The 64,359-nt window shown below is 52.4% G+C and overlaps 3 protein-coding genes across 9 annotated transcripts in view; 1 reads left to right on the forward strand and 2 right to left on the reverse strand.

Annotated features, from left to right (window-relative positions):
* MGLL (monoglyceride lipase) overlaps nucleotides 1-15,335 on the forward strand; it is a 113,428-nt gene extending 98,093 nt beyond the window's left edge. For all 5 annotated transcript variants that reach the window (XM_034658878.1, XM_034658879.1, XM_034658877.1 and 2 more), the window contains 2 exons: nucleotides 9,355-9,570; nucleotides 12,403-15,335. In XM_034658878.1, the coding sequence (XP_034514769.1) occupies nucleotides 9,355-9,570; nucleotides 12,403-12,528 (342 nt within the window). In that variant the 3' untranslated portion in view covers nucleotides 12,529-15,335. The remainder of the gene's footprint in view (nucleotides 1-9,354; nucleotides 9,571-12,402) is intronic.
* Nucleotides 15,336-21,243: 5,908 nt separating this feature from the next.
* ABTB1 (ankyrin repeat and BTB domain containing 1) lies at nucleotides 21,244-29,102 on the reverse strand. 3 transcript variants are annotated; one of them, XM_019797981.2, is made up of 12 exons: nucleotides 28,953-29,102; nucleotides 27,547-27,574; nucleotides 27,361-27,416; nucleotides 26,085-26,229; nucleotides 25,780-25,939; nucleotides 25,643-25,688; nucleotides 25,179-25,295; nucleotides 24,974-25,092; nucleotides 24,395-24,493; nucleotides 24,120-24,287; nucleotides 21,931-22,131; nucleotides 21,244-21,855 (listed from the first exon to the last, which is right to left on the reverse strand). In XM_019797981.2, exons 1-12 carry the CDS (start codon nucleotides 28,966-28,968, stop codon nucleotides 21,649-21,651), a joined length of 1,362 nt encoding a protein of 453 aa, XP_019653540.1. In that variant the 5' UTR covers nucleotides 28,969-29,102; the 3' UTR covers nucleotides 21,244-21,648. The 3 variants fall into 3 exon arrangements, with proteins under 3 accessions (XP_019653540.1, XP_002917693.1, XP_034514772.1); XM_002917647.3 differs by having other exon boundaries at nucleotides 27,512-27,574; XM_034658881.1 differs by lacking the exon at nucleotides 28,953-29,102 and adding an exon at nucleotides 28,608-28,717 and having other exon boundaries at nucleotides 27,512-27,574.
* A 113-nt stretch (nucleotides 29,103-29,215) lies between these two features.
* PODXL2 (podocalyxin like 2) lies at nucleotides 29,216-59,594 on the reverse strand. Its single transcript, XM_002917645.3, has 8 exons — nucleotides 59,552-59,594; nucleotides 58,259-58,534; nucleotides 42,989-43,761; nucleotides 42,161-42,235; nucleotides 33,268-33,424; nucleotides 32,632-32,693; nucleotides 30,233-30,412; nucleotides 29,216-29,744 (listed from the first exon to the last, which is right to left on the reverse strand). The coding sequence occupies exons 1-8, from the start codon at nucleotides 59,592-59,594 to the stop codon at nucleotides 29,532-29,534; spliced, it is 1,779 nt and encodes a 592-aa protein (XP_002917691.2). The 3' UTR covers nucleotides 29,216-29,531.
* Between the last annotated feature and the right edge of the window lie 4,765 nt (nucleotides 59,595-64,359).

The following is a 64,359-nucleotide window of genomic DNA, read 5'->3' on the forward strand; positions in this document are numbered from 1 at the left end:
TCTCTGAGCTCCAGCCAGCCCATGAACCAGGCCGAGACTGGGAGGAAGACAGGGCTGTGATTCGGATCACAGCCTCTAGGGGGACTTCCGCTGTGTATACATTGAGGCGATTTATCTTTGGGACCAGTCTCTGTTTTCTATAAATGTGCTGACTGCCCTCCGAGCGCATCCTGGCTGCTGGCATTCCTGCCTGTGGGGCCATATGGTGAGATCCAGGCACCCGGATTGCTGTGAACAGTGGCCAGCTCTCTTCCTTTCGTTCCTCCAGGGGGGCGGTGCACCAGACCCCCACCCAGCATTTCAGAGGTGCCCCACGCTGAGGACGAGACTCCCCTGCCCCTCTTGCCTGAATGGCTCCCACCCCCGCTGCGGGGAGGCCATATCTGCCCGTGGTCCTCGGAAGACTCCCACCGGGTCTTGGAAAGCTTGGCCATCACTGAGGCTTTTGACTAATTGTCACCACAGCTAAAGATAGGCCCAGCCTCCCACTCTGTCCCCAGGACACAGCCTCCCACAGAAAACCCCTCTGAGAACCGGTTATTAACTTCCCAGTATGCCCGGTTTGGTTAGCTGATTTATTTTGTGACTCTCCATCATTCCTAGCTTACATTCCCTGCAGAGGACTTGTCTATTTGAAGCAGCTAATAATTTACTAACACCTTAAAAAAAAAAAAAAACGGGCTGTTAGAATGTCTCTTGGCACGTCTGTCTCCATACGGGAGTGGCCAGCGGGGAGCACAGGAATGGGTCTAGCTTGGTTCTGTGTCCTGTACGTGAGGGGTCTGTGGACCTGCCCCCCCCCATGTTTGCTGCTCACAGCTGTCCTCCTGCCACCAACCCTGGGACAGGCAGTTTCCCGTGGGCAGCGGCTCGAATGCCAGCAGAAAAGCCAGTGAGTCTACAGGGAGACCGTCAGGGGTGGTCCCAGCTGCCAGCCGGATCCAAGACCACGAGGGGCTCTCCCCACCCTGCAGCTTCTCTCCCAAGTACCTTCACGTGATCCAAGAAGAAAGATGCCACACGCTCGGCTGGGTTCACATGGGAATGCCACCTCGGCCAAGCTCTCTCAAAGAGACCCTCAGTCACCTTGAAGCTACCCGGGAGCTAAGATCTGGACCCCCATTTACGTGAGGATGGGATGCAGCTGACTTGCCAAGCCTTGGTATAAATGGCCCAGCCAGACACAAGCCCCGAACAGGGGACTCTGCCCACAGGGGTCTCCCTGCCCCAAGCCTACCCGAGGGATGTTTGGCTCCTACTGGCAAAGGCAAACCAGATAAAGAACCTGAAAACTGGGAGTGTGAGGAAGGGAGCTTTCTCCTCCAACTTTAATTACGGAAAATTTCAAATCGACACAAAAGTCACCACAGTAGCACCATGCCTCCCGTATACTCTTCCCCAAGGTGCACCAATGGGAGATATTCTGCTGTACTTGTTTAATCCATGCTTAAAGATGAAAATATCAATATGGATATCTATTTTATCTCCTTTAAGATTTATTGTGGTAATACACACAGAACATAAAATTTAGCGTCTTAACCATTTTTAAATGCATAGTTCAGCGACATGAAGTACACGCACAGTGTTGTTCAGCCATCTCCACTACCGTCTCCAGAACTTTCCCATCTTCCTAAACGGAAACTCTGTCCTGAGTAAATAGTAACTCTGCTCCCCGTCCTCTCCAGCCCCTGGCGGCCACCATCCTACTTTCTGTCACTACGAATGGGACTATTCTAGGGCCCTCATACGAATGTGCTCATATAGCATGTGTCCTTTTGTGACTGGCTCATTTCACTTGGCACCGTGTCCTCGAGGCTGCTCCACGTAGTGTGTGTCAGAATTGCCTTTATGAGGCAGGACAATATTCCATCGTACACATAGACCATACTTTGTGTGTCCATTCGCCCATCGACGGACACCTAGGTTGCTTCCATATCTTGACTACTGGGAATAACACTGCTGTGAACATGGGCGAGCAAATATCTCTTCAAGACCCTGCTTTCGATACTTTGAGTTTATGTCCCAAAGCGATATGCGTTTCCCTAATGACTAATGATGTTGGGCATCTTTTCATGTGTTCATCAGCCATTTGTGTATCTTCCCTGGAGAACTGTCTATTCGAGGCCTTTTCCATTTTTTAATCAGGCTTTCTGTGTTTTGTTGTTGTCGAGTTGTAGGGCGCTTTATATATTTTAGATATTAACCTCTTATCAGTATATGATTTGCAAGTATTTTCTCCCAGTCTGTGGCTTGCCTTCCTACTATGTTGGTAGTGTTCTTTGATGCACAGAAGGTTTTCATTTTGGTGTTGTCTAATTTACCTACCTTTTTCTTATGCTGCCTATGCTTGTGACATCATATTCAAGAAATCATTGACCAGATGTCCAAGAGTTCAAGCTTTAATAGGAAAAGTAATTCTTGGGAAAGAATGTTCAGTAATTCACATGCTCTTGATTAAGTGGTAACTCATACATGTAGGCTAATCCCAATTAATCCTTTTTATATCCAGAATGGAACTGCAGTTTTATTTCTGATGGTTCTTGTCTAGCTCAAGAATTTCAAGCACCAAGGTTGGGCACCTACTCTGGTAGTCATAGCCTTGGGCCTCCTGGTGAACAGGGCTCGCCTTCAGTCGACCGAATTGGAGAGACTGTGCCAAGTTAGGCAAGACCCCTATCTCCCCTCTGTCATCCTACAGGCGGCGCGTCAAGTCAACAAACTTTCATGGAATTCTTGCTTTGGGCCAGGCCCTGAGCCAGAGGCTGGGAATACCCGATAAGCCTCCCTGTCTTCCAGGGTCACGGTCACGGGGACAGAAAGGGACACCAGTGGTCCTGGTAGAGGACAAAGAGGTAGGCGGTGGGCTCGGTAGGGAGAGCCCAAGCTTTGCAGCAACAAGGCCTAAGTCCAGAGCCAGCCCCTGACTCTGTCTCTTTCTTTGTGCCCCGGCATGACCTTGGAAACCCACTGATCCTCAGTCCCCTCGGTGGGGGCCAGACTGCAGCCTGGTGCAGTGTACATGCCACAGGGATGGCAGCTGTCATTATCATATCTGTCGTTAAAGATACAGGAGCCTTGGGCACAGAAGCACCCGTTTCCCCAATGGCGTCTGGGCATGGGTCAGTGGTAGGAAACACTTGAACTGGCCCCCGAGAGGGAACAGGGCTTCCCCAGAAGACAGCAAGAAGGACATGGGAAGGGGGATTCTGGAAACTGGGAATGTCAGGGGGAGTCCCAGTCTGTACGTCAGAAGATGGGCACGGGAAGGAAGGACAGGAGCAGTGTGGCTCATGGTGCCCCAGGGGAGGGAGGCTTCCTGGAGGAAAGGGCAGTTGAGCTGAATGAGGAAAGAGAGGAGAAACTCTACAGGCAGCCAGGCCGAGAAGACGGGTGAGGCTCAGAGACTTGGGGGGCAGTTGGGGGTATTGAGGGAGGCTGCAGAGCAGTGGCTGGAGCCCATTGCTTGTGGCCTCGAAAGCTATGGCAGAGTTTGGCCTTGGCCCTAAAGCTGGCAGGAAGTGGGGTTCTCTGGGTGCTGCAAGCCAGCTGGGGGGGCAGTGGGGGGGATTGCCAAGACCCACCCACCAGGAGAGGACACATGGACCCGGGAGCATGCGCTGCCGGCCCCAGGCAAGGCTGTGTTCCACGTTCATTATGTTCCGTGCTCAGGCCAATTTCAATGGTACATTCTTATTTGCGTTTAGAATATTCCATAAGACTGGCATTCGTGAGAACACAGCCCCACGAGCCACAGGGGGAGAGCAACTGCAAGCAGCTCCAGAGAGCTGACCTTTCGTGGAGGGTTCCTCTCTCATGCCCAACTGTTCTTTGTGAGATGAAGTAAAGAGGGACCTTTCCCTCTAAGCCTCCTGGTGTCATCCCAGCTGTGAACAGCCCCTCTGCCAGCTGTGGGCCAGCGAGCCTGCTGCGGGGGTTCCCGAATGCTGCCCAGGGCTGCTTCTCGGGCGGGTGGAGGAAGGTCAGCTCACTCATTCATTCTTCGGCCCAGCGTCTGCCCCCGGAGCCCACGCTTGAGTGCGGAGCAAGGCTCACCAACACCTGACCACAGATGCGGGCACTTGCAGGGCTGGTGGGAGCCCGTGAACCTGAGCGCATGGGGAGGAAGGCCTCCCTGAAGGGAGAAGTCTGCCTGGAGGCCTGAAAGTGGAGTAGACATCAGTGAGATGAAGAGCCTCGGGCCGGAGAAGCACTGGAGGTGGGAGATGGAAGCCAGTGCACACAGGACAGGGTTTTCTCCGCTACAAATCGCCTCTCCCGCCATTCAAGACAAAGGTGGAACATGAACGGATCACCTCTGCAAAGACCTGCCAGGCCATTTTAGGCCTCCCTAGGGTTTCCCAGAGATCACTTGGATAGAGTTGCTGTGCCCTCTTTCTCTGGCAGGCCAGAGAAGGTGATCTGATTTTTCCTGTGAAGAAAACAAATGGATTAACAGAGATCTAAACAATGGAGGAAGGAGGTGGGGATCCCAGGATGGATGGGGTCTACAGCACAGGTGGAGTCATGAGGCTTCCAGAGGAACAGGGAGGGATTCAAGGGAAGGAGGGTCCAAAAGCCCCAGCCGTAGACACATCGGTAGGTACCTGGGGGGAAATTGCAGGAGATTAGGGCTGCGGGACTACATTTCTCTGTGAAGTGGGGGACCGTGTCATGTGGGTCTGGGCCCCGAGGGTGTCCCCCATCCCCTTCGGCAGCCTGTGAAGGAAGGCAACCTCTGGGACCCACCAGCTCACCTCGTTTCTGGTCCTCACGAGGGACCCCCCCTTCCTTTTCTGGGGAGGGCCACCTCCACAGCTCCCGGCCATCCGAGTGCACAAGACCCACCTTTCCTTTCTCTTCTCCGGACAGGGAGCACAGCCCGGGGAGTGGTTAAGAAGGCTAATATGGAGCCCAACGGCCTACGTTCTTACCCTGGCTCTGCCCCTTACTTGCTGTGTGACTTTGAATGAGTCACCTAGCCCCCCTGAGCTGCGGGCTCTTTGCGCATTGAACAGTGGTAATAACACTAGTCTCTGCATAGGGTTCCTGAGAAGTTTCAATGAGCAAATACAAGTAAAGCACTTAATATAGCACCTGGGACAGGGTTAAAGGCTCAGTACGTGAGTTATTTTTAATATAATTCTAATCAAAAATGAATTTTGCTTTTCATCACAGAACTGATTTTCTAAAAATAGGTCAAGAGAGTTGACTGTAAGGCTGGGGCCTAGATTTTGTTCAACTGAAAGTTTAAGAAAACTCCCAGCTGTGGATTGCAGCTATATTTACTGTGCTTTAGGGCAAAGCTTTCTTCCCACAGAGAGACCATGTGCAGAAATCAGAAGTCCCAGTTGGCACATCCCTGGCTGTCAAGTCCAACCTTGCCGACGGCTCTCAGAGCCTCAGAAAACAGTGCGGTACCAGCGGATTGCTAAACACACATGGGAGGCCGGGAAAATACTCACAGCTTATGACACTTATAACCCAAGGAGAATCTTTGAGGTCCCCTCTAGGAGGAAACTGAGGCCCAGGAAGGAGAAGGGCCTTCCCCGAGGCCGTGTGAGTTGGGCTCTCTAAGGCAGACCCCGCTCTGCTTCCAGCAAAGAGTGGTTCTCCTCCCCTTGCTTCCCAGTGTCAGACTCAGATGTAACCCACACATCATCACCACCACTGTGGGCCAGACCCTGGGCTTGGCACTGGGGCTTTATCATTTCACTGAATCTCCTGAGGCACTGCCGCTATCACCCCATTTCACAGATTGGCAAACCCAGTCTAGGAGAGAAGAGCCTTGACCAGATCACACAGCCAGGAGGTGTCAGGGCTGGATGGTCCTCACTCCTCTGGTCTTCCTTATATTGTTCAGTGACACCCCAAGAAAAAAGACTTCAAGCCTCAGCCAGTGGAGGTACCCCAGAAGTCATTCATCTGGAGCAAGAATTCAGTCGCTTGGACTCAGATCAGCCTCTGGCTGCTATGTCCCCAGCAGACACTGTTCTCAGCTGTGGGGACTAGCTGTGGTCCAAAAATGGAGGGAGCTGGGTGCGAGAGATAGTACCAAAGACTGGCTCTTTGGTATGTGTTTTAATTAATCAATTTATTTAAGATTTTATTTATCTATTTATTTGAGAGAGAGGAAGTGAGAGAGAGTACAAGAGGGGGGACGATCAGAGGGAGAAGCAGACTCCCCACTAAGCAGGGAGCCTGATGCGGGACTCGATCCCAAGACTCCAGGATCATGACCTGAGCCAAAGGCAGGCGCTTAACCGACTGAGCCACCCAGGCATCCTGGTATGTGTTTTTAATTAGACTTTTTATTTGGAGATAATTATGATTCATACGTACTTGTAAAAAAAATAATACAGAGGGATCCCAGGTACCCTTACCCAGTTCTCCCGTGGTGGTGACATCTTGCAAATCCATAGGACAGTATCACAGTCAGGATACTGACATTGATACAGTCAAGCCCCAGAACACCCCCATGACCACGGCATCCCTCATGTTGCCCTTTATGGCCACATCCACTTCCCTTCCATCTCATCCCTCCTGAGCCCTGACAACCACTAACCTGTTCTTTCATTTTGTCATTTCAAGAATGTCATGGAAATGGAATCATACAGTAAGTCATCGGTTGGGACTGACTCTTCGGTCTCTGGTTTTGGATGGGTTAGTTCTGCTGACCAGTGCTCAGGGCTTGGACCTGGTCTGGAAGGGAGAGCCCTGTCCATCTCCTTCCTGGGGGTGACAGGACACATTCCTACCCCAAAAGGAGGACTTTGGGCAGATTTAGATCTTAAGCTCTCAAAAAACAAAGTCTGCCACGATTGGGCCAGAATGGTTACTTGTCAGGGGGAGAGAGGGAGGGAGGGTTGGTCCCTCTGAGCTTCAGTTTTCCCTGCATGGTATGGCCCTCCTTTCCCTCCTGGTCCCAGTTTCCCTCTGCTCCTTGCCTTCCACCCAGGTTCACACCAGGGCCTGCCCTTTCCCCAACACATCTGCTAGTTCCTTCCCCGGGCCCATAATAGACCATTGTGTAAACAGGGCCTACGTGATCAAGACATGGAAAAAAGAAGCAGGAAGACATGGCAGGAAGCTACTTGGACTGTCAGAGCAATTACACCGAGGAGTGGACTCTTCCAGGGCCCTCACATGCCCGGGAAGGTCTGGGTCAGCAGGGCAAATTGTCGGGCGGCTTCAGGCAGGACCTAATGGGCTCCGGCCCTGTGCTCTCATTAGCACACATTCCTGGCAAGCAGGGCCCTGCAGCTTCAGACGGGGTGGTTAGCCCGGGCTCACAGTCTGCCAGGACCAGACCACAACAATGGGAGTTTAACAGCAGAGAGGCTTATTTCTCTGCACAGGGACTGCTCAGGACCAACGGCCCCCATCTTTTTGCTCGCTGTTTCCAGGGTGCAGCCCTCGTCTGTGTGGTCTCACTTCTCTCCCTACTCCACTCGTGTTCCGCCCTCGCTGGTGGGAGGCGGGAAAGGAGCAACAGGAGGACAAGCCTTGACCAGAGGGTGCGCTCAGCACTGCTGCTCACTTCCTTTTGGCTGGGATTTGGTTACATGATCACACGACTGCAAGGGAGGCTGGGAAATGTAGTCCTTTATTCTGAGTCAGCGTTCCAAACCAAGCATCCAGGATTCTACAGGGGAGAGCAAGACTTGGGAAACTAATGGCAGGTTCTTCCTCTGCAAAACAGGGATCGCGAGAGACATTCCCCCTCATACAGCGTGCTTATGAAGGTTGTGAACGTTAAACAGGGTGCGCGCTTAGTGCCAAACTTGTGGGAGAGCTCAGAAAAAATGTTAGCTATCCTTCTTTCTTTTTACCAAATGAGATCCTGCATGTGACACCCTGGCCCCATGCTGAGCACAAAGGATGTGTCGGGTCATGGCTGCTGCGGTTGCCACTGTTCCTGTTAGCGTTGGGTTATGACAGGCTTTCAGCCCAGGGCTCTCTCTTGGACCCTCTAGCCCTTTCCCCAAGCAGGTTTCCTTACGCACCCCGAATGATGTCCTGCTGCGGCCACGCGCTGCCCCTGCACTGCCCCCCCCAGTCTCACCCTCTCAGCCCCCAGACGGATGGCCAGGCCCTGCAGAAGTCATGCCAGCGCGGCTGCAGGAAGTGGCTAATCCCTCTCATGTGGCTTTTCACAAATGGTCTGGTTTGCCGTGCTCAGTCCCCAGCATGGTAGGAATCTGGGGATGGCAGGGGTGATGCAGAACAGCCTGTCCCCTCTTGGCACAGATCCGGCATTCTGGCCCAGGCCCTGTAGAGGGTAGTGAAGAAGGGGGGATGGAGCCCCCACGTTCTGAGAATCAGAATCAGAACACAGTGGATACTCTGGCGGCCTCACAAGACAGCTCTTCCTGTATGCCTTGTCCCCATGGCTTCTCTGCTCCCTCACCCAGTCCTAACACCACAGGGCACTTCTCCAACTAGCTAAGAACCCATTGGCCAGGATGAGGAAAGTGAGTGAAGGGGCACTGTGTTCTCACACTAGTCCATATGGCCTCAGAGAGTTCTAGAAACTTGTTGCCCAGATTCTGACAGATGCCCCAGCTCAGGCCATAGTGAGCAGGCAGCTCACTAACCCCTCAAAGGCAGGAAGAGTCAAGGCAGAAACTAATCTGGGCTGGAGAGAGCAGGACAGGGTGCCAGGGCAGCCCCACCAGAGGCTGTGGACCTATGAGCCATGAACAGGGACAGTGTCAGGGTCAGGTCCAGTGGGCTGATGGTGAGGAGGGAGGACCCGCCTCCAGGCACATCCCACGAAGGGGCAGACGTGGCTGAGGGTGGCAACAGGCTCCTTGTCAGGGTGGCAGACAACCGCTGCAGCCCAGACCTGCCGTGAGCCGTGCCGAGTGCCCTGGCGTGTGCCTGCAGGACCCCTCCCACCAGCCCTGGGCCTTCAGCAGTTCATGTGGGCTCCTCACCCGCTCCAACCAGGCAGCCGCTAAGTCAAGGAAGAAAACAAAATCCACGCAAGCTAACACCAAAACATCTTCAGAGCTATTCCTGAGTGAAAGCATCAAAGCAAGCAATATGATGCTGCTTGCATCGTTTAATGATAAATGCTGGCTTTAGAACTGTCTGTGGGCATATGCATGAATGTGGAATGCAGCAGAGCCTGGAAGAAGAGGCACCGAAGTGGTGCAGGTCCGGGTTCTGGAAGGGCCGGCCACGCTGCAGACTCTCGGCACCCTCAGCCCAGACCGAGCTCACCCGAATGGAGTCAGCTGTTCGGGCCTGAGCGGAAGGAAGACTACCAGGGAATAGGTCTGCGCCTCTGAACCAGGAGCCCCCCACCCCCAGCCACAAATTGATGGCTCGCTCTCTCTCTTCTTCCTGCAGGTGGACCTTTATAACTCGGACCCACTCATCTGCCACGCAGGTCTGAAGGTGTGCTTCGGCAACCAGCTGCTCAACGCGGTGACGCGGGTGGAGCGGGCCCTCCCCAAGCTGACCTTGCCCTTCCTGCTGCTCCAGGGCTCTGCCGACCGCCTTTGTGACAGCAAAGGGGCCTACCTGCTCATGGAGTCTGCCAAGAGCCAGGACAAGACACTCAAGGTGAGCAGCTGTCCCCCACTCCCCCAAGGCAGGGGAAGGTGGCACCCCGTGAGGCCCCCCTGGGGAATAAGCACCAGGAATCCCAGATATCTGTTCACTCTAAGGGAGGGCATGAGCCGCTAGCTGACTGTTTTCATGACCAAGCTTGAAAGGAAGGAGAGAACACTGAGAAGGTGTCAGGTCAGGAAGGGCACCCACAGCCGGGCACTGAGCAAAAGAGGCCTCCTGAGGGAATGTCTTCAGCTCTGTCGTGACCAACGGCCAAGAGCCTGTGTTCGCCTGGCCTCCCTACGTGTTGGCCTTATGCACCAGCAGCAACAGCTCCAGCCCGGCTGCCACCGCCCAGGCTCTGAGCACAAAGGTGCAGGGGCCCTGGTGGGATCTGGTCTGCGAGGGACTCTTCAAGAGCACGTCCCGCAGAGGGGACAGCACCTGTGGCTTAGCCGCGTGCCATGTCAGATGCAACAAACCACAAGGGACTGCCTCGGAGCGCCTTCCACGATAGCAGATGTCGTTGTGGGGTTGAGATGTGCCCATTTCGTTTGCCTGATGGGACTGGGAAGAGCCTCAGCTGGAGAGCACCTGCTGTGCACCGTCAAGGGACAGCTGCTCCTGCAGGTGGCTCTCTGTGGCTGGCTGGGCCGACACAGCCCCAAGGTGCATTCCTGAGTGCACATGTCCTTGACCGTGCCGCCACAGCCTGAGCAACCATGTGCACGGGCCTTGTGTCCAGGGCTGTTTCCTGCTGGGTTATAAGGACAGCAGGCAAGTCACACAGATCCCACACCTACTGAGCAGTGGAGTCGGGATTCGAACTCAGGTCTTCTGCTCGAGCCTCCCCAGCCCTCTCCGCACCTCGCTGACAAAGATGCTCACTCACATCTCTGCCGAGCATCAAGTGCCCCCCTCGCACCATTAGGAAGCGCGGAGCCTGCCCCACACCAGCCAGCAGATGCAGGTTCGTGGGTGAAGAGAAGGGAGAAAAGAGAAAGGAAAGCTGGCTGGTGTTAGTGCCAGAGGGCGTGAAAAGGCAGGCCGACCTTGCGGCCGGGGTGGGAGCCTCCCGCTGCCTGCCCTGGCCCTGGTGCCAGGAAGACCACTCTGTTAATCATTAATTCAGCTACTCATTGGGCACCTACTCTGTGCCAGGCCTAGGGAACAGACAGGCCAAGTCCGACTGTCCCATGAGGCCTGCGTCCCAGCAGAAATCTGACCAGGATGACGATGTAGGAGGTCGGTGTCAGGGGTGGGCTGGGTGACCAGAGGGAGTGGCGAAGCTCTTACTCCAGATGGGGTGCACAGGGAGAACGGCAGAACATTCCAGACCAAGGGGGAAGGAGCGCAAGACCCCAGGTTGGTGAGATCGCGGTGTGCGCAGGCAGCCAACAGGGGGCGCTGTGAGCCGAGCAAGGGAATGGCGGCTTGTGTCCTTGGAGAGTCTGGACGTTTTTTTCAGTTCCACGAGGGGCCGTTGGAGCGTCTGGAGCTGGAGAGCGGCGTGTGCTGATTTCAGTTCCAGGTGTCCTCACAGCCGCTGTGTGCAGACAAGACTGGAGGGCGGAGACCTGCCAGGAGGGACAGTGAGACAGGGACCAGGGCGTGCCCCGGGCGGTGGGCTTGCACAGTAAGGAGGCGGGGCATGTGTTCTGAGATGGGTAACACTGGGAGAGAGATCTGGGCAATATCGAGAATTCCGTTTTGAGCTACCTATTAGAGAGTCCCATTAGAAATTCAGAAAAAGACCGGGGCGTCTGGGTGGCTCAGTCAGTTAAGCATCTGACTCTTGATTTCAGCTCAGGTCATGATCTCAGGGTTGTGAGATCCAGCCCTGCGCTCAGCATAGAGCCTGCTTGAGATTCTCCCTCTCCCTCTGCACCTCCCCACCACACTTTCTTTCTTTCTCTGAAAAAAAGAAAGAAAGAAAGAAAGAAAGAAAGAAAGAAAGAAAGAAAGAAAAGAAAGGAAAGAGAGAGAAAGGGAGAAAGGGAGGAAGGAAGAAAAGAAATTCAGAAAAAGAAAGGAAAGCAGGGTCTCTTAAAGATACTCGCACACCCATGTTCACAAAGGCGTTGTGCACAGCAGCCAAGAGGTGGAAGCAGCCCAAGTTGTCCATCGATGGAAGAGTGGGTAAATCAAATGCGGTCTAGACCAACAATGGAATAGTATTCGGCCTTGAAAAGGAATGAAATTCTGACTCATGTCACGACATGGATGAACCTTGCAGACATTATGCGCAGTAAAATAAGCCAATTGCAAAAGAAGAAGTACTGCGTGACTCCACTCGCGTGAAACATCCAGTCAGAAGAACCACAGAAATAGAAAGTAGAATGCCGGTTGCCCAGGGCTGGGGAATGAGGAGGGAATTGAATGGGGCCAGAGTTTCAGTGTTGCAAGATGAAAAAGTTCTAGAGATCATTGCACAACCACGTGAATATACTTTACTGAACTGTGCACTTAAAAATGACCAAGATGGCAAATTTTATGCTATGTTTTTACCACAGTATTTAAAAAAGGAAATTGGGAGGTGCCTATTAGCGGTCTCACTGGAAATGGCAAATACGCAGTCAGATACACACATCTAGAGTTCAGAGAGAGGCCTGGCTGGAGAGAGAAATTCCTGAGTCACCAGCACGTGGATGGTTTTCAAGCCAGGAGACCGGGCGAGGTTACTCCAGGGAGGGAGAAGGAGGGCCATGGCCATGCCTGTGGGCCACACCAGCCTGCAGAGGTCAGCAGGGCCATGGGTAAGCCCTGGCCGTGCGGTGCTGCCCGAGGCCCCTGCCTGCTCCTGTCCCCTCCTGTGGCCCTGACTCCTGTCTTTCCCAATTGCAGATTTACGAAGGTGCCTACCACGTTCTCCACAAAGAGCTTCCTGAAGTAACCAACTCGGTCTTCCGTGAAATAAACATGTGGGTCTCCCAAAGGACAGGGGCGGCAGGAACAGGGTCCCCACCCTGAGCGCACCGGCTGCGTGGCCGGCCCACGATCGGGCAAGTGGGCGGAGGACGGGCAGAAGCTGGCTTCTCACGTGTGGCTTGCCAGGGGGAGGGGGGAGGAAATCACAAATTGGAGGAGTCCCTAGCGCAATTTTGTCAGAGACCAGGCTGTCTGTTACTGGGTCTACCTTAAGGGGTAGACACTTGTGCAAAAACAGAGAAGGGTCACAGGTAGTTTCCCGGAGGGAATGTGCTCCAATGTCCTTAAAACCGAGCAAAGCCTCTGCCCTGCCCCTCCCCCAACCCCCACCAAGGTTCCCAGGGATTCCTGGTGTTCCTCAGACACCTGACTGCAATAATTGGAGGAATCTCCCCTCCTGCCCTCCCCTCCAGCCCCCACCCTGCAACCCTCCCCACCTGGCCCCACCCTGTGGCCTTTCTCTGGCCGTGGGACGAGGTGGCAGGGGTCAGCTCCCCCAGGGCAGACTCCCGTGCCCTTCAAGGCCCAGAAAATGCCCGGGACCTCCTTGGCAGGAGGAGCCACACATGACCCGTGTCAGCTCCTCGTCAGTCTGGAGCTGGGCTTGGGGACAGGGTGAGGCTTGGTCCAGGAAGAGAGCTGGGCAGGAAATCCCTCCTTGCTGCCGGGGAGCCTGAGGCTGCCCACCGAGCGCTTTCTATATGCAGAGGCTGCCTTTCCTTGCGTGACTAATTGTACCCGACGCTATGAGAGGCTGATTGTATTGAAGATGAAGGATCTAATATATAATGTATATTCTAAAGCAGAGATTATATGGGTGGGTGGGAGGGACCAAGGGGGGCTTGAAGGCATTGGAGCCTGATGCCCCGGCACAGGACGGGGACAGGCTGGCCGCAGGGCCCTAGGTCAAGGCGCTCTGGTGCCGCCCAGGGAAGCAGGGCCCGAGTGCCAGCAGTGGGCGGGGACGGGCCCATCCCTGCTCCTGGCCCGCCTGGGCCCACAGCCGCCCTGGGAGCCTCGGTGCTGGTGTCACAGCTACCTCTGGTGGCGGAAGAAGAGAGTCCCGACTCGGTGGCCCTGCCCAGGGCTGCAGGCCCCAGAGGCCACAGCAGGATGGGCCCACCTTTCCCAGCAGAGGGCCCAGCAGCGCCTGACCTGCCTTTCTCAGGTGCCAACCCCAACCTGCCCGCCCTGGGCCCTCACTTAGTGCCAGCAATAAATGGGGATCCCCGCCCACGGCGGGAGGACTTTCACTTTCAAATGGGACTGTTGTTACCTCATGGGGCTCCTTAGGGCACATATGACCTTGAGAGGGGGTGGAACTGCAAGGGGGCACCTGCTTGGCTGCAGGGTGCAGTCCAGGGTCCTCAAGGCCCTGGACAGGGCGGCCGCTCCCCTGCCAGGCTCTCTGACTTTGGAGGCTGGGAGTTGGGGCTCCCCCAACTTCCTTCACCCACACCCTGTTCTTCTGGGGCTTGCTCCGGGTCCCCAGAGAGGGGGTTCCCCCCTGCTCTCCTTCCAGGGGCCCTGAGCACACCGTGGTGTAGCCAAGGCAGGCCCTGGGCCACAACGGAAAGTCATGCTGGCCTGGGGGTAGAGGTTTGTGCTCTCCTGCCCCTCGGGTGGGAGTGGGGGGGGGCGCAGGGCCAACAGCCCCACAGAGAGAGCCTTTCATTGCCCCGTCTCACTTCTCTGGCTTCTCTTTGGAGGAGAAAAATGTAAACAATGTGCTGAGAGAGAAGGTCAGCCCCCGCCTGTTCAAACTGGGCCACTGTGTGAATGCTTCTGCTCCCCAGCTGAGGAAGAGCAGGAACTCCCCCCGTAAACCCCCCCACACCTTGAGACACCCCTGAACCCAGATCTGGAATTCTCACCCAGAGCTGTGAGAGTGCGGGTCACACAAAGTCGCCGCCCCCCGCCTCCCAGAGCACGAGCCGGCTCGGCCATTTCCCAAATTAAGTATCAGGCACATGGTTTGACCAGGAATCCTTTGGTTGCATGGATTTTTTTATATGAAAGCTCTGACAGAGACAAATTCAGTCACATTTACATATTTAAAGGTTAAAAAAATTACCTATATTAAAAAGAAAGAAGAATTATTTGGAAGCAGGACTGTCTCCTAATACAGGAGGGGACAGGACGTTGCCACCCAGCTCTGAATGGGCGCAGGTGTGGCAGGGCCCGCCTGTCCTGGGGGAGCTGTGCCAGTCTCGAACTGGGTTCATTCTTGGTGTTGACGGCTCCCTGCTGGCAGTGGGGGCTTCAGAGTCCTGCCTTCACCACGACAAGGAGCTGAGTTTGGAAGGGAAGCGAGGTCATACATGGCCCAGCCTCAAGAAGGTGAAAGGAAGGACCCTGGAGATATGCTCCTATCAGGATCCTAGGCCCAAGCACTGACATGATGCCCCGCCTTCCTCTGGAATTCGGCGGTCACCCTGGTCCTACAGAAACCACGGGATCCATGCCTGACAGTCTTTCTAGGAAAAGATGCCGTCCTGCAGCGGGAATCAGAGGGGGGTTGCACCCTTGCAGGGATGGGGGGTCACCAGTCCTCCCTCCCAGCTTCTGGGGGGCACTGGGGCGCGCCTTGAGAGCACCAAAGAACACCAGGCAAACCCGCCTGCCCTGCTCTGCACCCGCGGCAAGGTCCCATGCTACCTTCTCTTTCACCAATCACTAACATAAACCCGCTCGGGTCCCCGTGATCTAAGCAGTTTGCCAGTTACTGTCTCTGCAGCCCAGCCGCATCCCTCTGTGTGTACCCTTACTGGGGACTTGTGATCAGTTAGGAACTATCAAAGGAACCATGTATGCCACAGCTAATCCTAATAAACCGGATGTTTTCTGCACGGTGGTGTGGTCTGTCTGTCCAACCCCAGACTACAGCATTCCTGCGCTGAGAACAGCAGGCCCTCCTGCAGGGCATTATTGCTGATCCAGTCGTCTGACCCAAGCCCGTGGGTGGGGACTTGACTGTTCCTCCTCCATTCTTGGGAACTTGTGCCTGGAGCAAACTGCATGCTTGCTTTCTCTTCCCGACTTGGTCACTGCCGGTACTGGGGAGCCTGGGCTGCGCCCAGCTCTCGACTCCACAGGTTAGTTAGTTCCCCACCCAGGGGGCTTCACTCCCACTCCGTCACCCGTCTCAGCTCTCCTGCTGTTGGGCCCAGGGCTCTGCACTCCTCCTCCATTCCTGTGTCCCATGGTCAGCTCCACCTCCACCTCCAGGGAAGGGCTCCGGCCACTTCCCTCTGGCCCCACTGTCACCTTCCCCTCCCGCCAGATGGCGACAGCGCCCTCCTCAGGGGGTGCCCTTCCAGCCTTCCCCCACACAGCTCACGACCCAGTGTTAGTTAAGTGAGTCAGAGGTGGCCCTTCTCACTCACAACCACCCCCTGCCGCCCGTGGCCTCCCTGCCTTCACCCTCTTCCTCCTGTGTCCACTGGCCCCCTCAGGCCAGCCTCCCTGCTGGCCACCTCAGAGGCCTTTCCTAACCACCTGGTCTAAAGCCAGCACACCCACCCTGACTCCTTCCCCACCTTCTGTATCCCCAGCACATTATTGCCATCTGACAGAATCTGTGTTCTGCCTGACTACACAGTAGCTCTGTCCCTCCACCAGAACCGACCTGCAGGAGGCTGTGGGCTTGCATTAGGCCTCTCGTCTCCCAACTTGCCCAGTGAGGGAGGGAGGGGATGAGGGAGGGAAGGCCTGCTGCACCTGCCCCCCAAAATGAGGACAGAGGGACACAAACCTGCCACTCCAGTGCCCTAGAGTTGTGGGGTCAGGAAGAGGGGTGATGAGAGCACGGGGGACCAGCCCAGAGGCAGCCCTGCAGGAAAGCAGAAAGATGAACAGCAGTGGGGTGCACAGGTCCTGCAGCAAGGGGGCTCAGGGCAGGACGTGAGGGTGGAGGGAGCTCAGGTTGCACCCACAGCAGCACCCATCCAAGGATAGGGTGGCAAAGGGGCCCACTGAGGTGGTTGCAGCATCAGGACCAGCCACAGGGAGCCCACAGCCCTGACTGGACGGGCTGTCGGTGGAACACAGTGCTGCCCAGGACACAGCCATGACCAAAATGGATGCTAGCAGGGAGGGGCAGCCAGGTCTCTTTCTCCTCCCACCTTCCCCTCTCACTGCAGGGGAAGTCTTAAGCACATGGTCCAATATGGCTGCTCCAGCTCCTGTGAGTGCGCCCTCCTTCCAGCCCATAGGAGGGGAAGAAAGGAAAGGCGCAGGCATGTACATTTCAAGGAATAAACCAGAGACCACACTTAGTATCTCAGATCACATCTAGAAACCGGTGGCACAGCCACAGCTAAATGCATGGGAGGCTGGGAGCTGGTGGGCCAGGTGCCCACAGAGCAGGAAAGGCTCAGATATCAGGGGGAGACAGCAGGCTGTGCCTGAGAACAAAGTGCCTGCAGGAGGCCCAGGGTCACTGTCTGCCTGGAAGATGCCGAAAGGGGGCGAGAATGAGCTGGAGGTGAGGCCAGGCCCTGACTGTGGCTGGGACAGTGGGGACAAAGAAGGGAATTGGTGGCTACTGGAGAGGTAAAATCAACGTTTGGTGACCCTGGAGGGCCAAGGGAACTGGAGGGAACATAGCAACACATGCACACCTCCAAAATGCTGCAAATAAGAAAAGCTTACAAAGCATGCCCCGAATTGTCCCTGTGATACCTTCCAGGAAAGAACGGATATTCCCACTGAAATCCACATTGGTGGAGCTGCCACTCCTGGTGGGAGCTTCCTCACAGGCGCCCCACAGAATTTCTACACCAGCTTTGGGTGGTCAGTAATGTTGCTCTCATTCAGACCGGTCAGCAAACTGAGGCTCTGAGGGATTCAGTGATTTGCTCAAAGCCAGTGCAGATTCTGAGCTCCAGCCCAGGTGTCCAAGACCCAGAGAAGGAAGGCAGGCGACCAAGCCCCAGTTGCAGCGCACCAACGCAATGTCAGATCTTATACCACCAGGAAGGCCTGGTAGAGTCTGAGGGCGGCTTCCCGGCTCAGACTTAGAAACTCCTAGAAGCCTGAGGGCCCCAGCCCTCCGAGGCCTGCCGGTGAGACTTTTCCCCAGGGGAAAATTTTTATGCCTTCAAAATGTCACTCGGGACAAAGGCCGCTCCTAGCCCCGGCAAGAGGACCCCTAACCGTGTGTTGCCAGCACCCAGATGGCCGCCTCACCCCCAGCAGGGGCTCTGGGGCTGCGGCGGTGAGATGGGACATTGAGGGCTGTGCAGTTTTCCAGGTAGATGAAAGAACGTATGCAGAGCATCACTCTCTTTATTTTTATTTTTTTGCAAGTGGCGAAGATTTTAATCGATGGTTGAAAAAATATATTTTCGTTATACACCTGCCTCATGTAATGACTGTTTGGGTCAGGACCAGGACCGGGGTGAGGCCAAGTAAGACACTTGCCTCGGGGGGCGCTTGGGTAGGGGTAGCGCAGTCGTTAAGCATCTGCCTGCGGCTCAGGGCGTGATCCTGGCGTTTCGGGATCGAGCCCCACATCAGGCTCCTCCACTACGAGCCTGCTTCTTCCTCTCCCACTCCCCTGCTGTGTTCCCTCTCTCACTGGCTGTCTATCTCTGTCACATAAATAAATAAAATCTTTAAAAAAAAAAAAAGACACTTGCCTCGGATACAGTGTAAAAGGGGCACCGAGAATCTTCATGAGTAAGATAAGTAATACTTTCATGTGATTTTAATTAGAAGTAATGTAGAAAATGCATGATAAACCAAATAGCAGCATTTTAAATGAAGACAGGATTGGGATTCCTGATGTTTCTCCCAGCTCCAGTACGACTCAGCACACAGCACCTTATTGACTTCGCCTCCCCTCCACAGCCCGCCATGGCTCCTTTTCTCTCCCTGGGGGTGCGACAAGCCGTTCCTACGTTGCATCTTATGTACGAGCTATGTCAGCACTCAGCTGATCTGTTTTTCCTTCTGTGAAAAGTGTGCGAATATCTTGAGTTGGGATAGAATGCATAGATTTCCCAATAAAATTCACGGACACTTTTTCACTTGGCAGGAATGAATTAAAGTTGTTACCTGAGGGACAGATGTGCTTTTTAATTCTAAATGCAATGCAGCCACACTATGAAAACTACACAGGAATCAGATAAAACCCTCAACTCTCGATCTGGAAGCTTGCCTGCGTTTCTGAGCCCGGGCTTGCGGGGAGCACCGCCAGGCAGGTGGAATGGCCCCTGCACCCCCCCCCACGCGTATAGAGGCTGCACCGAGCATCCTTGGGGCCGCAGGAAGCTTGGCCACACGGGCTTACTACCATTTCCTTCCCCGCTGGGCTCTTGGAGGCTGTTCTCATTTTTTCCTGTTTGCAACACCACAGGGAACACCTTCCCCACCTTAGACCACAAGTAGCCAGAAAATGAGGAAGGTGTGATGATGTAGCCGGCAAAGGCCTCTGCGGCCCTGCTGCTGAGGGGACCGACCACGGGGCTGGACACGGCAGCGACTCTCCTGGCCCCACTGCCTCCCTGACCGGCACCCTCATCAGTCTCGTTCTCTCAGTGACCTGCCAAGGTACCACATCCAGAACACTTCCCCTGAAACCTCCTCACTTAGGCTTTTACTTACAATCTGTTATAAAACACACACTTTTGGGGCGCCTGGGTGGCATAGTCATTAAGCGTCTGCCTTCGGCTCAGGGTGTGATCCGGCGTTCTAGGATTGAGCCCCACATCAGGCTCCTCCACTGGAAGCCTGCTTCTTCCTCTCCCACTCCCCCTGCTTGTGTTCCCTCTCTCGCTGGCTGTCTCCCTCTGTTGAATAAATAAATAAAATCTTAAAAAAAAATAAGACACACACTTTCAAATAATAGTTGTAAAAAAGATGGGTTCACTGTACAAGCTCGCTTTTGTTCCGAGTATCTATTTTTTAAAAAATGCATCATAACCGGGGTGCCTGGGTGGTACGGTCAGTTAAGCATCCGACTCTTGGTTTGGGCTCAGGTCATGATCTCAGGGTCGTGGGATCAAGCCCCACACTGGGCTCCGTGCTCAGCATGGAGTCTGCTTGAGATTCTCTCTCTCCCTCTCCTTTTGCCATTCCCCCCACTTGTGCTCTCTTTCTCTAATAAATAAAATCTTTAAAAAAAATGCACTGTAATTTAAAAAAAAATTTTTTTTAATGTTTAAACCTCTTACTACATACCTTTGCACACAAGGGAGTTAGTGTGTGGTCTCAGGTGGGACCTGTGGCTCTCAGGCCACCAGCCTGGCCCCACCCTTCCTGTCTGGGTGCCCAGACCAAGCCGAGTGACCTGGCAAAGCTGAAGTCAGCCCCTGCCGCACCCTCCTCGCCCCTCCCTCCACACCTTGGGTGGAGCCCAGCATTTCACAAATACATAACAAGCTCACTCCCTGGGCCTGTGTGGGCCCCTCCCCAAGTACCAGGAACTCGCTTTTAATGCCCTAAGCAAGGAGGTAGGCACTATCACAGTCGCCCCAATTTATAACTGAGCAAACTGAGGCATGGAGCTGTGTGACCAGGCAGTAAGAGGAAGAGCCATGGTGGGAACTCTGGCCCCGTGGGGCCTGGGCTCTGGGCACGCTGACCTCCCCGTCTCACCCCGGGCCTCTTCAGGCTCCCAGGCCCATGTCCAAACCCTGCCCTCCACCCAGGAGGGACTGCTGTCCACTTGTCAAGTTCCCCTTCCCCTCCCCCATGCTGATCACTTCCTTACCTACTGGGTACCTGTTCAACTGACCCATCCGACCTTAGAGCTGGCCCCAGAAGTTCTGGAACTGACGAACAAGAGTAAAAAGGCACAAAGGGCAAAATGACAACTACAGGGAGGGCCAGGATACCCATGCTGTCTCCAGGGAAGAAGGGGGCAGGCCTCAGGGTGCTTGCTGCCTGGGCCTCAGGACCCAAGGGTTTGGGGTGAGGGACAGCCTACAGGGCATCCTGAGAAAGCCGCCTCTGACATCCCTGATAATGTTGCAACCCCTGTGGCAGAGGCCAGGGGGCCTCCCCAGGAAGGAGGCTGGCTCTAGGCTGAGGGAAAGCAGAGGTCAGTCCTCAGCCCCTCCTGGCACAAGGTTCCCCACAGCCAGCGGCCAGTGGGCTAAGGAGTGGAGGGAGCCAGGCCGGGGCCAGCTGGGGTCACTGGGCCTCCTCCTACCCCTTCCACTTCCACCCCTCCTCCCTGGCCCCCCTCCTGGAATGGCAGAGCGAGCTGCTTCCACAGGGCTGACCGGGGCCTCTCCCCTCTGGCCCTGCCCACAGCCCAGCCTTGGTCCCCGGAGGTGTAAACTGCAGGTGCTGGTGGTGAGACACGCAGCTAGAGGAACAGCCTCTGGCATACAGGGGGTGCTCAACAGATGAGTGCTAGAAACAGGTCTGGCTCAGAAACTAGTCCTTGCCTGGTCTGAGGGGGAAGGAGCCTCTGTGGTCGCTCAGCCAGCCTCCCACTGAACCTCCCCCAGGACCACTGAGGGCAGGTGGGTGGGTCGGACTTCAACAAGAGGAGCCCAAGGCAAAACCTGTGCCCGAGGGGAGTCCCACCACTGGAGAGGCTGGGCCCAGCTGGGGGATCACAGGGCCCCTGCACAGAGGGGCTGCCTATGCAGACCCACAGACACTCCCCCCAGCTCCCAGGAGCCCCTGCTGGGCACCGAGGCCTTCCCGGCACGGAGGAGGGGCTCCAAATCCAGAGCCTCCTCCCTGGCCCTCCTCAACGCCTGCTCCTGTGCCCCCCCCCCCCCAGACAGAGGCTCAGGCTCCCATGGTCCATTCAAGCTTTATTGCCACACACAGACTTTTCTGCTCCCTGTGGGCCAACTCTATGCCTGGGATAAGCCTGCTGGCTGACCTGGCTTGGAAGCAAACAAGCCAGGGCCAGGACAGCGGGGGTGTGAAGGGGTCCGGGGGAGGGAGGCCCAAAGAGACCCCCACCCCAGGTTTCCCTGAGTGGTACCCAGCCCCAGGGCCTTGGAAGCTGGCTTGTATTGGGGAAGGGGGCTCATCCTGACCCTCCCCTGGGGCCCCCAGGCATGTGGGGGGAGGGGTACCCCACGGAGCCCCCCTCAGCCCACCACGATGTTCTCAAGAAAGCAAGGACCAGAAAGACGAGCTGCACATGCGCGCACACACACAGAGTTCCCCACACGCGCCACGTGCTGACAGTCAGCAGTCCAGGCCGATGGACACCAGCAGGTCCTCAAGTGCCCGCAGCCGCTGCTGTGCCTCCTCGATGGCACTGTAGGTCTGCACCGTGCTAGCCACGTGGAAGCGGATGTCGTCCACCAGCGGGATGGAGTCTGTCTCCTGCCGGGCAGCCACGGCCGCCGCCTCCTCCCGCACGGCCTCCACGAAGTCCTCCCGCTCCACCAGCTGTGGACAGGCCAGCTCAGCATGCCTGCCGCCCTCCCTCAGCCTGCCCGCCCACCACGGCCCCCACGGGCCCACCTTCTCGATGACTTTGGCCATGTACTCAGTGCACTGGTCCTCGAGGCGCGCCAAGCGAAACAGCTTGGCCACGCGCCACACGCCCACCACGCTGTCCTCATCCAGCAGCTGGGCCAGGCTGCGGCCACACAGCCGCTTCAGGCCCGGCAACAGGTACATGTCGGCCACGCTCAGCACGTCATAGGCCGCCTCGGGGGGCAGCTGCAGTGAAAGAAGGGGTGAGGGAGGGTATGCCCCGAGGTCACTGAGGCAGCAAGGCGGGGCGCCATTAAGGAGGCGGCGGAGGCTGCAAGCAGGGCAGGAGCGACCACCCGTGCCTCGGGGGGCCCAGACCGCCACAGACACCGTGGGACCAGAGAGGCGGAAGGAGACGGGTTCCCGGGGCCTCAGGCAGGCCCTTTGCAGGGGAAAGAGGCCGAGTTGAGAATCACACAGACCCACGTGCTGAAATTCTAGATGTGGGACCCCAGGCAAGTCACTTCACCTCTGTGTGCTTCAGTTTCCTCCTCTCTGGGAGGGGCAACCATGCCTGCCTCAAAAGGTTGTCAGAAAACAGAAGGTGCTCTTCTAAACTGAGGCACGGGCCCCCCACTAAGGTGGTGGCGTGTTTACCTGCTCCCTCCCACCCACACCAGGACCCTGCGCTGGGAGAGGCCATGGGCTCAGCTCGTGTCCAGACTCTGGACGGGCACAGGCAGCAGGCTGGAGGCAGGGTGGGCAGGACCCTGCTAGGACATCCAAGCCACACACACCACTTAATCAGGCCAGGCGCTTCACCTGTGACACACATCCATCTGCACGAGACCTTAGAACAGCTATCTGCATCCCTGCTTTCTAGAAGGGGAAAACTAAGGCACAGAGCGGTTGAGTAACCAGCTCTATGGTACAAAAGCACACAGCTTATGAACAGTAACCCAGTGTCAAACCAGATTTGGAGCCCAAGTCCACACTTACAGCCACTTAGTAGCTGTCCTCAGTGGCAAAGCTCCCTTGGGAGTAGGGGGAGCAGGCCAATGTGGACCCTGGGTGGCAGGGTCCACAGAGCTGAGCTGTGCCACAGGAGGAATGAAGTCGAGGAGGCGGGAGGAATGGAGGCCGGAGAGAGTGCCCAAGTGGAGAGGCTGGTGGGCTTAGGATTGGGGGTGCTACGTGAGGCGAGCACGGGGCTAACATCACAGCCCAGCTTGTCCTCATGCACTCCTCCTGACCAGAGGCCACATGTCCTAGCCTGCGCTGCTGGCAAGTGGGGCCACTAAGTGAGTTCTCTCCAGGGCCACGGGAGAACTGGTGTATGTGAACCTCCACCTGGCCTATGACTAAGGAAACTGCTTGCTTCATCTTCCTCTTCCTCCTAACATGTGAGTCAGCCTGCACCCCGATCTCCAGCTGCAAAGGAGAACACACCTCAGGTGCTGTGGACCGGGTCCAGCCCGCTCTGTGTTTCGTAATGAAGTGTGAGTGGAACACGGTCACACCCACTCACTTCCACTGCGGCTACGCTGCCCCTGCGTGACGGCAGCGCTCAACGGCCGGGACAAAGATGCTTGGGCACACGGCACTTACACCTAGTCCTCAAAGGTTTGCCTTGCCCCAGGCCATGTCACGGTGACAAGATGGAGGGGACAACCTGGGTCGCAGCAAGCCACCTGCCCTGGTGCACGTACCTCAGACGTGAAGGAGAAACAAACTTTTCTCTCCTTTAAGTCACTATTTGTTGGGGGGGGGTCCGTTTATCACAGTGACCTTCCACACACATACACCACACCCCTTCAGCACGAGCTCCAGCTGCCCATGTCACCCACACGTTAGGGATGCTCTGGGGCAGCCGAAGACCCAGGGAGGCAATAAGAGAACAGGGGACAGAAATCCAGAACCCTGGGCGTGGGCCGCTATCCAGAGGCAGGAGGCTCAGGGCTCCCCACTGTTGCGGTAATTCAGGTTACTCTCCCTCCCCACCCTCCAACTGGAGAACTCAGGGACCCCAGGTGGCATGTGCTCCTATGTGGCTCCTGCCACTCATCCCTGCTCTGGAACTGGCTGAGGTCCCCTCTGCCTGAAAGACAAACCCAGATGTGTCCCACACTTCCTCTCCAGCCTCCTAGAAAAGCAGCGCCACGGAGCCAAGCAAGACCTAGCCCCTCCCTTTAAGCCCCGTAGTGACCGGGCTGTGGCCCGCCTGGGCCTCGCACCTCTGTGTGGTCGCTGTAGATGTAATAAAGCACGTGTGTGAAGACGTCGGGCGAGATGCCGTGGAGGGTGATGGCCGGGAGGCCCCCTGAGGCCTCCAGCTCCTCGTTCTCTCGGAAGTGGTCGTCCAGCAGGGCCCGGAAGTAGTCACTGCGGCCGCAGAAGAAGGCCTGGGGGAGGCTGGGCTCAGGAAGGGCAAGGGCCAGGGCCCATGCCCAGAGAGCTGGCCAGGGACTTAAGGCAAGGGGGTGGTGGCGTGGGGGGGAAGGGACGGCACCTTGTGGCAGAGAAAGCTGCAACCTTCCACGCGGAAGCAGACATCAGGACAGCTGTTGAAGCCGTCAGGGCAAGGGAAGGGCAGCTCCCCGAGATCACCCTGGCGGACGGGAGAAAAGACACCCTCAGAGCAGGTGGGACAAGGGAGAGTGGCCAGTCCCAGCCTAAAGCCTGTTCTAGCTCGATTCCCAAGGGGTGGACTGCTGCCCCATTTGAAGATTTGAGTATGACACAAACAACAGCAAAAGTAAAGAGGGCTCAGAAAAGGGAAGTGACTGGGGCACCTGGGTGGCTCAGCTGGTTAAGCGTCTACCCTCGGCTTGGGTCATGGCCTCAGGTTCTGGGAGCAAGCCCTGCATGAGGCTCCCTGCTCAGCAGGGGAGCCTGCTTCCTCTCTCTCGGCCCCTCCCACTGATCCTGTGCTCATGCTCTCTCTCAAATAAATAAGATCTTAGAAGAGAAGAGAAAAGAAAAGAGGAAGTGACTGGCTCCAGGTCACACAAGGGTTGAACAAAGCAGCAAGACTTGTCTACCACAGCTATGTCCACACTGGGCCCATCTCAGGACACCCTGTGCTTACACGGAGTTCAGGGGGCAGGGCACAGTCAGCCAACAGGGCCATATCCTCTCGAAGCCGAGGGTCTGCTGGGGGGGGCTCAATAGTCAGCACCTTCACACACGTGCCTGGCTTGGATGCCACTGTGGAGGGGAGAGTACAGCTTCAGGGAGCCAGGTGGGCCCCGCCAGTTCCCACCCGACGCCCTGGACCCTAAACCTGGACGCACCAAACTCGGACACCTTCTCACACTTGGCCTCCAGGTCGCTGAGCAGGTCCCACAGCTGGCACTGCTTGGCCAGGCGCTCGCAGTCGCTAACATGTTCCACACCGACGTCCAGGCGGCCTGGGTGCGGCATGGGAGGTTCAGGGCCCGAGAGGAGCCCTCCGCTGTCCCTAGCACCAGGACTCCTGGGTCTATTTGCTGCCTTAGTTTTCCCATCAGGAGCTACTGCCTGAGTCCTACAGGCCTCAGGACAGACTGGAGAGGGCTCAGTTTGCAGGTGGGACATGTTCTTCCTGAGAAGACACACCAGCTCATTGTCTCCCAGCCCACCCAGGAAGCAGCTGGAACCGCCCCACACTGCAGGGGATAAGTACCAGGAGGTAAAAGGAGGGCCCAAGACCATAGCTGGGTCTGCTGCTGGACAGAAACGCCCTCCCTCCCCGCCCACGCTGGGCCCAGAGGTTCACCTGTGTACAGGTACTGCAGCAGGGCCCCGAAGGCCATAGGGTTGATCTGCAGGCAGAGACAGCCGGGAGGAGAGGTCAGAGGTGGCCACCCAGCACAAGCCCCCTGCTGTCCCTCTGCCCCCCTGGGGGGGACACACCAGTGGATGCCTCAGGACCACGACGTTCTTGCCCTTCCATTTGGTGTCCAGCATGTTGGCAAAGTAGGCACTGCGCACACCCAGGACACAGCGATGTGCCCGGAAGGGCTTCCCGTGCACCACAAAAACCACATCGCTATGGATGCCCTGCTCCAGAAGCCTGGGGAGGGGTAAGCGGAAGGGGTGTTCAGTATGCGCCGGCCCCCAGTCTCACCACCGCGGCCCTCATCCCACCCTGCAGGGGAGCCCTCAGCCCCACATCACCGCCCTATTCCACACATACCCAGCCCTGCACCCTATCTCACCGCTGCAGGAAGTCGTCGTAGTAGTCCCGCCTCCTGCAGGAGGCCGTCACCTGCTTGTAATCGCGCAAGGCCCGGCGGATGGGGTCGCTCAGTGCCCCATAAAGGCAGCGTTCCCCATCAAACGTGTTGGCCTCACAGCGGGCTCCTGGGGGTAGCAGGGCTCGCCAGTCAGCAGGGTCAGGAACATGCCCACTGCGGCTGGGGTAGGGTCTAGGGGAAATCCTCATCTCTCCCCCTGCAACCTTCCCAAATGTAGGGCCCAGCCCTGGAATTTGGAGCCCCTTCCAAATTACCCTGGGCCCACTCTGACACTAGCATCTTCTCTGACAGGGCCTACACACACAGGCACATCTGGGTATACCACAGACTACAAACAAAGAAGGCCAGAGACCGCCCTGTTCTATGCACTGGAGACACAGCCATAAACAGACAAATCCCTATCGTGACTAAACTGATGCTCTGGTGGCTGAGGGAAGTCTCCCCTAGGTGAGGGCAGATGGCAGGCAGAGCACAGCAGGAAAAGCATTTGAAGCAGAGGGACCAACACATATAGACAGGGTGTAGAGAGGAGAACTCATAACCAATAAACAGGCTAACAAATGTCAGGTGCTCTGAGGAAAAAGAAAGCAAGACAAAGGGCAACAGTGGTTGTGGCTGCCATGTAGGGAGGCCATGGAAGGTCACTGTGTCCATAACAACATGCAGAGACCTGAATGGAATGAGGAAGTCGGCCATGCAAAGATCTGAGAAAGGGCAGGCAAAATAGCAAGAAGAGCAAGTGCAAAGGCCCTGAGGTAGAAGTGAACTTGGCGTGCTGGAGCACCAGAGAGGCCAGTGTGGCTGGAAGAATGAGCATATGGGGGAGCCAAAGGAGGTGAGGCCAGAAGAGGAAGAGCAGGTCACTTAGAAGCACAAAGACTGGCAAGGCACTCTAGTTTTATGCTAAATGCAACAAGAAGTCTTTGGAGAACTTTAAGCCTATCAGACTTGGGAGACCCACCAGGCTGCATTATGGAGAACAGACTGTAGGTGGGGCAAAAGGGGCAGCCAGGAGACCAGAGGAGGCTGGCCTTGGGGCCAGGGAGAGGTGTTGTAGTTGGGCTGGGTAGTGGCAGCAGACATGGGGAAGTAGACAAGGCACAAAATAGGTTCTGAAAGTAGAACTGACAGGGCTTGATGACTGGGTGTGTGTAGGACTGATTGGAAGACAGGACTTGAGGGTGTCTGCAAATGCAAACCACACACACACAAACACGGTCCCAGCCCCTTCTCTCACCATTGGCCAGAAGATAGAGTACTAACTCCTCGTGCCCGCAAAGGCAAGCATAGTACCTAAGGGAGGGAAAGAAGGAGTACAGGAGGCAGTTACCAGGACTGAAAACCCCCGCCCCGCACCTGCCATGCCCACCCACCCACCTGGCACTCACAAGGGGGTGCTGTCCCACTTGTCCCGCACATTCACCTCCACGTCCCGTTGCTCCAGCAGGTACCTAGGCGGGGAGGAGGTCAGAGCCTGAGTCAGGACTGGTTCATGGTCTGTGAGAGCAGACCCAGGGAATGGGGAGAGAGAAAACATCCCTTTTGGCTGAGGGAAGTCTCCCCAAGGTGAGGGCAAAGGACAGGCAGACCACAGCAGGAAAGGCATTTGAAGCAAAGAGACCAACATAGGTAGACAGGGTGTAGAGATGGGAACTCATAAGGCAAACAATGAGCCTCAGAAGCAGGACCCCAGAGTGGAGGAGGCCAAGACTGGCTCTGGGCATCCGGGAGAGAGAAGGCAGTGATGGGCATCTGTTCTGCGAGAGCCCTCTGGCTGCTTGGGCCAGCAGACTGGATAGGGGAGACTGAAGGTAGGGAAACCAAGAAGACGGCTGCTGCAGGTGTCCTGGTGGTGTGGAAAAGTGAAGAGAAGTGAACAGATTCTAGAAAGCAGAAATCAGGAGACACAGTAGCTGATGGCATGTGGGACCTGGGCGGGGGGCGGGGGGGTGGTCATCATGGATGGTGATGAAGCCATCACTGAGAGCAGGAAGCCCAGGGGGAGACCTCCAAGGTGATGAAGCCATCGCCGAGAGCAGGGAGCCCGGGGGGAGACCTCCAAGGTGGTGAAGCCATCACTGAGAGCAGGAAGCCCGGGGGAGACCTCCAAGGTGGGCCAAGAGCACTCTTGAGTTGCATTCAGGGTTATCAGCTAACTCCTAGGTGACACCTGATGCTAGGGAGGCACCAGGGACGCTGTGGGAGTCAGGAAACCTGGAACCAGCCCGAGGGAGCTAGTGGTGGGTCAGATACAGGGAACAGAGAAGGAAGGGCCCACGAAGTGAGGTGCCCCACATCCCAAATAGGCACCCCGTCACTCCCTGCTTTATGGCGACTGCAGCGCCAGATTCGCTTTGACTGCATTTAGGAGTTTCCGAATCCCCGGGGATCAGAGATTGATTCTGGGTCCTAGGCGTTCCCAGTTCGGAGCGCATCAGCGCGATGAGCCACGTTTGGAGTCCTAGGCCCGCCCCGGGGTCTGACCTCCCGGTCCTGAGCGCTCTGCGGGCGACCCTCCTCTCCTCTCCGCCCACTTCTCCGCGGCTCCGCGTAGCAGTCCTCTCCTCCAGGAAGCCCTCCGGGATCCCAGGGAGTAAAACACCCCCAGCACTCCGTCCTGGCGCACCCCGGTACGGAAAGCTGCCTCAGCACCCTGCTTGGGCGTCCAGGCGCTCGTGGGGGGCGGTCTGTGGTGGGTCCGGCGCCAGGGCTACCGCGGCGCACAGGCGCGCGCCTGTCCCGAGCCTGTCCACTGCACGCGCCGGGGCCGGCGGCGCCTGGAGGGCGCCCCTCCCACCCCGCACCCTCCCGGGGCTGCGGGGTCCTCACCGCACTCGGCCCACATCCCCCTTTCTGCAGCTGGCGAAGAGGTCGCTGGTGTCCATGGTGCGGGCAGCTCGGACCCAGGCCGAACGACCTCAGGCAGCGGCTGCGGCGGCGGCGCGCCCCGGCCGGATGTAAACACACGCGGCCCCGCCCCGCTCCGCAGCGGCGCCTGGCGGCCCGGAGGACCGACCCAGGCCGCGCCGCTCCGCCCCCTGTGCCCGCCCCCGCCCCCGCCCCGGAGCAAGAACGAGTCCGGCAGGCAAACCGGCGGGGCCCGGCGTGGTCTCCGGGCGGCTTTAATGGGGGTCCCGGGGCGCGGCCGGGGAAGCGGGGCCGTTCCGGGACTGGCCCCTCGGGGCGTCAGGTGGGAATGGGGAGGGTTGTGCCGAGACTGTTCCGTGAGTCGGTGAGAAGCGGGAGGACCCCGCACCGAGGGCCGGGCTGCGGGAGAGCGGCCGGGAGGGGAGGGGAGGCGCTGCTGTCCGCTCCGGGTCCGCCAGGCTCGTCCCGGCGCTGCCCCAACGGGGCGAGGGCACGGCCGTGGGGTCACAGCGGGCCAGAGCTACCGGCGGGCGGGCGCCCTCACAGGTGCGTGTCCTCCTCGAACACGTCCGAGTCCTCGGGGTCCCGCTTGCCCCCCATGAGCGCGCTCCAGCCCCCCGGGCCGTTGACGGCCCCGCCGCCATTCAGGCTGGGCTGCTTCTCCTGCATCTCCGACTGGCTGTCGCTGGCCACGTCCAGCGTGGGGTTGTCGTGGCAGCCGTTCTCTACGAAGCGCAGCTCCTCGCCATGTGACTGGGCGGTGGGAGAGGGCCGCTGGACGAGCGCCCCGGCCCAAGCCCCCACCCGCCCGAACAGCTCCGGGCACGCGGCCTGGAACCATTCACTGTTCCGTCCCTGGTCTGTGAAACCCTACACTGGGAACCCCCAGCGGACCCTCGACAGCTGCCCCTTCCCTTCTGTTCTGTTCCCCCAACTAAATTCCTGGTGATCCTCTGCACTAAACAACCCGTGGCCTCCCTGACATCTGCTCTCTCCCCGCAGAACCCCGCTGCACCTCTAGCACCCATGACGGGGCTGGCACCCTGCAGACAGGAGGGACAACTTGGGGGCTAGGCTCTGGACAGGCAGCTTCAGGCGCAGACCCCCATCCCAGGGCAAAGACTGCCGCCCCACCTGCAGTGAGGACAGTTAGTCTCAGATAACTGAACCTCCTGGGTACTCTCTCCTCCACAGGCACCACCCCCAGCCCAAGCCCTCCTGGGGACGTGCCCCTTGCTCACCACGTGTTTGAGCTTGGGCAGCCGGCGCTGCCAGCAGTTATAAAGCAGGCCCAGCACGATGATGATGACACAGATGGCACCGATGACCACCAGCACCACAAAGAGCGTCCCATAGTCACTGCGCACCTGGCTGGCCCGTGCCTGGCAGCTGCTTGTAGTGGAGTAGTTCTGGATGCCAATCTGGGGGTGGGAGGGGCCAGTTTCCTCAGCCAGGTCCTGGGTGTCAGGGCTCCCCAGGGGGCTGTGGGGTTGGGGCTCAGGGACAGGACAGGCTTTGAGAAGAGCTGGCATACTCCTGACTGTGCTCTCTTAGAGGCCTGGACCTGTGCTCATCCGGGGCTCTACCCCTGTCTCTGCCCAGTCCACATCCGTTCACCTGAGGGCAGCTCCAAGCCTCTCGATCCCATGCCTCCATTCCCAATCTCCCCTCACATCCCCACTGTTGCTCTGCCCTGACCCGGTCCCTGCTGGGGCAGAAGTCTGGCTGCCCTGATTCAGGTCCCTGAAACTCAGCCTCCACCTGGGCGTGCAGGTGTTCTGGCATCATTCTGACCATTATGGGCTACAGACAGTGCAGTTTGGGATGCTGGGGACAGCCCACATCCTGGGCCACCACCAGCCTCCCAGCTTCCTCCCTTTTCCCACTAAGGGTGGGTAGTCACCAATGGCATTTGGCTGGCTGGTACCCCTGCCACACTGCAAGTTGTCTTGGGTGGACAGGTCTTCTCAGGCCTAGAGGCTGCTGTGCCCATACTGGGTCAGGCAGGTACTCTCTCCACAAATCAGCATCTCAAGCAGAGGGCAGGGAAGGGGAGATGCTATCCTCATCGGATGACAGGTGCCAGGGTGAGCGTGCTGTACACTAGCTCCCAGTGCAGAGATCTGGGAGCCTCCTTTTCTGCCCTGAAGTCCCCTATTTGAGGCCGGATTTCGTCTCTTCCTGGGTGTCTATAAACATCCTATTTCCAGTACTTTTCTCTATTGACTTCTTAGTTATCAAAGATCAGTTCTCTTGCTAGGTTCACCCGCCAATGAAATTGCTAAATTTGCCAGACCAGGTCAGTCTGAATAGTGTCCAGCAAAGCTAGAACACCCAGGGGGCGGGAGAGGCAGGAACTTTCTGTGGGGAAAAAAAAGATGAAGGCCAGCTCAAGGTTCCACCTGTCCACCCACCCCCCCGACCCGTATTCACAAACCCAGAATTTCACAACTGAAAAGGCCCTTGGTAACCATCCAGGTAGTAAGGCCAGCATTGTGCTTAAAGGCCTGGGCTCTTAAATCATTCAGGCCTGGTCCAAACCTAGCTCTGTTGCTTCCTGGCTATGCATTCTCGGGCAAGTCACTTCCCTTCTCTGGGCTACAGCTCTCGTCTTAAATAGGGCACCAACGGTACTCAATGGGGTACCTTATTTAATCCTCATGAGGCCTGGGCTGGTGCTGAGGGCTGAGTGAGAGAACCCAGTGCAGTCTGGCACTTAGTAAGCATTCGATGTGCTTATCAAAAAACCCCCAAACCACCAGCACGACCACCTTTCCGCCTTGCATGTGATAGATAAGGAGGTGGGGCGCACAGTCATGCACAGCCCGTCCTTCCCAGCTGTGAAATACTGCAGAGCCTTGGAGAAGGGAGAGGACTGATGCCAGGTCACTGGGTTTCCCAGTGAGGAGCTGGCATGGTGGCTGTCCTGAAGAAAGGAAGTGAGGAACCCAAGGTCCTCCCCTGCAGAGAAAGTAGAACAAGGAGCAGGAGGACCAAGGAGGAGGACCAAGGGGGGGGCCTGCCCCTCCACAGGCCCCGGCTCTGCTCAGCCCTACACAGGGGTAGCTGGCGGTGCAGGAGGACAGGTTGGCCAGCCTGCTCTTCAGCCCATGTCTCCAGGACTGGCCATGCAGCTGGCCAGCTGCACTGGGTCAGGGGTGCCCCTCAAGAGGGCAGGGCCGTCTCCTGAACCTGCGCCCTGTTCCACCAGACGGTGTCTGGTCGATGGCTTCTGAAGCACACCGTGCCTGTCGTGCTTTCTCTTGTGGTTTCTGAAACTGCATCATGCTCTCCCACCCCACCAGGCCTCTGCCCAATTCCTAGGGCAATCCCTACCTCCCACTTACCAGTCCAGATCCCCCTTGGAGGTCCCCTTCCCTCTGAGTCCTGTCCTGACCACCACCCGCTCCGGGCCCTTTCGTGAACTGTGCGGTGGTGCACACACATTCCTTCGCATTCGCGCTGTCTCCCCCACGGGAGCTGTGTCTTAGGAGGCCTGAAAGGAGGAGCTGTGCAGAGCAAGAGTCTGACTTCTGCGCCTTTGCACCACCATGCCAACTCTCTCTTACCCTCAGGGAAGGCAGCCCTGTTCCCAGAGCTGTAAGGAATGGGAGGGGGAGTAGGTCCCTTGCCTTCTTACCTCCACCAGATTCCTTCGGATGTCACCCAGCATGGAAAGGACATCTTGAGTGGGCACCACCCCTGGGGGAGACACCATCATCAGCACAGCCTTGGCCACTGGGGCACCCCCTGCTCCCTGGGACAGCCTCTGACCTGAGCTTCCAGAGGCTTGCTTCCCAGCTCCTGACCACACGCAGACCCCATGGTGTGTGTGCTCCCCCGCTCTCCTATGCTTGCTTTCCGCCGGCTGCCTCATTGCAAAGGGTTGAGTGAATGCCCGCCATGTGACAGCTGGGACACCAGGTGGTCACTCCCACAGCCCCACACTGCTGTGTTTTGAACATGCTCCCCCTCCGCAGCCCACCACTCAGTGTGCGATGCCCACTGTCTCCTCGATGCTGAAACCACACCTCTTCCCCTCCTGGTCCCGACGTTTACACCCTCCTCCTCTTCTCCAGAACTCCAGTTCAACTCCAGTTGAACCCTACACTAGGGGCCCACCCACTACCTCGTCCTGCTACCCTAGAGGTCCAAGGTCAAAGCCCTGTCTGCGCGCTTTCCTGCGGTTCTACAGACCTCCTGTGGCCCTCAGGAAACGGTGCTGGTTTAACGCTGCCTCCCTGGGCCCTCCCTTCCCTGTGCTGCCCCCGCTCACCCTGCTCGCCCACCAAGGTCATTAGAAGGTGCTGTTCCTTCTCGCTGGGCTTGCTCAGGGAGATGTGCCAGTCCCCGTGGCGGCCGCTGCCATGGCGGGGCAGCGCCTCCTCCACCAGGGCCAGAAGCTGCAGCCCGCGGTGCCGCCGGAACACCTCCTACAAGGACGGAAAGAAAGCCCCCAAGCCCAGTGAGGGAGAGGGCTCTACTGACCGCCTGCCTCCAGGTCTAGCCCCTGCTCCAACCTCCAACCTCCCAGGGGCCAGACACTGGGAAAGGCCACCCGGCTGTTCCAGAGGGGCTGCTCTTGGAGCTCTGGAGACCATCGAGGGACTCTGAGCTTGGCCTGTGGGCAGAACTCTGGCAACACCAAGACACACATCCACTGGGCATCCAGGGGCTCCTTCCTGCCTGGGCCTCACATGAGGAGGGTGTGGGGCCTGCCCTGGGATACTCACCACTGAGCTTAGGGACAGATACACTCGCAGGCACCAAGTCTGGGAAGTGGGTGTGTAGCGTGTGAAGGCCTACGGAAGTCTGCTGGTCGGGCCTGAGTACTCAAGTGTGCAGTGCAAGGGGTGAAGATACTGGGGGCGTGCAGCAGACCAAAGATGCACACCAACCCCGGAGGGGAGGTGGCGAGCAGTAGCACGCTCACCTCTTGCCCGTCAGCCCTGAGTTGGGGAGTCAGGAAAGCTATCTGAGTACTCATGGTGGCAATGGTGACCAGAGGAAGTAAAACAGGTATGGTTAAAACGGTAACTCCTGGAAGCAGGGCCGGGGCAGGAGGCAGGATATAAGCAGATTTTGTTCTCATCTGACACTCTCTTGTACTGTTTAGATTTTCCTGACCTTGTGTATATATGATCACGTAATTTAAAAAACCAAGAACAAGAGGCAGGTACCGGCCAGGGACTCAGGGGGTGGCAGAAACCCAGGCAGGCCACCAACTTAGCCCCATCAGGGAAGAGAACCTCCACTGGCTCTGTGGCTGCTCCCACCCCCAGGCTCCTCTCCAGCAGCCTTCTCCCTTCTGTAACCAGGAAATCACTGACCCCTGTTCCTGGCCTCCAGATCTTCTAGCAATGCACCTGTCCCAGCTGTTGAGCTTTCTCTCGAGTTCCCTGCCTTAGAGCTTTGAGCCAGGGCTGCCTGCAAGGCCCTGGGATCTCATCAGACCATGTGGGGTCCTGACATTCCTATCTCCTTTCTGGTAGAGCCCAAGCTGGCGAGGCTTCCTAGTCACCATCCCAGCCTAAAGGCCACCAAGGGGACTCAAGTTCCTTGTTACTATGGCAAGGGCTAGGTGCAAGCTCGAGCCTTGGCACTCACTGGCTGGACAGAAAGCCAACTCGCTTTGAATCTAGGAAAAAGCTGGTACCTGGAGATAGCCACGTGCAGCTAGGAAAGCCCTGTTCCCGAAATAGTTCTTACCGTCTTCGTGTGCACGTGTGTGCATGTGCGCGTGTGGGGGCGGGGTACACAGCTGCCTCTGCCTGAGCAGCAGCCTCCCTGCTTACAAGAGAAACACGCTCCTGCCACAGGCAATACTTCCCCCCATGCCACAGGCCTATGATCCCCCATGTGTGCAGACCCCACATCTTCTGGGTCAAGATGTCTGCCTGGCTTAAGCCCATAGACCCACAATGTCCATTCTGGCAGCGTCTGATGACTATGTATTTCACACCATTTATTCTGTAGATAGGAACTGAGTGTCAGTGGCCTGGGGAGAAAGCCCTGAACTTGGAATCAGATAAATCTGGGTTCAAATCCCAGTTCTGCCATTCATCATCTCTGTGACCTTTAGCACAATAACTGCATCTCTCTGAGCCTCAGTTTCCCCCTCTGAAAATGTGGGCTTTGGTCCTAACACTGTGCACTTAATGTGAGGATTAAAAGAGAAGTACTTATTCAGTCATAGGTGCCAGACAACTGGATATCCCAGTATAAAAGAAAAAAACACACACTACAATCAATTCCAGATGATCGCCGGATCTAAAGCTTTTAGACGTAAGCATAGAAAGCTGTCTTCAGGGGCACCTGGGTGGTGCACTCGGATGAGTGTCCAACTCTTGGCTTCTACTCAGGTCGTGATCTCAGGGTCGTGAGATCCAGCCCCACATTGGGCTCCATGCTCAGCACAGAGTCTGCTTGAGTTTCTCTTTCCCTCTCCCTCTGCCTCTCTCCCCTGTGTGTGCTCTGTCTCTCTCTCTCTTTCTCTGTCTTTCTCTAAAATAAATAAATCCTTAAAGGAAAAAAAAAAGAAAGCTATCTTCATGAACTCCAAGTAGGCAGATTTCCAAAATGGACCCGAAAACACTAACCAAGAAGGAAAAAAGTGGTAAGCTGGACTATTTTATGATCAATTTTTTAAAAATTGAGAACTTCCATTCATCAGAAGGTACCATTAAAAGAGGAAAAAGGCAACCGACAGAGTAGCAGCAGATATTTATGAGATATATGCGGACACGCACACATGCACATACACGGAACAGATGTCTCATATCCAGGATATAGAAATAATTCATAGAAATCAATAAAAAAGTCAAGATAACCCAATCAGATCCAATCAGTCAAAACATATACAAAAAGGTGCTCAACTTCATGAATCATCAGGAAAATGCACACTAAAACCGCAAAGTGATACCACCACACCGTACACCTTGAAAACCAGTTAAAATGAAAAAGACTATGGGAAGGGTTGACAGAAACACGGGGAAACCAGACACATCACGCACTGCTGGAGGCAGGAGAACTTGGTACGAACACTCTGGAACCTGTCAGACAGCATCCGTTCAAGGTGAATAGATGCAGAGACCGTGCCCCCGCAATGCCACCCATGAGAATGGTGTCCATATGCCCACCAACATGTGTGTCCAAGAACATCCACGGTAGCATATGCCCATAGCCTGAAGCGGGGAACTACTCAGAGGCCCAGCAACATGAGAACAGACACAGACTGGAACACCAGACAGAAGCACCGTGGACAAACTTCACCACATGCAGCCATCGAGATGAATCTCAAAAACAGAACGTTGGGGGCAAACAGCCAGACACTAAGTGCTACCTGCTGAGTGACTCTTTGTATAAAGTTCAGAAGTGCGCAAAATCAATGTATGGGGTTGCAAATTGGTTTCCCTTGAGGGAACGGTGTTTGGAAATGAGAATGAGAAAGGCTTTTGGCGGTGCTGGTCATATTCTGTGTCTTGATGTGGGGGCTGATGACGTAGGTGTGGTCCTTTCGTGCTGATCCATCAAGCTGCACACTTATGATCTGCACGCTTTTCTAGACGTATCCTGTAAGTCATTAGAACTTTTCTTAAGCTCAGTGCTATCTTCCCTGCTGACTCCTGGGTGGATGGTACTTCTCTCACATCACACCGGTTCTCCCACAGTCAGCGCTCCAGCTCTCCTGCTACTGTCTGAGCACCCATTTCCATGCCCTGAAGTTACGTGCAACTCCTCCAAGTGTCTGGTATGGTCCTTATGGCAAACGGGAAGGGACACATGACCCAGCCCATCATTTTGACTTGTGGCAACAGAGCAGATAGAGCGAAAGTCCTGCTCTTCCACCTTGCTGCAAACACAGAGAAACGCTGGGGCGGGGGGGAATATAGGCAGAAACAGAGAGAACTCAAAACCAGAAGAGCGAGTAGGTGCTAAAGCTGCAGCAATTCAGGGGGGTCCAGAGCCCAGAAATGGAACCCAGGAGCTGGAGACTTGACTAAGCGCTTACACGCTCTTGGCCCACGTGAGATGAAGAACTAGAGCAGAGCACCAGGGTGGAGCCTGAAGCCCCAAAAAGCAGCCCGTCGGTGAAATGGGGACTCGCAAACATTCCTGTTCACCTGGAGGGGCTGTAACGGGCTCTGCCATCTCCCCAGGTCCATGGGTAGGAGAAAAAGCTATCCAAGATCACTTAAAAACCCAGGCTTGTGCTCCACGTGGGTTTGGAGTCCAAATGTGCCATCTCTTGTGTTATAAAAATCCAAGCCAAGAAATTAAGAGGAAAGCTGACCCAGGACTCCTGGAACTCCCAAAGTTTCCCCGAAAACACTCTGTTGGAACTGTTTTACAGCCCGGGGTTGAAGAGGAGATCACAGTAATGAATAATGACCCATACGAGGGAACAAGGTACAAAGCCACAAACAGGAGAACTGACACCCCAGGATGTCGTGTTACTAAAACAAAAGGAAAGAGATCATTAAATCAATATACTTAAAATGATTCAGAAAAGGAAGGAATAGAAACCATAATGAAAGAATGTAACAAAATGAAGAACAAAGGGAGGGATTTGGAACCAAGGAGAAATTCTAAAAATATAAAATAGTTACATATATTAAAGATTCAATGGATGGATCAAACAGAAGATTAGACACTGCTGAAGAGAGTTATTAATTTGGAAGATAAAGCTGGGAAATCACTCAGAATGCATCAGAGAGATTGATTGATTGATATTTTGGAGAGAGAGAGAGAAAGCGTTGAGCAGGGGAAGGGGCAGAGGGAGAGGGAGAGAGAGAATCCTCAACCAGACTCCTTGCTGAGTGCAGAACCTCATGTGGGGCTCAATCCCAGGACTCCGAAGAGCCGAAACCAAGCATTGGATGCTCAACCGACTGAGCTGGGCCGGGCGGCCCTTGTCGGAAAAATTTTTAAAAAAGAAAGCATAAAAGTGTTAAGAGAGGGGCGCCTGGGTGGCACAGTCGTTAAGCGTCTGCCTTCGGCTCAGGGCGTGATCCCGGTGTTCTGGGATTGAGCCCCACGTCAGGCTCCTCTGCTGGGAGCCTGCTTCTTCCTCTCCCACTCCCCCTGCTTGTCTCTCTCTCGCTGGCTGTCTCTGTGTCAAATAAATAAATAAAATCTTTAAAAAAAATGTTAAGAGACATCATAGATAGAAAAATAAGGCCCAATATACTTCTAATGAGAATGAGAGAGAAACGGGAAATTGGTAATGTCTAACAAACTGCATATGCAATCCCACTTCTAGGAATTCACTCTGAAGATACATCTTACAGCACAAAAATACATGCTCACAAGGTTATTTGATGCAGCCCTGTAAGGAACTGCAGAATACCAGAAACCACCCAAATGCCCACATAAAGGAAATTCAATGAATAATCTATAATACATACACATGATGGGGTGTCATTCAGTTGTAAAAATAAAATGATTGAGAATAATGTCCATGAATTAACATAAAGTGACTTCCAGCATATATTGTTAAGCGAGAAAAACAAAATACAAAAGAATAACATTATGGACTGAGTTGTGTCCCCCCAATAATCCATATGTTGAAGTCTAACCCCCAGTACCTCAGACTGTAACTGTATTTGGAAACAGGGTCTTTCAAGAGATGATTAAGTTAAAATGAGGTCATGAGGGTGGCCCTATCCAATCTGATGGTGTCCTTACAAGAGGAAGAGATTAAGGACACAGTCACATACAGAGGGACAATGATGTGAAAACACAGAAACCCAGGAGAGCGGCTCCAGGAGAAACCAACCCTCCTGACACCTTGATCTTCAAAACAGTGAGGGAATAAATTTATGTGTTTAAGCCACCCAGTGTGGCACTTTGTTATGACAGCCCTAGCAAACTAATAAAAATATAAATAGTATGCTACCTTTCTTGCAAGAAAGAATGGAAGAAATCATACATCCATCTGCTTATTTCTATAAAAAGAAACCCAGGAAGGATAACCAGAAACTAATGAGATTAGTTACCTAGACAGAGTGGATGGGAATGGAGGGCAAGAGGTGATGGGGGAGAGCGGTGTTTCTCTAAGCATACATTTTTGTGTCATTTAGATGTTTAGAACCACGTTAATGTTTTACATGCTCAAAAATACAACTAAATCCACAAGGATAAGGGGGAAAAAATCCCAAACTGAATACAAACAGAAACAAATAAACCTAACTATATCTCAAATGTGTCTCAACTTACTCTCAGATGGTTTGGAAAAATGCTAAGAGCTGGTGAATCTGGCTGAAAGATACACAGGATTTCTTTGTATCAGTCTTCTGAAATTATATCAAAATAAAAAGCTACAAAAAAAAACCATGAGAAAATTAAAGACATTCTTTACACTAATAAGGGCTGATACAGATATATCCTTGCAGAAAGAGCTGCTAAAGGGTATATTTCAGGAAGAAGGCAATTAAATTCACAAGAAAGGAATGGGGATGTGAAAAGGCGTGTAAGCAAAGAAACCAATATACTGATAAAGCAAAATAAGCACTGACCATTAATAATAATGACTAACGCTCAACATCACTAATCATCAGAGAAATGAAAATTAAACCCATAATAAGATTCCGCCTCATACCCCTTAGGATGGCCACTGTTCAAAAAAACAGAAAACAGGGGCACCTGGGTGGCTCAGTTGGTTAAGCATCTGCCTTCGGCTCAGGTCACAGTCCCAGGGTCCAGGGATCAAGCCCGTCAGGCTCCCTGCTCAGCGGGGAGCCTGCTTCTCCCTCCCCCCCACCCTTGCCCATACTCTCTCTCTCTCAAATAAATAAAACCTTTAAAAAACAAAACAAAACACACACACACACCCCAAAAAATAGAAAACAAGTGTTGGTGAGGATGTGGAGAAATTGGAACCTTTGTCCACTGCTGGTAGGAATGTGAAATGCTGTAGTCACTGTGGAAAGCAGTACAGAGATTTCTTAAAAATTCAAAAATAGAGTACTATATGATCCAGCAACTCTACTTCTGGGTGTATATACCCAAAATAATTGAAACGGGGTCTCAAAGAGGTATCAGTAGGCTCACATTTATAGCAGCATTATTGACAATAGCCAAGATGGGGAAGCTACCGGAATATCCATTGACGGACAAACAGATACACAAAATGTGGTCTATACATACCACGGGATATTATTCAGAGTTAAAAAAAGGAGGAAATTCTGACACACACTACAACATGGATGGACCTTGGGAACATTCTACTAAATGAAATAAGGCAGTCACAGAAGAACAAATACTGTATGATTCCACTGATAAGACATACTTAGAGTAGCCAAATTCCTAGAGACAGAGAGTAGGATGGTGGTTGTCAGGGGTCTGGCAGAGTGATTAATGGGGACAGAATGTATTTTTGCAAGATGAAAAGTTCTGGAAATCTGTTTTATAACAATGTTAACATACTTAACACCACTATAGTACCTTAAACATGGTTAAGATGATCAATTTTTGTTAGTTTTTTAGCATGATAAAAAAAAATCCATCATAAAAAAATAATGACTAATGAAGCGGAAATCAAATAGTAAATGAGAAAAACTAACAAGACAAAAACAGGGAAAGCAGAATGAAAGCATTTTTATATATGTGTGTGTTGTTTGGAAAGAGGACAGACATTATCTTTAGACTTTATCGTTCAAATACGCACACACAAAATCTAAGGGTCTCAAGGACTCATACTATGGTCTTTAAGTACCATTTCCCAATAAAAGAAATGAGGGCTTGGAGAAATGTTGATTCCATGTCTGGGGGAGGGAAAGTACAAGATAAGCCCAGAACATCTTATTACTCCAGAAAGCGAGGAAAATATCAAACACTAATAGGCTGGTCAAAAAGACTTAGAAGCCAATTCAAAGAGGCTCTCACTGGCCAGAGATGGGGCATGTAAGCATCAATAGGAATAAATAATCACTGTAACAGATTAAAATGTATCAATCATGTTTAAAAAAACCACTTGTTTATTATTTATAATGGGAAAAAAAAAACAACCTCCTGGGTCACTTTGAATTAAACACAAGCACGTACTTTCACTTTTCCCTAAACCCACTAAACGAGAGTAAAGAATTTTTTCAAGGTCTAAAACTACAAAGACAAAAACAAAACAAAATGGAAGAGGAAACAAGAGCAAAAAAGTCTGGGGACTGGAGGCATATGGATGAGTTAGGATTTCCTGATCCAGCAAGCCCCAAAGAACTGAATCCTAAGCCAGAATGGGACAAGCTGAGAAGCAATCACACTTACACTGTTAAACTCCCAACTAAAACGCTCTCGAATAAGCAGCACTGGTTACCTTTGGAAGGGAGGATGAAAATGGTTCTAAAAATAGGAAAACTGTTTGAAAGGCTGTTTAAGAAGCAGCTGGATCCCTAATTCCTCTCCCTAGCACTGCAGAGCAGACAAATATCCCTGCCCCCTGACAGAAGACTGGAAATTGATTCGGCAAAGAGGGTAAAATAGAGGCCCTCTGACCCAGAGGACACGGGGCACAACTGTGGGAGGCGGCTCACACTCAAAGAGGGAGTAAATGAATTTATCCGTGCATGCCTGCACTAACACCGAGGCGCCCAGCCCTCTCCCCACCCTGGCTTCCAGAACACTGGCAACTAGCCCTTTATGCTCCCAGTAGGACAAACGTTCCTTTTTCAAAGAATCTAGTCACCCAAGAGGAAGGACCTAAAAATGTTGACATTAAAAACTGTCAAATGGCCCAGCCAGTCCACCCTCCTGAGAAGCCACAGTTAACAAACCCCACTCCAAGCTCAAAGCTTCAACCAGCTTTTTGATGGCCCTCCTTAAATAACTCTGAACCAACCCACCAGACATCTGAGGAGCAAAGTCATGTGCGAAAACTAAGGCCAAAACTAACAAATAAGGAAAGCAACTTTTAAAAGACTGTTTCAGTATCCTCCAGGAGATAAGACATCACACGTGAACAAAACTATTCCTTGAAGTTAAGTACGGCAAGGAATAAAGAGCCCTTAGGAAATTAAACGTAGGAAGGCAGTTCTCTTTTAGACGTGGGTGGGGGCTGGCTCCTCCTCTGGGTTAGGTTAAGCCCCTCCCTGTGCCCAGCGCACTCCCTCTGCCCACACTCGGAGGCCCCCCGCCCCCCCGCCTTCCCTGGGGTCCCAGCCTAGCTCGGCACTCACACAGTCTATGTTCTCCGTCATGTTCAGAATGATGTAGTTCTTCCCGGCCAGATTGCTCCAGTCTTTGCAGATCACCTGGACAGTGAAACAAAAAGAAGGGCGACAGTTACAAAGGCACAAGGAAAGGCATCCAAAGAAAGCACAGATGGAAACCCTTTGAGAAGCCGGAAGGGGAAGGCCTGGTGCAGGTTCGTGACAGCTAGGTGGGAGCTGACAGCCTCTGCAGGGTGCAATGCCCCGGCTCCAGCCCCAGGCTTACAACCCAGATGTCTCCAGGGACCACAAAAAGAAATGTCTTCAGTGAGAGGAGGGGCCTGACGGGACTTGCCCCAGCTACAGGCCTTCAGTGGCCACCCTGCAGGGGTTTCATGTTCCATAGGCCAAACGAAAACAGGCCTGCAGGCCAGATGCACAGGCTGGCAACCTGGGGCTCCCTTTCCTACTGTCCCTTCCCAGGTGTGAGCACTGGCCTGGGCGTGTGTAAGAAGGAGAGCAGAGGGTGACTGCACGTACAGGGGTGGGTATGGAGATGGGGGTGGGGGGCACAGGTCAGGCAGTGGGAAGGCCTTGGGCAGCAGCAGTAGCACTGAACAAGGCCAGGCTAGAGAAACCAAGCTCTTCCAAGAGCTTTGCGTGTAAGTGTGGTGAGAACAGCCATGCAGGGCTATGAGGCGTGCATCCCAAAAGTTCTTCTGGGGTTCTCCATGCTATACAGGGGCCTCCCACCTCATCCTGGCAGACCCTCCCATCTCCACTGTGCAGCCAGGGGATGACCAGGCCTCTTAGAGAAAGGTGCAGCCAGGTGGCCTTCATGTGCCCTCATTTTACCTGAGTAGAATCCCAGGGTATTCTGGACTGGGCTTCAGCGGCCTGTCCTTCCTGGGGCTGCTGGCTGAGGTCTTCTTGCCCCAAGGTAGCAGAGGAAGGTGTCAGTTCCACACCTCGGGGGGCCAGGGGGAAAGAGGTTGAAGCTCCAGGGTAAAGGGGGTCTTCATCTGGGCTCTCAGCCCCACTGGGAGCTTCTGTTTGAGGGAATGAAGCCAAGGATGGCAGCTCCCCTTGCTTGCCAGCCAGCCCTGCTGCGCCCACAGTGGCCTCCTCGCTTGCCTCTTGAGGGGCCTCAAACTCTACCCCATGCCCTGCGGCTGGCAGCATTGTGCCCCCTGCCTCCTGGCTGATGAAGTCCTGAGCCCCCAGGGTCACTGTACTTGGGGTGACTGCAGGCGGTGACAGGCTGGGCTCCATGCTGCTCCCCACCTCCACATCTGAGGAGGCCTGGTCCCCAGATTCTTCATGCCTGTGTTTGGCAGCCCCTGGCATCTGGCTGCTGCTGGTGGGAGAAAAGCTGTGGACCTGAGTTTGGGCTTCTTCTTGGGATCCGTTCACAGGCAGCAGCTCCTCTTCTTCCTCTTCCTCCTCCTTCTCCCTCTCCTCCTCCTCCTCTTCCTCCTCTTCCTCCTCCTCCTCTCCAGGAGCCATATGCCAGGGTGGCTCCACCAGGTTCATCTTGGGCAAGGGGGAGGGAAGACTTGGCACCTCTTGACCCTGGCTGGTGTCTTCTATTGGACCCGCCTTCTCAGTCAAGTCTGGAAAGACGTAGTCTAAGGACAGAGATAGAAAACTCATTCGCTAGTTTCATCATCATCACTGATTTGTTCAATATTTGCTGAGCAGATGATACAAAGCAACCATGAGACCCACAGGGGGACAGTGGTGAGTCGGACTACTAGTCCTTTTGGAAAGGAGTGGGAAATAAAGCTGGATGGTGGGGGTGTGGGGGGCAGACTGTGGGGGAGACGTGGGCCAGGCTTGTCCTTATTTCCTTCATGATGATAAAAATGACACAAATCTGCCACTAAAATTCTATGAATACAGGAATGTATAAAGTAGAAAAAAGTATGTATGATTGCACCCCTCAGAGATAGCCCTTGTTAACAGTCCATGACAAGAAGTTAACATCTTCTCTATCGTACTTATAATGCATTTGTGTTTCCTCATCTGGGGATTTCGCCAAGAAGACCCCAGACCCCGTTAGAAAAGGTTCCCTTTATCTCTTTCCCAGTGGGTTGTAATGGGAGGCCTCTTGGAAAAACCCTTGAATGAGGTCTGAGAACCCTCTGATCACAGGGACAGACGAGACACAGAGATCATGACCATTGTTCCTAGACTGTGCTTTTTTGCTAAGATTTAGGCTCTGGCTGGGAAATAAAAAAAGATGTCGGAAGAGCTCAATAGAGTCCACTGGCTGAGCCCAGAGCCTTCCAGAATGGACAAGGTCACTGTTGGCGGTGACAGGGGGAGTTTTGTCCTCCCTGTCATTCCTGAGAATCTTATCTGGAAGTGTAGAACTTAGGAGGCCTCCTAGACAACAGGACTTGTTCTGGCTTTTAGTGAAGGCTAGGCCTCTTCAGGGTAACCACATAGCAAGGTCATGGGCCGGTTCTGTTGGAGATTTATTTAAAACACCAGAAGCTATTTCTAGGTAGCAACTTTGATCGGCTGCCATTTTATTGCAAAATAAATATCAAAGACTGTTTTAAAATACTCTTTAGACATGAGAGAGGCAGTTTAAGGTGGTGAACTGGGCCTCCTCCCTTAAAATTTCTATCAAGTGATAGACTGGCTTTTTAACTGTCAAATTAAAGTTTTAAAGGTTTAGATAAATTTCTGGGAATGTGGAAAGCAGATGAGATTACAGGAAAAAACAACCGCTCAGCCGAGACAAACAGCAGGAAAGACAGTGGAGAAGGGAGGCTCTCTTCCCAACAGAACTAAGGAGAAAGAACAACTATGGGAGGACCAGGGAGCAAGGAGCAGAGCATAGAACATTCACGGAATGGAAGATAATTTTTAAATTCCACTTAGAATCTCAGAGAGACCCAAAGATACTGCATCCCAAAAATAAGAACAGGCTAATAAGAGACTCAAGTAATCTCTAAAAATGTGTAAAAGTTCATGGAAACTGAAATTAAATTGTCAAAATATAAAAATTCAATAAAACGGCTGGAAGAAAAAAAAGTCAAGGAAAAACCTCCAGAACAAAAAGAAAAGGATAAGAGAGAAAAGTTAAAAAATACAGATGACCAGTGCAAGAGGTCTAACATCTAACTAACATGATTTCAAAAAAGATAAGAACCCTTAAAATGGAGAGAATAAAGAACCAAACAAGAAGAAAATTTCCCACACCCAGCAGTGGGAATCTTCACATTGAAAGGGTACATAATTGAGGTAAATGATAAAAGACTCACACCTAGCCTCATTCTCATGATATTTCAGAATTCTGAGGAGCAAGATAAGATCCTAAAAGCTCTCAGAGAAAGAACAGGTTAACCTATAAAGCAATAATAAAGAGATAATCACATTATCTCCAAGCTTCTAATTCATAACACTAGATGGCAGGAAGGAAATTGAAAATGCATTCAGGATTCTGAGGGAAGTGTACTTTGAACCTGGTATTTTATACCCAACTAACCTATCATTCAAGTATGATTACAAAATACAGACATTTTCTTTTTTTTTTTTTAAGATTTTATTTATTTATTTGACAGAGACAGCCAGCGAGAGAGGGAACACAGCAGGGCGGAGTGGGAGAGGAAGAAGCAGGCTCCCAGCGGAGGAGCCTGATGCGGGGCTCGATCCCAGAACGCCGGGATCACGCCCTGAGCCGAAGGCAGACGCTTAACGACTGCGCCACCCAGGTGCCCCAAATACAGACATTTTCATATATGCAAAGACTTAAAGGTTTTTTAATCTACGGATTCTGAGAGAAGTACTTAAGGAAGTTCTCCAAGAAATCCAAAGAAGACATGGAATCAAGAAACACGAGAGGAAGTCATGAAAATAAATCTCTGGAGGGAAGCTGTGCCATGGGTCTAGAGAACAAGCATTCAAATTAGAACACAGATCCATATGGCTAAGAATTATTACAAAAAGAAAAATTGACTCCCTATAAGGAAAAGTACAATTTTTAGAAGCTGAATGATCTTAGTGATCATTGAAAGCCCACTATAATATTTAAATGAATAATTAAAATATTCTACCCAATCCATTTTTGTAAAGCATACTCTTTTTGGGTAGAAGTGACTGGTAACTTAACATCTTCCACTCCTCATTCTCTGCACACCCTCTGTAGGGAAGCTTATCTATTCCCCACGGAAAGCAGACAGTCATGGTGTTCAGGGGAGAGTTATGCTTGTGGAACAGAGACCACAGAATCCTGTGGACTTGCCTCTAATACTGAGCCATCTAGTATCACCTTTATAAATATGAAAGAATGATCAAGATTCACAGGGCAGGGGAAGCTAGGCTCATGAAGTAGCATGAAGGAGAGAAAGCAAAGCAACCCGCCTCTGAGAGAAGAGTTAATCTAGTAAACAAAGAGAACTTAGAAACACTTCTTATTAACACCTCCAAAGAGACTTGAGGAAATTACACTCATAAAACAAGTATATAAAAGAATAAAAATATTTTACTTCAATAGAAGTAAGCACTTTTTAATAGATCTGTTTAAAACTGAAATACAATGCATAAAATCATAATTGAAATGGGTTGGATGGCCACTTGACAGGAAGATGACGTAATAGTATGTCCCACGGATGCTGGGGAAATGAACACACACAATCCCTTACAATCAGGAGATTTTATGGTTAGAAGATTGTCCTGACAGCAATGTGCAAGAATTTGATGAAAGAGGGGCTGAATGAAAGCAGAGAAAAGAGTTCGGGTCTTGCTGCAATGTTCCAGGAGAGATAAACACAGGTGATGACATTGGGAATGAGAGAACAGGTTCAGTAGATGACCCCAACGTATTTGATACCCTGTGTGCACTGGCTGACTAACAGGAAGAAGGGGGCACTCTGGCTGAGTGTGGGGGAAGCCATGCCCATAGCAGAAATGGTCAAGTCTAGAGACAAAGTGGATGGGAAACCTGAACTAGCAAATAGGTTCAGTAAAGCCTTAGAATGTGCCAGGAATGTGGGGGATGGTGGTGCACTCCAGCAGAATCCCACTGAGGTAGGGGAGTTCCCAAGAGGGCAAGCTGACTCAACAATCCCTCCACTCAATGTGATGCTGACTTTCCAAAAGTTGAGCTGATCCCTCCAGAGACGGCCTGCCTCCCAACAGAATTCCCCCAACTAAGCTAGACAATAACAGGGGTCATGCTGTGCGTGACGTGATCTGCAGCCTTCGAAGACTTAGCCACCAACTTACTTGTCTAAGCGATGGTCAGTCCCGGGGTTTCTCTGGGCTTCCGTTTTTCATAGTACAAATGGGTGCTGGTATATATGAATTCTAAGGTTCTTTCTCGCACTGATACTCTGTGCTTTGGAGATGGTTCTGATGAATGTTATCTCACACACCAATGGCATTAAAAACAACTCCTCTAATGTCCTAAATAAGAATAATACAGGATTTACAAGACCACAAACTCTGATTGCGGAGCAAGGTGACTTTCTTCATCCCGATGTTCCTAGCACCTAACACAGTGCCTGCCTGGCCCAGTGCAGAAAAGAGAGCAAGGTGTGTTTGGTGAACGCTTGACTGCCACTTTCTGCTTCCTGAACCCAGGACCTGTCCCTTTAGGGAGAGGAAAGAGCCTCCAATGGCATGAACTTCTCCTTTAGGCTCCCTACTGTGATCACTCCCAGATAGCCAGCCCCCGACTCATCATTTCTGCACTCCTTTTTCAGTGAGTTCATAGATTCCAAAGACTTTATCTATTGCCTCTCTGCTAAAGACTCCCAAATTTACATCTCCCACCAAGCCTTCGCCCTATCCAGCCCCCTCAACTCCAGAGACTTGATGAATCACTACACGCCACACTCTGGGGCTCGGACTCAGCAGGACTTTTTCCTAGTTTTTTTTTTTTTAACCACCTCTCAGCATCCAAAGTTATTTCTTCTTCTCTTACTGTGTGATATCGGTTCCACTGCTGATCAGCAGTGTGGCCTTGGACATGCACTTGAGCTCCATGTGTCTCCTTTTCCTTATCTGTAAAATAACAACAGTTCCTAGCACCCAGGGCTGTGGTCAGGATGCACTGAGATAAAACCTGGACACAGCCCACACCACACAGCAAATGCCTGATAGATTTTAAGTATTCCTCTACCTCCTCCTCCTTCTTATTACCATTATATTTTTATACTGTAAAATCACAATAGGAACAATGGCACCATTTTGGAAGTGGGCTCCACAGGCTGAGGTGCAGGATAAGACCCCCAGTGATAAACAAGTCAAAGCAAACCCAGAGAAGAGGACAGGGCAGGAAAGGATCCATGCTTTCCCGACAAGCCTAGATATGATGCGAGTATCAGAAAGGTCTCTTACACAGAAACAAGACTTTCACGGGAGACCCAGTGGGGACACAAACTATGAACCAGAGGTGTGGTGGGAAGTGGAACGCAAGCAGCTGGGGGACAGACCCAGGTGGGATGAAAACGGGGAGGCCAGAAGACAGGGAGTGGGACTGGATCCAAACATGAATGTAGACTGACAAGTAAAGAAACCACATTCAGTCCAAGAGTAGAATCGTGGTCTGATGAACTGAGAAAGATACAACAGCACTTCTGTGATATTCCTGCCAAAAATGTAGAACCTGAAACTAATCATGGGGAAACACTAGACAAAACTGAGGGGCAGTCTACAAAATAACTAGCTTATCTCCTTCAAAAATGTTAAGGTCACGAAAGACAAAGAAAGACTGAAGGATTTTCCAGAATAAAAGTGACAAAGCATGACAACAAACACAGTACAAGATCTTGGACTGGAAAGTGAACTGTAAAAAATAATTCTGTTTTCTTTCACTACAGTGGACACGTTTGAATAGTTTGTCATCATATAATAATATTGTATCCATGTCAATTTCCTGATGGTCATTGTACTGTGATTCTGTAAGAGAATGTCTCTGTTCTTAAGAAATATACACTGAAGTATGCAGCATAAGTAAAAGGACACTGTGTCTGCAACCTACTATCCAATGGTTTAGAAAAAAAATTGTATGTCTCTAAGTATTTTACGATTTGGTAAAATGTTAACACTGGGGGAATCTGAGTGAAGGGTGTGTGGGGATTGTTCTTGCAAATCTTCTGTAAATTTGAAATTGTTTTTTAAATAAGGATTTACAAAGAGAGAGAGAGAGGAAGAGAGAGCACACGCATCACTTTAAGTACTGGCTAGTGAACATGTGAGGGCCACCAGAAGAGAAGTGAAACATGCAGGGGACAGGGCAGGCCATCCTCAACTAGGAGCTTCCAAAGGCTGCAAGAGGAAGGAACACGGTTGCTCTGAGAGGTGAAAAGTCTTGGTGGACGGGGAAGAACGTGCTTTTCCCACTCAGGTGTCTAAGGAAAGAAGACCGGGCTTCCAGAGACTTGTGACACTGGCCTAGGAGAAGAAGCTGGAGCAATCATTTTGGAGGAGGGATAAGGGAGTGAATTGGCAATGGAGGAAGAGAAGAAAAGCAGGGGGGTGTAAAAGGAGAGGGATGCAGGAGAGGATGGCACCACAGTGGGCAAGGCACGCTGGGCCCACCAAGGCAGGTGGCTGTCCCAGCCCCTGGTTCTCCCAAGTGCAGTGACAGCGCTATGTCCTGATCCCCGTCCGCTGCAGTCACCAACAGCTGTGACTCCACATGGGGAGAGCCTGTCCTGCTTAGTGCCTAGGCTTTGCTTCCTATCCCATCTACTTCAGCATCTGGAGTCAGGACGGAGGGGTCCCACAAACCCCGAAACCTGTCTGGGTTGAAGGCGTACCAGCAGAGCACCCCCCACACATCCCATACCTGGACACAAGTGCGAACAAGCAGAGATGTCCCGGAGACACGTTCAAGACAGCAGGAAAGCTGGTCAAAGCCTGTCCCCTGCAGCCAGGAGGGTAGCAACAGCTGGGACATGGAAGACAGGTGAAAGGTCCCCCACAGCTCAGACCCTCCAGAGGGGGCTCCAGCTTGGCCTCAAAGCATGAAAGGTCAGAGAGTGGCTACGCTGCAAGGACACTCAGGACACAGGGAGCTCAGTCTCGCTGTCGGTGAGACAGCAGCTGGCCTGGGACCTGGGCTAAGCTCTACCCCCCGCCAGTCCGTCCGCAGTTTCCCTCCCTGAACACAGGGCGCCAGCTCCGAGAAGCCGCAGTGGCCCCTGGTGGCTTTCATTGGAGACTACATCTTCCCCAGAGCCTGAGGGAAACCAGGCCTCCAAAGCACACAGCCTTCCTTTCACAGACGAGGAAAAGAAAAGCTCACAGAGGGGCGGACACTTGCTCTAAATCGTGAAACTACACTTAACCGAAGGCGGTAAAGTTGTAAAGCTCAGGCTTGGGCGTGGTTAAAGCCAGTCTTTCAAGATGCACCTGCTTAGTTCGGCCCACGCCCAGACTTGGCTTCAGACGCCCGGAGGAGCCTACGGGCAGCCGGAGCGGCACGACCTCCCCGTCCATCTGCACTGTGGGCCATGGCCCATTTCCAGGAAGCTGGGCTTCAATCACCAGACTAGTTGACGGGTGAGGACTCAAGGCTCAGCTTCAAGGTTCTGCAGCCGGGGGCTAGAATGCTGGCTGACCAGCCTCTAGGTCCGCCTACCACCTGTCGTCTGGGACCTTGAGGCCGAGGTGAAATGACATAATGCATTCAGATCACCTCACCCAGAAGGCACGCTCCTCGCCCTGAGGCCATCTCTTCAGAAAGTCGCGCTGCTGCTCACAGGCCGCATGCCCCAGCTCCCTGCAGGCGAATCTGCAGGCCGGTGCTCCTGTAGTGGGACTCCAAGGACCCAGGGGTCCTAGCTCAAGAAGGGACCTGGGAGGTCATCTGGAGCAGGAGATGGTTAAGTCTAGGTCAGATAGGCTGCCACCCTCTTCAAGAATATGGCTCCGAGAGGCATTTCTCTGTGGCGGGTTTTTTCTCTCCCCAAATTCCTTAAACCCAACTGCCGAGGTTCCTTTACAACTTAAGCCCATTTCTGTTTTATCTGCTTCAGTGAGGAACTTCTGGGGAGATTCTCCCTCGGGATAAAAACCTACGTATTTTCTCAGTTGCTCCAATTTAGCCTCCTTTGCCTGGGGCTCAACAACTGGGATTATCCCTCATTCTCCACCCCCTCCCCGTCATTCTTCATCTCTTGTGGAAACTACATTTGCCACGTTTTAAGAGTGGTTACAAAATCTGCGGAGTAGGTATACAATAACAATTTGCTGAGTGAATTGCTGAAAAGCGAACAAGATTCACACGTTAGAAGCCAGTTGATAGGAGCTGGAAAGTAAGGCTTCTCAACTCCGGCAGCACGGTCTGAATTTAACACAGCACTCACGCTGCACTGTCCCCGCTGGACATGATCTGGCGGCTCACAGGCAGCAGGAGGCCGCTCTGATGGAAGCTCCACACCTCTGGACAGGCTGGATTCTCCAAGCCTCTTCTTTTTCTTTTAATCTCACTCTGGGGCCTGGCTTTTGTTCCCTAAATAGACGGTGTTGCATTTTTTCTCTCCTATGTTTCATCGGTTTTGTAAGTCTCTTTCGCCAGCCTATCAAGGTCACGGTGGACTTCGTTTCTGCCCTCCAGGGTAGCCATAATCTCATGGATGACCCTTGGCATCTGCTGAAATATTAATGAACTGACTCCCCTGTTTAAGACATGAAATTAAGACAGGCACCAAGCCAGTGGCCTTGAAAGATCACTTTGAATGTCCCTTTCGCTTAATGTCAAATCACTGAAAATTGCCCCCTGGGTGCAACACTCAAGCCAGTTATTCAACCAAGTGTTAATACAAAAATACTCATGAAATTCACAACAGACTTGTATAAAACAGAGGTGCAAGGGGAGAAGCGTTCAGCATAATTAAAAATGACTTTTTAATGGTCGACCTCAGTAGTCATCAAAGAAATGTAAATTAAACAAGATGATACAGTTTGGGGGCTGCCAACTTGACGGTATACATATATATTTAAAGGTAATACTGAGGGGCGCCTGAGTGGCTCAGTCGTTAAGCGTCTGCCTTCGGCTCAGGGCGTGATCACGGAGTTCTGGGATCGAGCCCCACATCAGGCTCCTCCGCTGGGAGACTGCTTCTTCCTCTCCCACTCCCCCTGCTTGTGTTCCCTCTCTCGCTGGCTGTCTCTCTCTCTCTCTCTGTCAAATAAATAAATAAAATCTTAAAAAAAAAAAATAGAATTGGGATGGCTTTTAAAAAAAAAATAAAATAAAAAAAAATAAAGGTAATACTGAGTATTAGAGGAGTGCAGGAAATCTGCTACTGACAGGAATGGAGATCAGGCCACATTGGGGGGGGGTTACTATGAATGAAAAGCTTTAAAAACGAACATTCTGAACCTGTCGTTTCACTCCTATAAATGCACCCTCAGAAAACAATGAGGATGCTGTTAATGATTCAGTTTCAAGGATTCCCATCATGGCACAGCTCACAGAACAAAAGACTGAAGGCCATCCAGCGCTCAGGCAGCAGGGCACTGACTGAAGGGGCAGTAGCCTGGCCAGGCTTAGGAGACTACTCCCGCCTTAAAACTGAGGGCAGACAGCTCTGTTAAGCTGGCTTGGAAAGATGCTGGTAAGTGAAACAGCAGGACCTGTGCACTGTAATTCCATTTTTTATAAAAGCATATTTTATGTATTTCCCACATGGGAAAAATTTCCAGAAAGATATATGCCAAAATGTTAACATTCACCAATTCTGGCTGATGGGATTAGGAGTGATTTTTTTCTTTCTTCTTTTCTGCACTTTTGAATTTTCACATAATGATACTTATTACTAGTGTAAAACAAAAGTACAGGGATTTTTTTCTTGTTGGCATCTAGATGCAAGTGCTTCTGTCAGCTGGCCTTCTTAGCAAACAAGCCTGATGTGTGTGCAGTGACCTAGAAGGTCCAATCATTCAACAGCAGGTACAATATCCACGTAAAGGAACCATTTCCAGGTCCCAGCAGACTGGCTTTGATGATCTGCTTTCTACAAAATTCATCACAGGCAATAGTAATTCAAGTGGTCTAATGAATGATGTCACATGGAGGGGTAGCAGATCTTATAGTAGAAATCTCAAATCTGAGATTTCGCTCTGCCACTCGTCAGCTGTGTAATTTAGTGCCACGTTTAAACCTCTCTGAGCCTATAAAAGAGTGATCCTAACGATGCCTGCTTCTACGGACTCCACTGGTTGCTGTGAGGTTAAAAAAAATGATGTGAAAACAATTTATATAATAATATAATCACTCATGAATGTTCTTTTATGCCCATCATTTGGCATGTACTCCCCTCCTCTTGGTCCAGGAGTGTGGGGCACTACCCCCTGGCTTCCAACGGTGTTCGAGAGCCAGTCTGGACCAGAGAACCCAGTCCCTCTGGCTTCAGAATTGGGTCGTAGGTGGGCTCATGACCCAGGGCAGACAAACGAGCCTCCATCCTGAGACTTTTCCAGAAGTGCTGGGAGGTAGAGTTCTCTCTCTGCTGGGGCTGAGTGAGAGGAGATGACACTGGAGTGACTGGGGGCTCTCTGAGCCACCATACAGGGACAACATGCCTGAGAACAAAGCCAGCCAGGGAAGGAGAGGCATGATGGAGCGAGGCAGGTGCTGATGTCCCACTTCAACATCTGAATCCCACCTGCCTAGGTTCTGCAGTTACTGAGCCAATCAACACCCCCCTTTTCACACAGGCCTGTGAGCCTGTTTGAGTTGAGTTTCTAGAACGTGCCAAACCCAAAGAGTTATTGCTTTTCTTGTAGAACACTAATTAGCTTGTTCACTAGGAAAATTAAAATTGCATGCAGAGAACTTTATTAAGGATATTGAAGAATGAGAGGGTGGAGGGTGACAGGAGAGAGCCTTGGGATGAGCGGGTAACCCGGGAAACTGTTCTTAATCATTAACAATCTTGCCTGAATTACTTGATCAGGTCTTAAGTTGGCTTGATGCTACCTGATGGAGGGGCAATCTACATTCTAGTTCTTTCTCCTTACTTTGCTGAGACCACTCTTTTCACCTGAAATGTCAGAAAACCATAGTATTTTAAAGCTGGAGAAGGCTTCAATCTATCATTCCTTGCAAAGGAGAGACTGAAGCCAAGATTAGACAAAGAACCCACCAAGGTCACACCTCTCATCAGCAGCCAAGCAGAAAGACGAGTGGCTGTTTTTGCCGTGGGGCCTCAGGATCATTGCTGTAGGAGGAGAAAGAAGGCTCCAGCTCCGACTCTTCTAGGCTCCACAAACTAGCAATGAGATGTATACCAAAATACTCGTGACAACAAAACGCACTGGCTTCCTCTCTAACACATACCATCTCTGTGCTCCCACAGCAGGCTGCGAGGCCCAGGCACTCAGGAGCCACTGATTCCAGACTCAGCTCTGCCGTACACAAGCTGTGCAGCCTTGGGCAAAGCTCTTACCCTCTCTGGGCCTGGGTTTCAGCATCTGTGAAGCAGTGACAACTCCTGCCTGTGGACCCTACAGAGTGGTTATGAAGTCCAAATGAGCTAATCAAAGAGAAAATTCTGGAAAAAATGGTGATATTTGCTGTGTAAAATATAAGACATTCCTGTTAGTCTCTAGTAAAATCACTGAGCTAAGAGGCAAACTGATAGAAGAGCCAAGGCTATGGAGTCTGAGAACTCGGGTTTGAGTCCTGGTTCCTAGAAGCTGTGTCTTCTGAGCTACGTGCTGCAGGGTGATGACAAGTCTGTCAGGCAGTTGGGATGGAGAAGAGCACTCCAGGCAGACAGAACAAGAGGAAGGGCACCAGAGGCTCAGGGAACAGGCCTGAAAAGATGCTGATTCTCGATCCAGCTCTGTCACATACCCAGTGTGACCTTGTTAAGGCACTTAGCTTCCCTGTGCATCAGTCCCACATCTGCCAAGCGGGAGATAATAGGCTAATGCAACGTTGTACCCGGGAGAAGGGAAGGAGATGAGGCCAAGGGGAGGCTGGGCCAGAACATCTGGAGCATTTTCTGCAGTACTAGGATGTTTTGCTTTTATCCTGTGGGTACTGTGCTTCCACAAATTGCTTTGGGGGTGTGCGGAGCAGAGACTGACCCGAGGAAAGGCAAGGGCCCAGTGGGAAGGTGAGCGACGAGGGAGCCTGGCAAGAGCAGCCCTCCTTCCTCCACCTCCTCCAGCGCCCTTGCCCATTCTTCGTGCAGGACACCTGAGTTCCCATCTCGCAGTTGTTCAGGGTGCATAGCAGAGATGAGGAGACAGACCACACTGTAGGGCCGGCACAAGGAGAAGAATGGATGCGAAGTGCCTGTGACAGAACATATATTCAATGAATGGCAGCTGTTTTCACTATTAGGAGACCCAGAGAGGCTAATGGGAGAAGAAGAGAGAGGAAAAGAGGGGAAGGAAAGGAGACGCAGAGAAAATTTGAGTTCATTAAAGGGCCAACCCACTGTGATCCTGAGGAAGGTCCTAGGCTCAGCGCTGTGGCTTTCTCGGCCGAGGCCCTCGGAATGACTGCTTGTCTCAGCCTAGGATCTCCAGAGTCTACACAAGAAGAAAAGCCCAGAGAAAGACCCAAGTACATCTAATTGTCTAGTGCTTCTTTTCCATGATGAGGGAATAAATTTATTAGCCTCTGCTGCTGCGGTAAAAGGCTAGCTTTATGGAGGAAATGAACTAAATCCCTATCTTATACCACATACCACAGTAAAATACTGCTAGAATAAAGAGTTGAATGTAAAAATTTAAGGTGAAAATAAAGGATATACAGATGCATATATCTCAGGAAGGGAAGGGATTTTCTAAGCATAAAGCAAAGAAAAACACATAAAAACAATTCAAACATTTCAAAAGAAAGACTGTCCAAGTTTGTAAAAAAAATAATGTTATGTCAAAAATTATTATAATAAGAAAAGTAACTGATAAACTGGAAAAGTGTTTTCTATCTACATCAGAGAATGTATCCTTTTTATATAAGGATTGGTACAGTGGTAAAAAATTAAAGCCTCAATAGAAAAAAATGGAAAAGTAATGATAGGTAATACAGAGTATTACGATGCACCAAGCACTGTGCTGAGTGCATAATATGAATTATTGCATTTAAACCTCACAACCTATGATACTATTTCCTAGATGGGAAAACCTGACGCTCAGGTTACTCCTTGCCAAAAATCACATCGCCGTTAAGTGTCGGTGCTGAAACTTGGGAACCTGCCCGATGCCAGAGCCCGCTCTTCGTTATACCATGCCTCAAGTCGGAAAGGGCTGTAAGTGGTCAGAATATGTCTACACACACACACACACACACACACACACACGTATGAACATTCACTAGCAATCAAAGGCCATTACAATTTACCTATCAAGTTGACCAAGATTTCTAAATGACAAAATGCAGTGGTGGGAAGGGTCCAACAACCTGGCATTCATTCTACCTCTGGCGGGTATGCAAACTGGAAAGGCCTTTCTAGAGGCTGACTGAAAATATTTAACAAAAGCCTGTGGAAAGATTCCTATCCTTTGTGCCAGACAAGCTCCATCCCCTCCAGATCCTCTCTCTATCCTTCTCCACCCTGTCCTCTGCGCCGGGAGATGGACCCCGAGAGTTACCGTCCCTGCTGGCCATGTCCCTGCTTCCCAGCCAGACTCCTCAGAAGAGGCAGGGGAAGAGACAATGACAGGGTTCCTGGTAGAAGATGGAAGGAGATAGGGTCAGGTATTTCCTCCCCTGGTTTCTCCCCTGCTGGGTCATTGCTCTTGCCAGGATCACTTGCTTTCCACCACTCTCTGTCCCTCCTGGTTCCTTTCATCCATCCCTTTGTCTGTCCCTTTGGGTGTAGGGCCACTCAGTGCTCTGCTGCCACGGGCCCTGGATTCCTCTGTGGTTGGCCTATCCCCTGCTCATACCTTTCTAAGTTCCTAGTTCTATAAATACACCCTCCCTGGGTTATCTCAGCGTGGTCATGTCTTCTTTTTCCAGGTGGGATGCTGAATGATACATCTTTACACTTAGCAATTTTATTCTAGAAATTAATCACGAGGAAACAATCAGAGAAGTGCAAAAATATATAATGATAGTTTTAGCAGCATTAAAACTGGAAACAAGCTATATACTCAACAACAGTAGGGAGCTGGTTTTATACATATGAGCCACGTGATGAAATACCATGTAGTCATTAAAAATCAGGTTTAAAAAGAATATTTAATGATGTGGAAATACATTTATTAAATGTTTTAAGTGAAAACAGTATGATTCCAATCTGGCACATAAAAGTGACTACAAGGATGTATCCCAAACTATTAATAGTAATTATCTTTTAGTTGTGAGATTATGGGTGACTTTTGTTTCCTTCTTTGCATTTTTCGTATTTTCTACAATTTCCAGATATTACTTTCATAATTAGAGGACATAAACCCAAAATATTATATACCCTAAAGAGAAAAAATTCGAACTGCATTCTGTAACAGCCCACCCCCATGTGCATGGGCAGGCACAGACACAATGTAGCAGTCTAGCATGGGCACGGCCGGGGCCACTTCTGCATCCAGCCCCTAACTGCATGCATTCCAGCGTGGCCCAGGCCTCAGGTGGCTGGCCCCCACAGGTCCATCAACCATACTCTGGACACCCACAAACCATCTCGGGGGCGGGACTGAGAGAAGGGCGGGGCCTTGAATGCGGGATCAGAGAGACCTCAGGAGGGGCCCAGGAACCTTAGACAGGGACAATATAGCACAGCAGGGAAGACAAATGAACCCCCAGACCTTGGGAAGCCTCAGCCTGGATCATGGCTGAGCACACGAGCGGCTGTATGAACTTAGGCATGATTTTAACCACTCTGAGTAGCAGTTTTTGCATGTTTACGTGGGGACGAAGTTTCGCTCCCAGGCTGTCACGTTATGTGAAGTTATATGAGCACAGAACATGGGCTCCCTAAACAGCAGCAAATGATAAAGAGAAAAGAGCGTCCAGGACCAGTAAGACACTGGGGGTCCCAGAGACTCGGCTCTGGTATATAGGCGGGCAGCACACAGTAAAAGCTGGCAGGGAGAAACGAGAGATGTGATTTGAGCAAGGAAATGGTCCTCTGGCATTTTGCCTAGCCAGCTGCACTCCCAGCTGCAATGAGCACCTTACTCTTAGGTGAGAAGAGCTACCTGCAGTGGGTCCCAGGTCCAGACTGGAATCATTCAGCTCCTCCTCTTCCCAGAAGTACTGTGGTGGCTGCAGAATGCGCGACTCTTCGCTCTCTTCACTGGGAAAACCCGAGCCTGGGGCTCCCAGGCCAGCTCCCAGTCCCATGGCCTCACTGGGCTCCTCGGAGTCCAGCGGCTCCAGGCCCGTGGGTGGCAGGAGGTCCAGCAAGGAGGTGGAGGTGAGGCCCTCTGGGCCAGGCTCATCAGACCCAGCTGCACACGTGCCCAGGGACGCTCCTGCGCAGACACGAAAGCCAGATGGTTAGGAGAGGCTGGCAAGGCCACACTTGGCACAGGGTGAAGACGCGTCTCCAGCAGCAAAAAACCCAGGGGTGCTTGGGGGGAGACACTCCTGACACCCCGGGGCTACTGGGCGATTCTGAGGTGCTGTTCTCACTCCACAAAGGCCAAGCTGGTTAGCCCTCCCTGTGGCAGATGCAAAGGGGGGACAAGGGTGGTGGGCAGGAGAGAGTGAGGTTAATGTGGCTCAGCACCTGCTGGGCATCTGTTCACTCAGAAACGGCCGCCAACGCCCGTCTTTGCTACAACTGAGGTGGGTGCTCGGTGTACAAATGCAGTGAAGAACGAGTCCCTGCTCTGAAGGACCTTGCGTGCACTGTTCCCCAGGCTTCTGTCCTACGCTGAATGTTTTCCAAAACTGCATTAAGAACGAGATTTGTGGGGCGCCTGGGTGGCAGAGCGGTTAAGCGTCTGACTTCGGCTCAGGGCGTGATCCTGGCGTTATGGGATCGAGCCCCGCGTCAGGCTCCTCTGCTGTGAGCCTGCTTCTTCCTCTCCCACTCCCCCTGCTTGTGTTCCCTCTCTCGCTGGCTGTCTCTATCTCTGTCTTATGAATAAAAAATCTTTAAAAAAAAAAAAAAAGAACGAGATTTGTATTTCAGCAGTCGGATCTCCTGAACGGTCCTTAAAGACGATGTGAGATTGCAGGTCAGACTCATCCAGCGTTGGTAAGGACATATTTGTTTAGCATCTTGGATCCCTCTCTAACTTATAAAAAAAAATGAACAAAACCCAATAAACTAAAGGGCATGTTTTTTCCATCTCTCTCACCTCCATTCACTAAGAGGAAGACAGCCCTATTGGCCTGTTTACTTACTAGCTTAATCACACAGATATCACTAACTTGTTCTATGTGTTCTGCAAAGCTGCTTAAAACCTCTGGATCTATCTCCACATCCAAAAAACTAGAAAGGTGGTTGAAGTGACCTCCAAATTTTCTTTTCCAAGACTGACGTTCAATGATGCAGTAAAGAGTGCCATCCTGCTCTCCTCCCATTGTGCACCATGCCCTGGCCTGAATCGTTCATGGAAAATTTTCACGATGTTTATAATAAAAAATGAGAGCTAGCATTATTGGTGCTGTGTGCTAAATGCTCTGCAAGCGTTATCTGAATGCGAATCTTTACAACCACCTTATGAAGTCATAGTAAGCCCTACGCTCGGCAGCCAGAGTGTGGTGGACACTGCACGCTATGTATGAATACACGAATACAGCACCTGCTCGTAAGGAAAGCCTTCCCAGTGAAAGAGGCTTAACGCAGTTAAAAGGTGTGTGGATGAGGGTAAACAGGTCTTGAAATCAAATATGGGAGGATGTTCTAGTAAAGAGGGCTTGGGCCAGGGAAGCAGGCTTGCGTTCTGGCTTCCATGGGTGAGCCACTCTGGGTAAGCTACTTTTCCACCAGGGTCCCCAGTTTCCTCATCTGTAAAGCAAAAGTTCCACAGCCCTCAGGGAGGCAGGGGCCTCAAATGAGGTAAGCTCTATGCGAACAGTGCTACAATGAGCAGACTTCCAGAAATCTAAAGAACAGAGAACTTCATAAAGAACAGAGAACTGAGATGTTCTTGGCCAGGAAAAAAGAACATTCAAGCGAGAAAATGGTATCTTCAAGTATATTAAAATAAAAGGCTGCTGTGAATAATAAAGACTAGAGTTATTCTATGTGACTTCAAAAACCAAAACAAAATCAGGACTGATGGGTGGAAACATGGGACAGCATCCAAGCCTCAAAAAGCCTTTAACCAGAAATAGGTAATGCCTAGGGCCACCTGCGCCCACCCGCCCAGCTTCTGCTCCTGCTTCTGAAAAGCACTCCCTGGCCACTCCCCGTCTAGGCTGGGCACCACTCCTAGTACTACAGCCTTCTGAACGAAATACAGCACTTTTCTCTCAAACTGTAACGGGCCCTTTATGGCTTCCTTCCCTCACTCAGCGCGTCTTGTGTCTGAGTCAACTTGGTCGGTCCAGTGCTTCAACAGTCTCTGAAAGGTGATAGGAACTCAACAGGTGTTTGAATAAATGAATAAATAACCCTCTTGTTTCACAGGTGAAATACGGGAGGGCTCGGGACTGTAAGGTCAAATAGCTAGTTAACAGAAGCGCTGTAATTAGCTGGTTTCTTGCCTCGAAAATGACCACTGTTTGAAAAGTGTCGTCTAAATTTTAAATGTGATACCAGCAGATACAACAGCCCTGTTTTGTAGAAGTGGTACCCCGAAGATTGGGAGAGCCAAGTGAGATAAACTTACCTGGAAAAAACTCACACAGTCTATGAAGAAATAAAGTCAATTGATGAGAAATGTTTGTAATAATTAAAGAAACATTCTACAGGTCTCCAGGTTACCTAAGCAGCCAATCTTTGAAAGGGCCATTGGGTGAAAATCTCTATCTACATATACCAGCCTCTAGCAGGTATGTTGGGGAAGACAGTATGTCAGCCTCTTTAGAAAAGTGCAAACTGGTTTTCTTTAGGAATTCTTGGGATTTTAGCCTCTGGAGGCTCAAACTTGCATTGCCTCTTCAAAACCTGAGAGTTGCTTCTCTCAGAGCTGAACTGGGGCATGGTGGGACAGAAGTCACTCCCTTCTAGGCCATGAGCCAGCTCTCCACAGCAGTGTGAATCTTGAGGAAATTGCACCGGCCCTCTCAAGGAAAGTCTGACCAGCAGTCCTGTTGATTTCCCACCTCTGGAAATCAAATACTGTTGAGTCAGTGAAGCTCTCTGTGCAGAGGACTGCAGTCTGTGGAATGAGCTGGGGGACTACTCCCTACCATTTCCCCAATGAGAGGAGTTTCTCTATTCTCTGAACCTCTCTCCTCCACCTGTCAGGCAGAGAAGCCACAGTCTCCTTTCACCTCCTCCTCCCTCCCTCCTCCTCTTCCATTCCCAACCATCTGATATGAATGAACAGAGATTTTGATAATCTTGCCGAAAAGCTGTGTGTGAAAAAAGGATCAGGTTTTCATTCCTTCTCCAGTAAACAGTTCCATTCTCTTGAAGTTCTTTTCCCCTGTGATGATTATTTTTTCTTTATATAGACCTTGATATTTTCAAAAGCCTTGGCAATGGGTAATTATTTAGGTAATTGTGAGAAGTTGCTTATTTTCAAACTTGCCCACCAAAATAGTAGCTGAGCCCTAAGCATTCTGTATATAATTGCTTTTGCACTTGATAATTAATCTGCCTTAATTGGGACTCCATCTGATTTAAAATTTCAGAATTACACTCTTTGTGACTGATTTTCTTTTTTCTTTTTAAAGGTTTATTTATTTTGAAAGAGAGAGAGAATGCGTGCATGTGCACACACTTGGGGAATGGGGTGGGGGCAGCAGGAGAGGGAGAGAGAATCTCGAGCAGACTCCATGCTGAGCACAGAGCCCAACACGGGGCTCAATGTCACAACCCAGAATCACGAGCTGAGCCAAAACCAAGAGGTGGACGCTTAACCAACTGCGCCACCCAGGCGCCCCTCATTTTTTTTTTCTCTAGCACCTATAATTTTCTGATACTTCGTCACTCCCAACAGAGAAAGAGAGAGAAAAAGAAAGCACATAAAAAGGATTTGGGGACCAGCCTCAAAAATTGAAAATCTGACCCAAACTCAGAAAAAGAGGCAAAGGAAGCAGGCTTATATCTCAGGGGGTGAAAAAAACAAGGCCTTAGTAATCCGCATGTTTTATCTCCCCTGCAATCTGCTCCTGATCCCAACATCCTTTTCTGATTCCCACCATCAGCTACACCCCCACCCTTCCCCTCATCAGCAGCTTTGAAGTACAGCTCTCCCTAAGCCCTTGCCAGACACCAATACGGGAGCAGCCCAGCAGCATCTGCCACACAGCCCCCATACCCTAAGTGTCAGCTACAACAGAAATTGTCTAGCACGGTCTCCCTATCACACACACACTCTTACACTCGTGTGCGTGTCTGGACGTTGGATGTGTCTGAGAAGCAATGCCCAAGGGTTCTTGAAGGGTTTTTACAGAAAGGTGTATAAGACAGAGACATACTACCAGACACATATGTGTCACCAAGAGGGAGGTAATAACATACATCACAAAGTGTGTACGGGAGGGAGGAGGTGGGAGGGAAAGTAGAAGTAAAGCTGCCGACCGTCATCCATGGCTAGCCACAGCTGGGCATGGGTCCTGACACACTTTGCTTGCCAGTTCTGGTGTGGCTGTTGCACAAAGAAATAGCAGACTAATCAATATTTAATTTATTTGTTGAATCTCACCTCTTCCAGAGAGGATTCAAGCTATGCAAACATAGGCATAGGTGTGTGAGTGCATGAAACAAATGCCAATGGACATATTTCTGTGCACACCACTTAGGTCCTTACCCATTCCTGGACTGATGGTGGTGAAAAATACCCTCGCTGAACTGACCCTTCCTGGGACATGCTCGGGAGCAAGAGGCCTCTTTCCCCTCCCAGTCATTTTCCCCGGGATTCTGTCACTATGGGCCCATGCAGTGGCCCACCTCACTGCCAAGCAAAGACCGCTCTCCCCCCTCGGGCAGAGACCCTTCAAAGGCCTCTCCTTCACTCACACTGATGCACACCTGTGCCTGTGTCTTTGGGGGTTAACTTCATGGGAGGCGACTAAGTAGCCAGTGTCCCAGGTCAACTCCCACATACACACGCACACAAGTTATACTCCTGTGTGTCCATCAGAAGTGGAGTCACTGAAGGTCATCTGATAAGTGAACAGGTACACCATACACACAAATGCGCATACACACTCATTCCAGTGTGTCTCTCCACCAACACCGATTAGCAATCGCCCCTTAATATGTACTCAAGGCATACTATCCCCTCTGCTGTGTCGGATACATGGAGAAGCTCTTCCGTCGTGTCCTTATTTGACCCACCCCTGCAGACAGCACTTCTACCCAACCCCGTTCAGTGGTGGTGGCCTCTCTGGGAGGCTGCCACATACCTTGTGCCCACCCGCCAGGCACACCTGAATCCCGTGTCTGCCACTGGGAAGCTGTTCAGCAGGCTCTGTCAGGCGCATCTATTTCACGCCTGCCCCCCAAACCCAACCTGTCATCACCCACACACTGCCCCTGTGCACTGCTGAATGGCAACCACATCTCAGAGCGTCTCTCACACCCATCCCTGCGTGACAGCTGCACAGGAGCTATCCAGCAGTGTCACTGTCACAAGCAAAGACCTGGTTGCTGTCCTACCTTTTTTGTCAGCTCCTGATAAAGTTGCCCAGTACGGTCTAGACAGCCATTCACAATGACACACACCCCCCTCCTGTCCGGTAGCACCACACGCGCGTAAACACACACCCCTCATTGTCGCAGCAGCTGTGTGTACGGCTCTTTGGCACTTTCCCCCTCGGAGCCGCAAGACACCCGCGCCCACGCTCACTATAGTGACCCCACAGGACCTGTAAATGCCGTCTCCCCATCCCTGTGTGGCTGTCGCGGAGCTGGCAGCCAGAGTCCGCCCTCCTCTCGTCCGCCTTCCCCAAAGGCCCCCCAACAGAGCGTGTGTGTGTGTGTGCACACGCACGTCCCCGCGTCGGGGAGCAGCTCTCACACGAGGCACACGCGGTGGCCCCACGCCTCCCCCGCCCTGGGAGCGCGCGTGTCGCGGACCGCGCCGCAGCTCAGCCGAGCCCCGCGCTCCCGCGCCTCGCGCGCCGGCCCCTTTGTTGGCGGCCCGGGAGCTGTCCAGCATCGCGGCCTCCCGTCACCGCCACCACCCGCCTGGTCCGGCCCCGCTGCCGCCCGCCCGCGCGGCGCGCA

The sequence above is a fragment of the Ailuropoda melanoleuca genome, chromosome 4 (assembly GCF_002007445.2).
Source record: "Ailuropoda melanoleuca isolate Jingjing chromosome 4, ASM200744v2, whole genome shotgun sequence".
Taxonomy (NCBI): domain Eukaryota; kingdom Metazoa; phylum Chordata; class Mammalia; order Carnivora; family Ursidae; genus Ailuropoda; species Ailuropoda melanoleuca.

Bases quoted from the DNA above. Each gene is read 5' to 3' on its own strand.
- PODXL2 (XM_002917645.3), bottom strand. From the start codon at position 59,594: ATGGGAGGAGAGCAGGATGGCACTCTTTACTGCATCATTGAAC. The intron at 58,535-59,551 runs GTCAGTCTTGGA...GTGTCTGCGCAG, and splicing joins TCTTTACTGCATCATTGAAC to GAGCGTCCCTGGGCACGTGT. The intron at 33,425-42,160 runs GTGAGTGCCGAG...CCGTCCTTGTAG, and splicing joins TGACGGAGAACATAGACTGT to GAGGTGTTCCGGCGGCACCG.
- ABTB1 (XM_002917647.3), bottom strand. From the start codon at position 29,008: ATGGACACCAGCGACCTCTTCGCCAGCTGCAGAAAGGGGGATGTGGGC. The intron at 26,230-27,360 runs GTGAGAGAAGGG...TGCTACCCCCAG, and splicing joins ACTCTATCTTCTGGCCAATG to GAGCCCGCTGTGAGGCCAAC. The intron at 25,940-26,084 runs GTGAGATAGGGT...ACCCCTCCCCAG, and splicing joins TACGACGACTTCCTGCAGCG to GCTTCTGGAGCAGGGCATCC.